The 57,617-nt window shown below is 45.3% G+C and overlaps 1 protein-coding gene across 1 annotated transcript; it reads right to left on the bottom strand.

Annotated features, from left to right (window-relative positions):
• Positions 1-1,782: 1,782 nt before the first annotated feature.
• zeb1b (zinc finger E-box binding homeobox 1b) lies at positions 1,783-51,048 on the bottom strand. Its single transcript, XM_062379450.1, has 8 exons — positions 50,955-51,048; positions 16,864-17,019; positions 11,468-11,629; positions 10,172-10,374; positions 9,467-9,572; positions 7,323-9,001; positions 5,677-5,857; positions 1,783-4,932 (listed from the first exon to the last, which is right to left on the bottom strand). Exons 1-8 carry the CDS (start codon positions 51,010-51,012, stop codon positions 4,196-4,198), a joined length of 3,282 nt encoding a protein of 1,093 aa, XP_062235434.1. The 5' UTR covers positions 51,013-51,048; the 3' UTR covers positions 1,783-4,195.
• Between the last annotated feature and the right edge of the window lie 6,569 nt (positions 51,049-57,617).

The raw sequence follows: 57,617 nt of genomic DNA, 5'->3' as shown, positions 1-57,617 counted from the left end.
AACATATGGCAATATGTTGGCTTTAGGTCCTGGATTGGACTGAAAGCCTGTAAAACGGCCGTGCATCCTGAACACGCAGCCACGGGCTACACGCACCATCCTGACCTTTTCAGAGGCTCAGAGTGAGCTGCTGTGACCACTGTTAACGACATTTATAATAGGCACAATTACAATATGCTGTTGGACGGTTTGACACAGTAATGTTACGGTGTGAGCTGTCCTATAAAAAATGATTCCAACCCCACCCCCACCACATCTTACCCCCACCCTCAGGATGCAGAGTTTCAAGAAAGGACGAAAGAAAGAAAGAAGAAGAGAAATGATGAGAGAGAACTATCAAATACGTTCACCAGCTATTGTGCTACCCAGTATCATTTTCAACTGCTCAACACACTATGGATTTTTGGTCCATTCCATTACTAATTCATGGCGGTGGAGGGGCCGGGGCTGCGGAGGCAGGAGGCAGGAGGCGGGTCGACCCTTCTTGAAACCTAATCTGGATCAATAGGGTTGACCTTGGGCTGGGCTGCTGCCAGGCACACTGGACTGACTGATAACTGCTGCTTTATTCATTATATTCATCATGTAACACAGTTTAATTCTAAAGAGCTTCTCGACATTTTAGGTTCATACAAATATGTGTATGCTTTCTAGCACAGGGTTAGAAACAGGTGAGAGCACTCACATGTCCGCAGGGAGACCAAGCCAGCAACTGGTTAGCTTAGCTTAGCACACCTTTCTGAAGGATCCCTGTAACGGTACAAACCATCTAAGAACATGAAGCGAACTCCTCACTATGACCCGAGTGCTAGAATAATTGAAATCAGTGGTGGATGAGGTACTCAAAAAAATTCTTAAGTAACTGTACAAATGAACAGACAAAATGTATTAAGGTAAAAATATCACAGTACCGCATTCACTTTTCTGCTTTAATAAAAATAAGTACTTGCTTTTGAATTTGAGCATAAAAAGTAAAAGTAGCCTATTCCCTAATGTAACGCTTTACTATCTTTGTTATCATTATGGCTGAGACTCGGTGGTGTTTCTTCACTGGTGATGCTGCTGCGGCAGGAGGCGGGGTCTAATGTTACCGGCCCCCTCTGATTGGATCCATGGACCAATTTCCTTCTTGTTATTTATTAATTTAAAAAATAAATACATTTAAAACAAACAATGTAAACATGAAACGCAATGCATCGTCAAAATGTAGTGGAGCAGAAAGTGCAGATATTTGCTGACATGATTAGTGGATGTGAAAAGTACCTCGAAACAAACCTATTTCAGTAAGGTACAAATACATGATTTTTACATGATGTACTTAAGTACAGTAACTACGTAAATGTTACATCCCACCACTGATTGAAATGACACCTGTAAGATAGCATGTCGTGCCAGAACAGGTGAACTGGATGTATTAGCCTGTAGAGGAGCTAAATGTATGTGTTTTAAGGACCATGCATGAAATATATTTATACCTTTAGTTGATCAGAGTCATTCGCAGCCAAAGGCATCGACAGTGTAACAGTGACACTGTTTATGTTTAGAGACGATTTCACTGTAGTGTGTCTACCTGTTACACACTTATAGCTGGGCCTCATTAGGAAGAGAGGGTTGTTCACTAACCAGAAAGTTGGCATTTCGATCCCGATCTCATCCCGGTCATTTTTTTTTATAAATGGTGCCTTGTTAAATTCTTTATTATAATATTTACTTGATTTACAGTGTGAGCAACCTATTATTTTACTTTACAATCTCTTAATAAAAATAGCATCACAAACTGAGCAGCTTGTAATTGATGTATTTTATTGTGAGATGGGGAGTCATAAAAAATGAATTAAAACAAAAAAACAAAAACAAAAGAAAACAATCATTATAAAAAAAGATGAGGGTGTTAAAAGGGGCGGGGGCATATAAAAGTGGGTGTGGTCTTGACACTGACATATAAAGTAACAAATTGGCACAAATAAAAACATAAGAACATACGTCATTATTATTTTGGCTTGGCAAAAAGGACAGTTTGTGTGGTTAAGCATCATCCTTCAATACAACAGCACACACTCATGCTATTAGACATACAATTAGTTTTTTTCTCAAAAGTTCAGTAGCATTATATTAGAGAGGGGGAAAGAAAACTAAACTAACATGAGAATGGATGCAGAAAGGTCACAGGTTCCAATTTTCAGGCTTGCAGGGTATGGGTTTCTTTTCCCGAGGAAAAACACAATTTTGTTTGTTCGTAAAACATACTTCAGTATGCCAGAGTCTCGTTTTCCAGGCTTGTAGCTGTAGTTGCCTTTGAATCTTTTTTTTGTTTTCCATACTAAAATATATTATCGTATTAATACAAACTACAGTATTGTACACTACATAGTGTAATAAATAACCATAAAGAAATATAAAAAATAAGACACATAAATATAAAAGTTCTCTATGACTAAACAGACATTACCATCTCATTGGGGGGGCGGGGATAATACTGCCATTGCTGGAAACGTACAGTACACACACTGAACAGAACAGAACATAAAACAACATGAGAGACAAAAATAATACTGACAGGTAAAAACTCTGTTGAATTAAACTCCTGGGATTTGCCTACATTTTGTTACCTGAAGAGACGTTTGAGCGCTTCGTGGTGTGTTAAACAAGTGCACTGAATAAGCTTTGAAAAAGGCAGGACACAGTTAACAAGTGGAAATCATACTTCATCATCATCATCCATTTTGAAAACATGTGCATCGTAATTCATGTAGTCGCTCGGGCGTAGAGAATAAAAACAAGTCATCTAGAGTCTATGGTACATGATTATGTGGTCGGGCTAAATTCTGCTCGCTCAGGTCTGATCATACCTGCGAAGCTTCGACAGCAATATTCTGTGGCACTTCTGATTTGCATGTTTCTCTTGTTTTTAGTTTGATTCTTTTTTGCATAAGCCTCGGGGGGGGGGGGGGGGGGGGGTGTTGGATAGGGGGTTACAGGGAGGGGTAAGGAAAGGGTCAGAAAGTTTTCTACATCTCCTTTCTGCTCACTCTGAACATTTAAAAACATAGCTTGACATTTACGGTGTTAGGCTCATTTGCTTTCAGGCTAAGACCTGAGACAACAAGATACCGCAAGCACATCTGCACGGTAAATACCAAGGTACAGCCAGGGGGTGGCTAGTTTAAGTTAGCATGAATGCTGCAATCAGCAGGGAACAAGCTAACCAGACTCCATCTCTAGCTTTTTTTTCTTCGTCATCATTTGGGTTTTATTAGCATTTGGCAAACCAGGTTAAAGGTGCAATACTGCCAACTACTGGACTGGAGGGAAATAACATATTTCCCTAAGGTTCTGGTTTTCATGCTACGCTATGCCAAGCTAACTTTCGTGACAGGCCATTTACCGTGCAGGCACGAGATTGGTATCAATCTGTACATCTCACTCTCACGAACAAAGCAGACAAGCATATTAACCGATATGTCAAGCTATTTCTGTAAAACACTGATAGATACTTTGAAAAAAAATGTGTCTAAATGTCTTAAAAGGAACTAAAGTGAAAAGACCCGTCCATCTTCCGTTGTTTTTCTTCTTAAGGCTCACGTTCCGATCTAAATAACACACACACACACAAAGTAATGCTAACATCTGCTAGCGGGATGATGTGGTATATCTAGTGCGGTAATACTGAAGGGTAGACAACACAACTCAACTGCTTAATCCAAAGGTAAACCAAGCCACTTGTAGTGCACAGGATTTTTCTAATTTTCCTTCCAACTTAATAAAATACTGACTTTTTTTGTTCATTGGCAATAAAAAGGTATAGAAATATCTCCCAACTGTACAGCTTTTAAAGGTTAAAATATGAGTGATAAAATTAGTAACATTGATAAAAAGAAATGACCCAAGGTGTTTCAGTAATAAAACATTATCTAAAACATGTCGGCTCTAGCTTCCAAAGTCTGTATAATGCATTTCCTTTGTTAAAATTTGTGTTCGTCTTCATCGTTTTCTTTACAAATGGATTTTTCTAACAGTGAGAAATTGCTCTCCTGTGGAAAAGTCACTAGTATTTTTTTCAGGCACACCTGGATTTCTACACAGTAGTGAACTGAAACAAACTGTCAGAGTGACCAGACATCATCTCCTGAATTCTTCCTCTGCACGAGGAGAGGAGGAATATGATTGTGTTTCATGGAGGAGTCTGGTTCCTCTTTTAGTCAGTATCTCCTTCCTCCTGCGGCGTCTGGTTCTCGTCTTCAGAACCCGTGTTCCTGTTTGTTTCGACTCCGCTCTCCTCTCTGACCTCTCCCTCTGCGTTCCCCTCTTCTGTCACCCCTCCTTCTGTATCCATCATTTCCTCTTCCTCCATCTTGACTTCCTCCTCTTCCTGAGTGCCCGAGAGCTCCTCCTGCCTCGTGTCAGCCTCCACTTCCTCAGGTTTCATTTCTATCTCTGATTTCTCTTCTTCTCCTTCTCCTCCCACCATTACTCTCTCCATCTCCGCCTCGTTCCCTTGCTCTTGCTCCTCTTGTTCTTCCTCCTCTTCTCCTATCTGCACTACCTTGATGTCATTCATGTCTACCACACCTTCCTCCTCCTCCTCCTCCTCTTCCTCGCTCTCCTCGTCCTCCCTTGTGCTGCTTCCTCGCTCATCCAAATCCAGCTGGAGAGGGGCCATGTGCTGCATCTGCACGTGGTTCAGGGCCTCCATCTCGACTGGGGCCTCGCCATCCTCCTCTGGGCTCTCCCGGTCTTGGTTCTGTGTCTCCTTCTTGCAGTAGGAGTAGCGGTGGTTCATGTGCTGGGAGTAGGAGCCCGAGTGGGAGAAGCGCTTGCCGCACTTGTCGCACTGGTACGGCTTCTCCCCCGAGTGTAGCCGCATGTGTTCAATCAAGTGGTGTTTGTGTTTGAAAGCCTTGCTGCAGATACCGCACTCGTGAGGTCGCTTCCCTGCACAGAGAGAAAAAAAACAATATGAGTCAACATATTTATGATAAATGACAACTCCCTCGAGTTAAAAACAGACTTAGGAGGGAAACAATAAACAGAACAATCACTACAGACCCCCACACTGTCGCATGAACAATGCCAAAGCTTGAGAAGGCCATAATGTTAACGTATCCAAGGAAAACATATCAAAACAATACAACTAAACCACAACAATTGTGCTTAAAAACCTTCAAGGAAACTTTATCCAGGCCACTTACACCTAGGCTGAGGTCATTTGGAGCCGGGAACAGTGCTTTCAAGCCAGGTATCAGGGTAATAAAGAAAAAAAGCTAAAATGCCTCTGAGAGCATTGACCTGAGCTTGGCCGTGGCATCATCATCTTAGAGCAATCCAAATCACTACCAGAGCCTCTTACAACATTTGGTGCTTCACATGAGAAGCTGGCAGTGCAGAGGTGGGGAGTTGGTGGAAAGAAATTCTCAGACCTCTTCTACGCATGTTGAGTAATACCTGCTGGAATGGAGCTGTCCACCCTTCTTTATTCTGCAGCACAAAAATCCCCCTTTGCTCACACTCTGACTCATCTTTCCCAGGATCCAAAAAAGTACGTGATGGTTAGACAAGTTCCCTTTCCTCAGTTTAATTTATGTTCTGTTATTAATATTATTATTATTCAAGCTCCATCTGTGACTGGTGTTTGTGTCTTGTGGGTTTGTCTGGAAAACAACAGGAATTTGTATTCACCTGTGTGTTCATATTTGTGTCTCAGCAGCGAGCTGCTCTTCTGGAAGATCTTGTCGCACAGGTCGCAGGCGTACATGCCGCTCTCCGTCTTCTTCATCTTCTTCCTCTGAGGGCCTGAGTCTGAGTCATTCTGGTCCTCCACAGTAGATACGCCCTCCGAGTATGTGTCCTGTCTCTCCTCCTGGAGAATATGAGAGACCATATTAATACAGTGGTTGGAATTCAAAGGGAGGTTTGTTTTGCAGCAAAAAGACAATGAATGACTCAAAACAGAGAATACCAGTGAAAAGTGTATATGTGCTTGATGCTGTGTCATACACTACTCATCAGTCTCCGTGGACACTTAAGCAATCTTTCCTTTGCCCGAAACAACCACACTGTTCACTTATGAGTGTAAATGCAGCTCTCTCCTGTCCCTTGGCTGCTAAAATACATGCACTGATACAGTGAAAGAGGAAGTGAGGCATTAATAAGAAGCAGATATAAATATACAGGGCTCTTTTTTTACAAGGCAGGTCTATGCCAATCCACTTAACACAAAAGTATAATACAACAACAATAAATCAATGGGGCAGGCGGAGGTGTGGCGTTTAAACAGATTCCAGCAGATCAATAGGGGCGCTGCAGTAAAGTGCAGCCTCATGTCCTCTGGGCGACAGCCCAGGAAGATCACTCACACATGGTGAGATCTACATCCATCTTTAGGGGCCCATTAGGTGTCTGCACAATGAAGAACTATTAAGGGCTATTATTTTTACAAAGAGCTGAATTCTGACATTTCTGTATATGGGTTATTGATTCGATTTCTGAATGCTTTCACACTATTTATAATGTTGTAGTGGTTTTGAATAATGAGAGGTAATAATCTGGACAGAATCTGATTCCAATCCACTCTCAAAGGGGCTACTGGATTAGTCACTGAAGCAACTAAACCCCCTTAAACCTAAACATGTTATTTGTTATATTAAAATATGTTTCTTTTATTCTATGACTTTTGCAATAAACAAATGTCATGTGTCATTCCGTTTTTCCCGCTTTATTTTTTGTGTAACCCTTCCTGTTGTTTTAGTTCCTGGTCCCCGTTCTCTTGACATATACACACCTGCTCCCGATGTCCCTGTGATTCCCACCATGACACCCCTTATATACTCTGCGTTCTTTAATCGTAGTTGCCACATTGTCACTCTTGTGCTTTTCCCAGTGTAACCTTCTCTTATCTCATGAACCCCACATGACTTTTTGATCTTTGGATTTTTGCCTGCTCCTTGCCTGTGTTTGTTTGCTTGATTCAGACTGACTACCTGTGCATCTTGGATTGTGAGTATGAACTTTGCCATTTTACCTCTTTCCTGTTCTCCTATAGGTTCTACACCAGTTTCTGTCTCCTGTCGCAAGTTAATTAAATCAGCCTTAACTGTGCAGGCAGATTTTTTTTTTTTACCTTTAAATATAATCTGGCTAAGTATTTATGCGAAAGCTAAACTAATTTTCTGACAGTAGCTTTATAAGCATATGTGAGTGGTATCTATCGTCTTATATGTTGGCTAGAAAGCAAAAAGGGTTGCTTTCCAAAATAACAAACTATGATTTTAACAGAAACAGGGCAGCTTAATTGTTTCTAGAATGGAATATAAACGGTTGCACACCTTCACTCCGTTGAGGTGGATGGTTTCGTGCATCTCAGTTCCTGCAGGGCTGTTTGCTGTAGTGGTATAGGTGTAGGCCAGCTGGGGGATCAGGATAGTCTGTTTGTTATTGGTGGCTAGAGCCCTGAGGCATTGCATCGTGGTCACGATGTCGAGGGGTTTGGCACTTGGCTGGCTGGCATACAGTGCGACGGGACAGTTGCCCATGACTGAGAGTGGCGATGCCTCTTTCTTTGTGCAAGTTAAGTTCAGGGGTTCTTCCTCATTGGTCAAGCAGGAGGAGGGAGAGGGGTACATGCTGGCTTTAGCCAGCACTCTCTCTGTTTCCTCTCTGGAGGGCCTTGGCAGCGATAGGTCTAGGGGTCCCTCTGTGCTCTGAGGGGTCTGGGCCGGCACTGGACCGCCAGCTCTCACGTTTAGTGATGATTCTGGCAAGCTGTGATCACCATTTGTCTCTGCCGGGGTGGCTTCTGTAGGGCTGTCCTGGTTCACAGCAGGGCTCATAGTGGATGTGTCCTTGCCTGGGACCAGAGAGACCACATTGTTGGCTTCACAGGTATCTTCTTCCTCTGAGGGAGGTGTCGGGGCACCCAGTGATATTTGACCCTCCTGCATTTTGTCAAACCACTTCTTAACCACATGGACTGGCAGGCTCACAGAGTCAGAGATCTTGGCCAGCTCATCCTTCGTGGGCTCTGCATTTAAGGCAAAGTAGGCCTTGAGCAGGGACAAGAGGTTCTTGGGCTGGTTGCAGAGTCCTCCCTCTGACATCAGGGCTGCAACAGCAGACTCAGATTTTCCCAGGCCTGCTCCATTCAGCCTGAGACAATCCTTCTTGCAGTGCTTGAGGGCATGGAGAGCTTCCAGCCCACCGGGACAGTTATCACACAGGAGACAAGTTTTAGTGGTCTTTTCCTCTTTTTCGTTTGTCTCAATTGACCTGGTGCCTCTGATCGTGAGATCTTCTGGGAGTTTCTGGGACTTGAAAGTGTCAGTGGTGGTGTGAGCTGGTGAATCTGGCTCTTTCTTCAGGTTTTGGGCTGTGAGCTGGCCATGGTCCAAGCTGTAGTTGATGATGATTTTTGCATTTCCATCCTGACCCACAATAGGCAGACTAATGGCTGAGATGAGTTGCTGCTGTTGAGGGTGGAGTATTCCAGTGGTTAACCCCGAGTTTATCTGCCCCTGGCTTTTGGCATTGTTTTCGAGCACCTGACGAATGACATCGCTGTCCACTGCTACTTTGAGAGCGTTCTGCAGGTCTGCCAGGTTGATGCTGATGGGCGACATCAGCCCCACAGTCGGCAAGACTACGGCCTGCACTGTGCCCAGAGGAGCAGCAGCACTTCCGTTGAAAACCCCGTTCATGGCAGTCTGGGACGTGATCATTGTCGGCTTGTACTCGTAGTCCACAGGCTCAGTCTTGATCTGATTGAGGGGCAGCTGCTCCTGCAGGGGCTTGCTGTGCTCCAGCTTCTCCCTGATCTGGGTGCGGAGGACTGAGGGCGGTGTGGGCAGCACTGGCGATGGACCCTGGGTCTGGGTTTTGGTGTTCCCCGAGCGTGGTCTGCCGTTAACTGAGATGACGCTGATGCACTTCTTACTGCTGATGTGGGAGCTGTATGAACCTGAGTGGGAGAACCTCTTCTTGCAGTTGGAGCACTCGTAGGGTTTCTCTCCTGAATAAAAAACCACAATGTGGAGAACAGAGAGAGAAATAGAGAGGGGGAGGGGAGGCATGTTTCCATTAGTGAATGAACCTAAATGAGCAAGCTAGGCTATGAGCACTATGGCAGGAAAAAGCTCTAATGCGTTTCAACGATGCTCAAACGCTGATATAATGGCACCATTGGGAACCCTTCTCTAATTGCTGTCCCATAATGCAAAAAGAAACACTATTATGGCACATTAAGGAAGAACACACAATGGACTGAAACACAATAAAGGATATGTAATACAGGGAATTGGCTCAAACATAAATAAAACATAAATACAATTTCAATGGAGACAGACATTTCTGTGGCCAAGAGAGACTCACGGCAGAGACATGTACACTAGACCTGCTCCAGTGCACAGACACACCCTTTTACACACACACAGACAGTAACACAACGCTGCAATTGTGCCATGGGTTGTCCACTCACCGCTGTGGATGCGTAGGTGCTCCTTCAGATGATGCTTGTATTTAAATGCTTTGCCACATTCAGTGCACTTGAATTTACGATTGCCGCCCGACTGCGTGATGTGTCTCTGTCAGACGAGGGGGGAGAGGGGTCACTCAGTGAGATACACAATGAAAACACAACCTTTGAACTGCCACTAATTCATGTCACAATGTCATTAATCAATCGAGGGCAAAAGTTCATGTTTATTTATCATGTTTGGAAGCGGGCCGCTAAAGAAGCAGGACTAGGCTTCCATGTCAGGTTGCATAATTTAGAATCACTCCGTCATGATTAGTGTAGTACGACAAAGTAGAGTGCTACTGAAGTGAATCACAAGTCATCTAATCTGAAAATTAACATTTAAAGTGTAGACTGATCCATATAAATAATAACACATAAATATTAAACTCCTGCTTGGTTTCAGTCAATCTTTTAAAATATTTATGTACATGTGTACACTTTATTATTATTAGTAGTAGTAATAGTACCAGAGTAGTTGAATGTTCTTAAAAGAGGTTTAATCTCGCTGCATTAAGTATTTAAATCAAATGTTCCATTACAACTTCAAACACTGAGAGCAGAATACAAATTAATCATTTAAGATTACAAGATAAAACAATTTTTCTGTCCATCCAGTGATTGTATCATCAGTATCCAGACATGAGTAAAGTGTAAAGTTTTTACCTGATCCCGTCCGCTCTTGTGGACTGTCATGTGCCTCTCCAGTTGCGCGCGGTAAGCGAAGCTGTAGCTGCACTCGGGGCAGTTGAAGCTCTCCTCTGTCTTCTCGTGTCGGTACTTGATGTGCTCCTTCAGGGAGCTGTAACGCTTGTAGCCGCGAGTGCAGTAAGGGCAGGTGAGCAGCTGAGAGAAGGAATCAGGAGTTCCTGGATGGGGGGGGGGAGAAAAAAAAAGGAGAGATTGTAACAACATGTGCGAGAAGGAAGTGGGGAGGACAGGAAAGGGTTAAAGACACATGGTCAACAGGCAGGGACTCTTTGATGTTCCACATGGGCTCCTGCAGCAACACTCCTGTGTGATTTCACCAATCACTGAAAGTTCCTCCCTCTCAGGTAAACAGCACCCAGGTAACCAAACGGAAAGAGGCTGATTTTTGACCCATTGTACCCCCCCCCCCCCCCCCCCAGTCTTTAAGGACTGCAGTTTATTTTGGGTTTTGTACTCCTTGCTTAGCAATAAAAGCTTTCACACCTGAGATTCCACCATCCGATTGCCTATTGCGCATTGAACGTGTTTTGAATAAAAAGACACCCACGTATGTTAGGAAAAGAGAGCTCGGTAAACAACTTACACCTGTCTGGATCCACGCTGGTGAACAGAGGGTCTCAGTCGCACGGCTCCCACACAGGTAAAGCATTAGTTTGTTAACAGGTGATGTATTAAGTTCTCCTGTGGGACAGGTGAGGGCCTCGGGATGGGAATACACACACATTACTGGCCAGGTAGCCGTGTGTCAGAGCTCGCACAGACGTGAGAAATTTACTCAGGTGTTACTGTTTCTCTTCCTTCCCCCCTTTCCTCCTCCCCTCCCTCTCTTTTTTCCAGCCGTCTGCAGTCGCAGGTAAAAGGCAAAAGCCCGGGAGCCATAAAGGTCCCAGTGTGCTGCACTTAACAAATTGCAGAGGGTGTAATGAAGTTGGAAAGTGCCGTTAATGGGTTGGCGTTAACACCTGAGGTGAGACAGGGAGCAGGTATAGCCATCTCCAGGGGGCGTAATTACTGGGTAGGTGCAGTTATAGCGTGACGGCTCATTGACTGTGAGATCATGGGTGGAAGTACTGGTGTGTTTGAAGAAGTAGGATATTGAAACACGGTGGTAATGCCCCTTGACTTGGTTGCTAACCGCTAGTAAACAAAAAGAAGAAGAAGACGGAGTAGTGACTTACGGACACAATGCTTGTGTACACTAACAAACCAATTAATGAAAAGATCAAACATAATTATGTGTTTTTCTTTTACCGTTCTCATCGTGGATGCTGGCATCAGGCGTGCCCTGTCGTTGCGGCTCATCTTCCGGGGCTTCCGGATAGATGACGGCTGTGTCCCCTTGCTGGAGCATCTCCTCTACCAGGGCGTCCGTGCTCACATTGTCCTCTCCATCTGACACACAATCCTCCTTCACTGTGAGACAAAAAACACACACTGATTAGAGTCGGGCCTGCAAAAAGGTTTTATCGATCACCCTTTTTTTTCATGTCTTGCAGGCTCTCCGCATTGTTGCAGGCTCTGCATATGAAACTTTAACCTTTGTGTTTGAAATGCGATAATGTCAGTGAGTGTCATTATAGCTGAACCGGATCTTCCAGTCCAAGCCCTCGATCATGACATATTCACCAGCATGGAATGGGGTGGGTGGCACGGGGAGAAATAAAGTGAACACTGCTGTTCATAATAGGATGAGAAAACTAATTAGCATCAAAGGCCACAGGCGACTGTATGAGCATCAAGCTCTTTGTAAGACCTGAATGGCAAGCCGCTATTCACAGTGTTAGGTAAGGTACTTGTTGACACTGGGGCTGATAATTAGGTGATGAATCTTGTCCTGATGTATTGTGGCAGATAAATATCACACAGGAAAGGAGGCACACACTCTGGCCTTCAGTCTCCTCAAATCCAAGCTTTGACAACCTGCATGTGGGAGCACAGCGCGCCCCTCCTCGGCATCACATACGCACGGCTAGCTAACGTCTAACGAGTGCTAATTACCAGGGCAGTATTTGTAGGATGTGTAACCTGAGGACGACGTTCAGGATGAAACAAAAGCTTCCTCCCCTCCCTCCGTCTTTGCTAACCCATCGTTTCCTGATGTGGCGACCGGAAACCAGGTATAGTGTGTCTGCGATTAAACCGAGCATCATTCCTCTATGGATATGTTAGTGTGCCTACGTGTATCATTACAGAGAATAATTATCAGGGTGAGCTATCCCCTAAAAGCGAAGTTACGCTACTGATGATACTGTGGAGGTGTGTGTAAGGCAGATGTTTTGTGGATTGATTTAAGTGTTCCCACTGCACTTGAGATTTGAGGATCGTGTTTTGTGAATTGTGTGCTTTGGAAGACCAGGGCCAGCTGCGTTTTCCGCGGAGATGGGAACAGGTGTAGCGCCTCATGACTCACGGACACACAAGCGAATGCCAGTAGTGTTACATAGAGCCCTGCTCCGGCTTCCTCTGGTGCACCTTAATAACGCCAGGAAACAATAGGAGAGCAGTCATTTGTTGCTATGGTTATTAAAGACCATTCATAGAAACCTCCCGCCCTGACAAAAACACATAAGAGATAATCCAGAGAAAGAGGTTGTCTGCTCCAGAATGTGTGTGTGTGTGTGTGTGTGTGTGTGTGTGTGTGTGTGTCAAGCAGGAGCCAACAGCAGGTGCTGAGAAAGTCAGAATGAGGAATTCTCATCCCACAGTTGAGGGTCAGGAACACATTAAGTGCTGCTAACCCCGACATATCACAAAGCTTTTCTCCCACGACCCCAACCGCATAAATTAAACAACCCTGGACATGTTTGCCACATTTTTAGTACCGTGGAATAAATAACCCACCATTCTACAAAACCAACCTTATTTGATTCTGTTTTTAATAGGTGGATTTCAAAAAATAATAAGACTCTTTATGTGGCAGCGTTTTGGTTGCCACTATTCCGACTGTAAATTATAAAATACACCTACCCGAAAGTGCTGATCTGACTGTGTTTAGTTGCCATCCGTTGCTCAAAGGCAGCATCCAAACACACAAACACACCTCCAGGCAACTAAATGTTGACCAAGTGTGTGAAGTGGAGTCCCAGTTGAGGGCCTGTGGTGCAAAGGTATGACAAGCTGTTGTTTTCTCGTGTGTGTGAGTGTCTGTGTGTGTCTGTGTGGGGTTGGCTCTCCCGTCCTTTTGTTTTCGTGCAGAGCGAGGCTAGAGGGGTTCACAGCCTCTCTGGGGCGGCTCTGTGTTATCAGGCTGCTCCCCTGACATGAAACATCACACAGGCCATTTATGTGCTGACGCAGGGATGTGAATGCACCACTGCACAAGTGGAAAGCAGCCCGAGAACTCTGGCCCTGCGAGGCTGTAGAGGGACATTCTGTTACAGTTCGGAAAATCTAAAAGAACTTGCATAACCTGACTACAGTATGTCTTTGAACAAAATAAGCAGCCCACCTACTCATTCCTCTTTCCCACACTCCTTTCTCATCATTCTCTGCAACATGATACAACGCTATCCCATGATGCATTTCCTGGCCTGGCTCACCTCTGCCCCCACTGCTTCCTGTGGTCGTGCATCCAGACCAGACCCAAGCGATTCTATCTGGGACGGGGAGAGACTATCACTGATAAGGATTTTCACAAACCGCTGAAAAAGTTCCACCATCGGTAGTAAAGACGTTAAACCGAAAGGAGTTAAGTGAATGAAAAGACAAATGTAGGATGATCTGTTCCACCTTGTGCAATGAAACATTTCTGCGTAGTCTCCACTTGCTTTTCTTCCTAGCTCTCTGAGAAGGGTGTCTCAGTTTGAACATCACATAATGACATATAGCACACAGGAATGTAGGTGTTCCTGTGTGTTCTACGGAACATAGTGTCAGGCCAGCTGGGAGGAAAGAGTAAGTGTCATCACGCCTGAAAGCCTTGTAACATCACTGCTAGTGGGAATTATGCAGTTCCGCTTGAGTGGCCATCAAACACTCTCAGAATTCATCTTCTTGCCGCCTTAGGCTGTAGTTTCATGCAGTTAAACCTGGTCTTTGTCACTAAGTGCCTTAGCAACCTCATGATATCCAAGCTCTCCAACTTCACCCTGCCTATTCTCTGAGATGTAATCATGCTCTACAACTTATCAAATGTGGAGGCCCTGCCAAGTTAACTCTCTCTCTTTACCTTCTCCTCCCGGGAGTTAGTCGGCCTGTTCTTACAGGAGAGCAGGAGGCTGCGGTGTACTGCACCAGCACTGCGCTGCTCCACTGCCACATAATCATTTAAGAGTGAATGAGTAATGACAGCTAGCAGGGGGCCCATGATACCTTATAATCAAGAGGAATGATTCAAGAGACACAGTGAGAGAGAGAGAGAGAGAATGGTAGTGTAAAAAAAGAGAAGGAGTGCAGGGAAAGAAAGATGGCAAAGTGCTGAAAAAAACTGCTGTTTGGTTTTGGAGTGCAGCAGTCTCAGGAGACGGGGTGTCAAGGCTTTAATTTGAAGCAAACTGGGCTACGCTGAGGAGAAGATTAGTGGGTGGTGGTCATCTTTCAAGGCTGAACCAGAGACTTCTCAGTTCTCAGGAGTGAAACCAGCAAAGGGAGGGATGAAGGGATGAGAGATGAGAGAAGTGTGTTTGTTTAAAGGACTGTGGCTTTCGGCATGTTTCATCAGACCGATGTAGAGTGACAGCATAGATGTTGCTTGATGTATGAGATGAGGGCTAGAGAGGTGTGTGTGTGTGTATGTGTGTGTGTGTGTGTGTGTGTGTGTGTGTGTGTACTTGCATGTGTTTGCGTGTGCACATGAGTGAAGGCAAAAGAAAATATGCCTGATCAGGCAGAACTGTGGAGCAGAGCCAGCTTGCTGAGCTGTTACAGTGTAACTTATGTTTTTGAAGTGCATAATGTTCACGGGCCCGGCCAAAACCAATGACATTATTCTTCCCACAACTTTCCCTTAAAAAATAGAGGTGCGGCTTGAGAGCAGTGATGAAAATGACGGAACAGACAGGGGAATAGGTGGCTACACCGTGTACAGGTCTGAAACCATGCAACTGAGCTGCAACTGAGGTAAACTCATGGAAGAGGAATTTCTGAAAAGTCCCTCCCTAGATTATGTTGATAGGTTGCTAGACATTTTTGCAAAGGCTTACTTGGCCAATTGCTAAATCAACGCTCCCCCTCAGTCTCATCCATGAGAAATTCAGCCAAATTCTGCAAGATGCAACACTCCACAATAAATATTCCTGTGATTGAAAATCACGTCAACGTGTCTAATTGCATATGGGCCTGTCACATTCTTGCACATACTGTACTTGGCACAGAGCCGAGGCTAGCAGCCTCACAAGTCCACTGATGCATATTTATATACACACACGCAGTATCAGGTCAGGAGCACAGCATGGAAGCCTTGGACCCAGCTTGAAACAGCAACATCCTTCAGCACCTGTAATTGTTGTTTGGAGGAGTCTGTGTATGTGTGCCTGTGTGTGTGTCAGCCCTTCCTGTGGACGTCAGCTGCCTGTGATGTCACTTCCTCATGGTTTGAGGTAAAAAGAAGTTCACTGAGGCCCCTCCAATGCCCACCAGTGCCGTAAACCTCTCCACCGGCTCTGTGCTCGCAAGGCTGTTTTCTGTGCTTGAAGGTCTCTCCCTCTGTTTGCATTGTCTTTGTGTAATATCATGCTTCCTGCCTCGGTTAGAACTCCACCACATGTAGTACCTGCTTCCTCACACTCCGCGTTTCACAATGAGACAAAGCCTGGTACTTAACGGTGTACAGATGTCATTGAGACATTTTTTAACTTAGCCCCAGATCACGTCATCTGAGGCCAAAATGAGAATAAAGACAATTGGTGTCGTAAACAAAAAGATAAAGAGGATGAGAACATATTTGCTTTTATTTGCTGGATCGATCAGTTACTACGGTTCTTATTCTGAGAAGGTAGGAGTAGCTCTCATGTTCACCAACACTTTATCGGCCTGGTGACGGCAGGACTGACAGTGAAAGGAGATAACTGTCATCAAAACACATGTTAAGATGCCATCTTTTCTGACACTTGAAATGATTTAAGCATTAAATCTACAGGTGTAGTTTTGGTGACGCAGCATGCAGGAGGCAGGACGTAAGGTATAACTTCAGCTGCAAAGCTTTTTTGCTTCTGTTTACAGCACCACATCGTCACCATCTTCTATTGGTCTTTTTCATGCTGAGATATTTGTATTTCTTTTTGTTTTTTTCACATGCCTCTGTCGTTGTTAGAAACGTCAGCAACACACTCACTTGCTCGCAGTGAATCCTGTGGAGAATCTTATGCAGTTTTCTTATATGGGCCCACTGGAACATTATCCAGGGTTTTTTACAAGGAGGAAACTGCAGACTATGTCCCCAGCAACTGACTGTGACATTTGCGTTGTCCACTTCTGGATAATTTCAGGAGATTATCCGGAGTTCAGTGCCTGTCTGAAAGCAGCTATCACGTTTCTTTTACAGTATTTAGTGCTATTGTCCCGAATCGTGATACTGAACTTTTCCACAATGCAGAAACGTGGAACATGTTTCAGAACATTGCTGAAATGGTGAATGTGAAGGGGGTGATGTGTGTTTGCATGATTCAGCGCGGATGTGCGATAATAACAATGCCACCTATGAGTCTCACCTCGGTCCCAGCAGTGGTCCCTGGGGAGCTCATCATCTGGCAGGGTGCTGTCGCAGTCGGCCCCATCCGCCAGGCTACTTTCCTCCTCCACAATTTGCAGCTTGTCCTCATCGTCCGATTCTGAGCCCGCCTCCACCAGATTACTGTAGTTAGTCACTGCACAAAGGGAACAAGGGTGACAGAGGTTAGAAGGACTTGTCTGATTGTGTCAACTCTTTAATTAGTCTTAAATAGAGAGCGAATGGGCTACACGCTTCTAGTATTTCTATCCTTTAATAAAGATAATGGGAGGGATGCTGTGTGAGCTCCTTGATTATGAGTACTGAATGTGAAAGGCCACGAGTCGCAGAGGTTAAATATACAGTAAATGTCAAAACTATTAGAGGGAATGGTTGAAGGAAGAGGGTGGAGTTAGCTTGAATCACCAATTAAATAGATCATGCACCAACTTCAGTTGATTAGATGAAACTTAAATGACCCTGTGGGGAAAGTGGGTTGTTAAAGTGGGAGCAAATAAGACGGCTCGGGGAGTGAATAGGGGGCTAATAAAAAGTAATGCAAACGGTAATTATTGACGCCTTAATGATTATAAAATGATGCAAATGAAAACCAAAGAAAGATTGGAATCTACTGTAAATACAAGAGTAATAAAGAGAGGACAAATCCCCAGAGCACCCACCCAGATGTAAAGTATTGAGTAATGCCAGTAATAACAAGTCAATGCCTTTGAATCCATACTCTGTAAACAAGTCAAACTTGTTCCAATGAAAATGCCAATATCAACTTCACCACCTGATGACATAAATATGAACTTTAATAAAATATACCAAATTGTTCAGCTCCGAATACGAATTGATTACAGAGGGACTGACGCACAGACATACTGATCACTGCGTCCCCCTGTGTTATATACCAGGGGAAAACAAGCCCTTGAACAACACGCTCTGTGTTGCAGAGAAACAGAGAAAATTCACACTTGAGACACTTGCGGACACACAGACAGTACCAGTGTGAGATCATTAGATTGCAGGCAGAAGTGGTGTGTGTGCTGTGTGGGAGTCGATGTGACCTGGTCGGTTGTGTTATGGGCTGGAGGAGCCAGGAGACACAGAGACAGCCAACCTACAGGGAGGGTTATTACGGGGAGTAAATTTTCCTGACCGACTGTCTTCTTCAGATGAGTCTGTGTGTGTGTGTGTGTGCCTGTGTGTGTGCGTTTGTTCCTGTGTCTTCTCATTTCCACCCTGTTCCCCCGTCTCTCAATTCCACCTGTGTTACTTCCACCCACTCTTCTTCCATTTCTCTCTCTACCTTCCATCCCTCTGTTCCGCTGAGAGAGATACAGATCCTCTCGGAGGCCAAATCAATTCTCCTGTGAGAGCAGCCCAGTCAGCAGAGGGCCCGGACTGCAGCACTGAAACTACCTCTCAGGCTACTTCATCTCACATCACACACACACACACACAGCACTCGCACATATGCACACGCACTAACTGCATTCACTCGCTGAATATACCGGGCCAGTACAAAGCACCTGAACATTTTTTCAATCTCTCTACCTTCTCCTCACCCCAACCCCACTCGCCCACCTCTTTCTGAAGTGGCTGCTAATATTCTTCTCGGGAGAATCGTGATCCTGTGTTCCAATCAATGAGAATTGTTTTGTCGAGGTCTCTCCCTTTCTCTCTGCATTGTGCGGGCCACTACAACCAGTTGGTATTCACACAAACCGAAGACAAGCAGAGTTCAGGCTGAGGAGGAGGCAGGAGGAAGGAGGTGTGTGGGCGGAGGGATGAAAGGTGGTGGAGGAGGAGGAGGAGGGGGAAGCTCTCTTATTTGGCGAGTCGTTCGTAGGGTCAACGTCGCTGTGCTGCAGCTGCAAAATCCTATCGGGGTTCATCAGGAGAGCTTTTTCATTCACAACCTCTTTCCCTGTCTTCGCACTATTTCTCACTCCACAATTCTTTCACTTAACCATGACGTGGTGGTGCCACAGCACTGTAGTTTTTGAGATGACTCACATCCCTTGTACCTGGAGTACCTCCACCCTATATGGTGTACCATAAAAATGTTAACCGGCAAGCTAACAGAAGGAGTGAAGGCCTGAGAGTCACAAATATGGGATCCCATTCTGTAAAACTGTTAAACTGTTAAACAATTAAAGTAATATAACATTGCCAGGCTGTATACTTGTCATGCTGCTCCCTTCGTGCTTGTCTCCCTTACACACCTTTATTTCCCTATTCCCACCTTTCTTTTCTGTCAGAGCCACTGTGCCAGGTGATATATTGTCCGTTCAGCAGCCCAACAAGGGTGCAACTCTTCATTCTCACACAGGAGGTACTTCAGGACAGGTCTGAGAGGCTGTTTAGGGCCACAGCCACTCAGGTGTGGAGCTGAGGTCAGCGATTACAAAGGCAACACTCTCCATGGATGGTGTCAGGAGAAAATGATCAACCATAAAGCTGTGGAGAGAAAATCAATGCGCGGTGTGCCCAGACAGGAGGTGGCAACTGAGAGCAGGATAATATAAACGGGAGCTGCAAAGTACAGCAAATAGGGTGAGAGAAAGAGTAAAAGGGATGGAGGGTGGTGCGGGGAGCGTAAGGAGATGGTCTTCCTGTGCCAAATGGTTGGCGGTGATGAAACAAAAGTGTGTGTTCCAACAGGAGATGTAACACCTAGCATCAACAAAGGCTGCAGTCCCTTCTGGCTGACCGGCTGAGCGTTTGGACAGCTGGCCTCATTAGCGCTAGCATGTTAGCACACAACAGGAGGACGACTCCTACGCATCTGAGAGAGAAAGCATTGCTAGGTGGAGGAGGTGAAGCACTTACTTCTGAAAGTTTGCTTTCCTGCATAGGTTGCAGGGAGCTGAGCACTTGAGAAAATAATATCGTGTAACCATGGCTATGGCTTTAAGTCAAGCTCAGCAGCCTCAAAATACTGTATCATGTCTTGATTGTAGCTACCCATGTTTCTAATCCGGAAAGAATTATTGATGCTTGGAAATAAGCTGGCAAGCAGGCACTTGAATATGCCTGCTGCAGAAAGGGATGTGTTGTTGTGACACCTGCCATGTTGTATCAATTACTAGCAAAGGAATGGGGGACTGGGTGGGTTACTCCCAAAACAGACCCAACATTATCCTGTTGGAGGGGGGTCATTTTGTAGGCTCCGTCCTGTAATTGTGTAAACTTGTTGACACTTATTTTAGAACCCTGCTGTTTGATCTTGGCCTGATTGATTTGATTGAATAAGAGACTTTTCAGCAATTTAAAATAACTTTAACTGAACTTTTCCAACACCAGATTGCCAGGTTTTTGCTCTCCTACACTGAGACATGCCAGCCAGGAATGGCAGTATCTCAACCTCTGTGGGAGGGAGCTATCTCTGTGCTTGGAGGCCCTCAAGGTGTGAGTGACTGGTTTAATAACTGAACATCGGATGGGGGGGGGGGGGGGGGGGGACAAGGACCCAAATGCAAAGCCAGCGTGTGAAAACACATATTAGCATCTGTGGCAAGCTTTTATCTCGATTCATTAACTGTAGGGACATCTGTATGGGATCAGGACCTTTACATCTTGGGTGCAGAACTTCCGCACCACACCAGAACATGTAGGTGGTATGTGTGGAATGTACATCCAAAACACTTTATCTCTGAGTTTGTCTCTTAAAGAGACTGATCAAAAGGATGGGCTCTCTCCTTGCTACAAATTTGAATCAATTTACTAACAAATATTCCAGTTCTGCTGTTATTCTTCTCGGGATTAGACAGATTGACTCATTATGAGCAGAAGCACCTCTTTGTCTGTCCTTCTACCTCTCTTGTGTCTCTATATTTAGCCTTGGTACGAGGCTCCCTCATTGAGGTACGCCACTTATCTCATGCAGAGCATGGAGCCAGGCAGGCCCTGGTGAAACTACCACAGGCATCCTCAAAGAGTACAGACCCTGCCGTCACAGAGTCTGCCCTTGCGGCTCTGCAATGTCATTTTCTCAGGGAAGCCAACCACTACAAAAAAAACCCAGCTTGAACCAAAGTAAAACAAAGCTGTGCCATTCAAAACCTCAAGTATGCCGTCTCAAGGTGAGGCGCCTCATTCAGCTCTGAGGTAAACGCTGCTGGTTTTGTTAAAACAACAGCCTTCCTCCCACAGAGTCAGGAAGGTCAACTCAAGTGGCAATAACAAAACAAAAGAATTGGGGATTTTTCATGGTTTGCCTGTTCGCAGGCTGCCTCCAACTTGCGAAACCATTTAGAACGGACAAAGACTGTTTGGCACTAGCAGTTAAGACATACAAATGTGGACAAACCGTAAGGGATCACATGCTCAGTTAACTGTTTAGGCCACAATGGGTCCAGAATGTCTGTTTCCTATCCTTGCTTAGTGGCTAATGCACAGTCTGTCCATTAGAAGGTTCGGCAAACATGACCATAGCAGGCAAGTCGCATTTAGGAATATATGTCATATCCTCCACAGATACACAGCACAACATTTAGCTCCCCAAACCACATCAAAAGACTCTTAATCATGAGGTTGGGAGGCCAAAAAATCACACCCACTAGACATACTGTAGATTCACCTAGCAGTCTTGAGAATTAGTCCCTTTATTTGCAGTAAGTGTAAACATTTTCATTAATAGATTAGCTCTAGAAATTCAAGTATAAAATAACAATACATGCATAATGCAGACAATCGGTTAGATTATTCCATCAAAAGCAAAGCTCTTCAACAACCTGTGGAGCGCAGCTCTTCACAGGAACCATTTCAGAGGTGAGCTGGAAGACAATGGGCTCTTGTCTTTCTAATGATGCTGATCAAGGTTTTAGCATGTGAGCTAATAGGCCTCTGCGGGTCACTCATCTCCCATCTGATGAGCACTTTCCATGATAACACTATTGCTAATGGGGACTATTGTTCTCGTAATCTGCATGATGACACTTGGAAGTGTAAAGGAAGTCGTGGGTGTCAATGAGTTTTAGGAGAAGCAAAAAAGAGATTTAACTGCACCTCAGAGATTGTGGATTGCTCCTTTTCCAAAAAGAAAATTACTAAACCTTGCCTATTACATGCTTTTCTTATAAGGGCACATGCTTTTATCTCTCAGGGTTAGACCCAGTATTGTGCCAAAATGACAGCCTGTTAATAGACTGTATTTCGAGTCAAAGGTGGTTCCAGGTACAAATGATAGTAGCAGGCAATAGTGTTTCTCTCCGGGGGTAATGAGCATGGTGATGAGCCACACACATTCTGTTACACCGGGTGTCCTCTGAGTGTTGCTGATTCTGGCTCCTCTCAGCTCTTCTAAATAAGGCCAGGTGGGCTGGTAGGGACCGGAGGGTGTGATCACACCACACACACAGACATACACGCACACACAGAGCAATGCCTTGGCCACCGAGTATACACTAGTCACCCATGTTTATGTTGGAGGTGAGACAGCCCAATCCAAGATAATAACTCTGGTACACCTAAGTGAGAGTGAAGAGTGTGTACGTGTGTCCTGTATACGAAGTTGTAAAAAGGCATGCTTAGTATGTAGACGGCTTTCAATCATTCTAAGGGGGGCGTGACAATGGCTGCGTATCCATCACAGAGCAAAACATTCAACTAAGACAAAACGTTCCAAAGGACGGAGGCTACCCAACGAAGCCCCCACCAACACATGCTACCTACTTAGAGTATCTCTGGACCCTCGGCCTCCCTCCATCAGTGTTTGAGGCCTGCTCCAGCTCTCAAACACTCAGCAGGCCTCTGGTGAGAGAATGCCCACCCATCACACTGATCTGGATATGTACAATTTAGGCAGGCAACAGAAGGTGGGGTAGAGGTGGGTGAGTAGGGGAAGACTAAAACAAGAGACGTGAGGAGAGGAAACATCTTCTGTTGATTCTGTTAAGACCAGAAAACCTGCAGTCACGCTTATGGCAACACCTCCCTCCTGCTCTCTCATTTACCGCTCTGCTCCATTTTTTTATGCTTTTTACGGTTCATCCATCAGAGTGTGTTTTCCGCCTTGTTTCTGTCAGTGGACTATCAGCTATTAGACCTTTAAACCAAAACCGTGTTCGCATCCTAAGTCCAGTCGATGTCCAGAGAATTAGGTCTGGAGAGTTGTCTGTGAGGGATGCGTCCTCACTTACTGGAGGTAATCTGTTCGATAGGGCAAGGTGTGGCGCCTGTGTAGAGCATTCAAGATGAACAACAGAAACAACATCACAATGCCCACTCACTCTCAAGTTCAGGCCTTACACATCGTAATGTTCTGTTTAATGTCCTGTTCAAGGGATTTGACATTTGTTTTGAAACATACAGTTCCTACGGGTGATCTCTATTGAAGTTTAGGTGTACATGTGTGAAAGCAACTCAAACAATACCACACAATGAACTCTACCATTTATTTGACTGGATATTTTCACTAGTGACTGCACTACAAATGACCCCGAACACAGACCCAACACCAAGACAGCAACACAAATATTTATGCCTTTCAGGAAAGCATTAGAATCACACCTGGGTAAAAAGTTGTTTCCATTCTGTCTCAAGTGAGGAGCAACACCTCTGTATCACCAGGCAGCCAACCAAACACAAACTGGCTAATGTTACATTAAGCCTGAAACATGCTTCTGCGTTTTCACGGGCCCGTAAGCGCAAGAGCCCTTCCGGGTCCCTTACGTGCTTATGTATCCCTCCTTACGTGCTGACGGGTGTCGACCCCCTTTTCTAAAATTTACGGCAAAGCTCCGCAAGCTCACTCAGCCCGCAAGGCTGTGATTGGTCTGCTCTACATCCCTTCTGGAGCTGCATTTCCGGTTTCATGCCCCATAATACCGGCAGAAATCACGGAAGATTTAGAAGAACGAATATGGACCAAATAGAAGAGCACTTGGCAGAAGATATCCGATAGTATGATCACTTGTATAACCTGTCACTGACTGGCGGATTTGTCCGCCAGAAAAAGGCTACGAGGAGCCGCAGTGGCTATGTAAATAAACAATCGACGAAGAAGAAAGAAGGCGTCTCTAAGGTCGTCTTCGACAAAAAGCATTACTCCGCCTAGTGTTCTGGCGCGGAATTGCTTTGTAAGACGCGCAACGGGAAGCATGAATGAAAACGAGTCTTGCGCCACAGTGGCGTGAAAAGACGCAGACGCAGTCGCAGAAGCATGTTTCAGGCTTTAGCCTCCGTCAAGACTCGTTGGAGTGTTGCAGGCAAAATAAAATGTCCCTGCCACCTCTGCTGTCAAACTCCATTCAGGCTGCAGCTACAGACTGATGGGTTGTGAAAGCTGCACAGTGGAATAATGGTCTTCTTCCCTTTGATTTTTCCCGTTTGTGTCTAGGACTGACACTTTCAGAGGAGGCTCTTTGAGGATATTATTAGAGCAACTGACTAAAGGTATTCAGCCTGTGTAAATGTAGCTGGTTACATCAGCAGCATCGAACTTCATTACATGGCTTGGTTACTTTTTATCCAACCTCTGCAACGCTAATGACGGGAACCCGACTGGGTCAGCAGATACTGTCTGAGCACCGTGAAATTCATCCGCTCATGCATTAAGGCCGCACGACGGGCGAACGCATCCAGTGGTGTTCTAATCATTTATGATCAACAAGAGGCAGGCCAAACAGTTGAGCCTGTTCTATGTGTTGTCAGACAACAGAGTCCAATTTCACAGCTTGATCCAAACGCTGTCACAGATACACATGGGTCAGATGGCTCAGCACTTCCAAGTTATGCCTAACACGCCTGAAATGCTACCATTTGTTCCAGTTACTACTGCATGGTTTTATCTGTGAGGGATCATTTAAAAATGTTTTGTTGGGATCATAAATATGTTTTGTTTCTTGTATAATAACTATGAACAAATATATCTAATCCATCACTTTTTGTTATCTGAGCATATTTTCAATCTAATATAATTCAACCATTTTCTACAATTTACCCATATCATAGATTGGCCTAGCTTTTAGTTTTACTTTCCACACAGCAGGGCTGTGGCCTAACAGCTGAGCTGGGCCACACTGAGGTGTGTTTAAATATATGCAATGAGCAATAACGGTGTTATCCAACCTGCTTGAGTAGTGCAGGTCTATATTAGGTTAGTGTAGCACAGGGCTGTTGCATTTTAGGAGCAGGTGACTGGACATTCCTGCCTGTATTAGGCTTGACAGTTTACTGTGGGGGAGTACAGAGCAGGGAGAATTACACTGGCCTATGAAGAGGGAGGGACACATACTGCAAAACAATTCTCCAACTGGATCTTATTAGATCTTGTGTACCTGTAAGTGTACCTTAGCACAGACTAGCATCAGTAAATCCAACATCAGTTTATTAAGAACAGTGAAGCATGTTACTCATCAGTTCCTCCCTCTAGTCGAGACTGTGTTTGTTATGTAGATTAAAACAAAGATTGCCAGTCAGCAGCAAGGGATGAATGCGCACAATGACAAAATGTTCAGGAAAGGTACACAGAGAGGAGTGGTGGCAGGGTGGGAGGAGAGGAACCGCTAATGGCTTAAAAAGGCAAAGCTGGCCTGTCACATACAATGCTCATCTGAACTGATGGCTGCCCCGGGGAGGGAGTGTCACAAACTGTCAGACTGACTGAGAGAGAAAGAGTCAGAGAGAGCACAGAGGAGAAATGGAGGCTGGGAAAAGGAGTCATAAAAGGTTGAAGCAAGGGTGGAAAAGTGAGTGAATAATAAAAACTGAATAGACGTAAAGGGAGTGAGAGCAGAGAAGAAAGACAAACCAAAGAAGGGAGGGCAATGGACAACATTAGTGTGTGTGCACTCTGTGGTTGCCTGCACTTCAGTAAAGGTCAGGTGTTGAATCTGTGGCTCTTCTTGACAGATGTCTCATTGAGGGGACAGGCCATCGGGGACAGGCCATACACATACACACACACACACACACAGACACACTTTGTACCCACTTGTATTCAAATACACAAACAGTACAGAGTCCAGAAGTAATCCTAAAGTGCTTCTTTTGTTTTTTTCTTATTTGGTTACATCAAATTTGTACAGCAATTGCGTATACAGCATCACAATCAGCATTTCAGCACACCTCCGTGAAGCCGTGCTCCGAGATCCATGGTGACAACCGACTACGGCTTCACTAATTCTGACACTAACATGAAAAAGTGCAGCGAGAGATCTTTTTTGTAAAAAATCCTGCTCTTTGTGGCATTTTGACAACAGCTGACCACACTCTCATTTCTCCAGAATGTCAGCTCTGTCACAAGACTCCCGAGGCCAAATGTCCTGGACGACCCCTCTCACACACACACACACACATAATCAAACGCACTGCCCCAGGCTATTGCTCAGATGTCACAGTGGTTTCTTGTTATTCATGTGAAGCGGGGAGGAGAAAGGGGTTAATGCCGTAAACGTACATCTACAAAAAGCTCTTTTGTCATACCCCCCCTCCCCTCACCTTATCGTCCTTTCCTCTCCCCAGGGCAGAGTGGCCTTTTCCCCTTGTGATCAGGAAGGGTTGGCCCCCTGCTCCCCACTACACGAGCCTCCAGGGCGGCCAGAGCTGAAGAGCAGTCAACCAGCACTGCTCACACCATTACCCTGCTGTTAAATGACCATGAGGTTGGACTACAGACAGTGTGTCACATGGACAGTTACGGACATCTGTCATGCTAAACCAGGCGAGAACAACTCGGCCCGTGTGTGTGTGTGTGTGTGTGTGTGTATAGACCAATCATACCATTAAAACCCGTTATCTTTGTTTTAATCTCGTGGCGGATTGGCATGTGTCATGTGCAAGGCCTCACTGTGGATGAGGGGGTCAAATTAGTCCACCGATTTCCAGCTCTATACTGGGACTGAACTTAATATAGCTACATGTAAACTTTGGTTTGTGGAGCAGGGGCGGACAAAATGAAAAATCGCAGATCGAGTAAGCACCATTGTTAATGTACCCTCACAACATGGTGCTGAGTGGTGAAATGGCTGAGGCAGCAGGTAAATGCAGGTCGTCAAGTATTGATGTATTGACGGGCCCTTTTTTGTCCATTACACCCAGAGGTGCTGGAACGGTGCGTGGGCGTGTGTCTGGTTGCCACTAACCCCAGAGACCATTAGTTGGCTGTGTCAGAATTCGAAGGGGCGTATCGACAGGCCAGCTGGGGGAATCGATGTGTGCAGAGCTCTCAAGCCTGAAACATGCTTCTGCGTTTTCACGGGCCCGTAAGCGCAAGAGCCCTTCCGGGTCCCTTACGTGCTTATGTATCCCTCCTTACGTGCTGACGGGTGTCGACCCCCTTTTCTAAAATTTACGGCAAAGCACCGCAAGCTCACTCCGCCCGCAAGGCTGTGATTGGTCTGCTCTACCATGTGCTCTACATCCCTTCAGGGGCTGCATTTCCGGTTTCATGCCCCATAATACCGGCAGAAATCACGGAAGATTTAGAAGAACGAATATGGACCAAATAGAAGAGCACTTGGCAGAAGATATCCGATAGTATGATCACTTGTATAACCTGTCACTGACTGGCGGATTTGTCCGCCAGAAAAAGGCTACGAGGAGCCGCAGTGGCTATGTAAATAAACAATCGACGAAGAAGAAAGAAGGCGTCTCTAAGGTCGTCTCGACAAAAAGCATTACTCCGCCTAGTGTTCTGGCGCAGAATTGCTTTGTAAGACGCGCAACGGTTGGGGAAGCATGAATGAAAACGAGTCTTGCGCCACAGCGGCGTGAAAAGACGCAGACGCAGTCGCAGAAGCATGTTTCAGGCTTCACTCCCCTCTGCCATCTACAGTAATGGGCCTACAGTGTGTCAAACAGTGCTGCTGTGGGACTCTGATGAACTCGGTTATATCACCTCACTTAGTATATTCCAGCATTGGATTACACTCACCCAGGGATTTCTTTCTATGTTCTTTTTTATATTTCTGGTTCCGTGTGAAGTCAAGTCACATGAGCGTGTACTTGTGTGTTTTTCGCCGTCTAAACTTATTTACACATGTATTCCCAATGTGTATTACTTTGCTTCAGTTTGCTGCCTTGGGAATGCCCCTGTTCAAGCCCCCTGGAGGGTTTTTAGGCAGTTCTCCTTCACAGCCACTTGCAGCTTACATACTGCATCTTTATATGTGTAAACAAAGGACTCAAAACAAAATGAAGCCATAAACGGCAGAAAAATGAGCTGTTGCTTTTGAGCGTGGAAACGGAACAAAAGTAGGTCAACCAGACTCTGAGACTGAGTGCGTTGCAATTGTGGGACTAATGCAACTGCCAGCCAAACAACGCGGTTTCTTTCTGATGGCATGCAGAGTCCATACAGCTGTATTGTCCCTAATTCAGTTTCGTCATGTTCTTTCCCACTCTGGTCAGATGCTAGCTTCATCCTTTAGCCTCCGGGGGTAGCAACTAAGACCAGGGTTTTTGTCGTACGCAAAAAGGGTGGGGACCTCTATTACCCAAGCACACTGCAATCATTGGACTGCACTCTCGGGACTATCCCATGTGATGTCAGCCATGATGTGAAGTCATTCAACAGGGAACAGCCAGATGTTTTCTGGGATAGTTACCTACACCCAAGTAGAAACGCCGGAACACAGTGTCTGATAGAAGCAAAAACTACAGCTATAATGATAATGGCTGTCTATCAGAAGATCTCTTCAATTACTTTCTGTTTAACAAGTGACCTGTCCTTGTGACCTCAGTTGTTTTATGAGTTTTATTACACAACACCACTCCCCATGGGACTTCCATGGAGCAATGACTTCCTCCAGGAAGGCTGCATTCATAGGGATTCAGGGATTTGCTAAAAAACATACAGGCAAAGCTATACCAAGGACACCCAATAGATCTAACCCCTGCTTGAGGGCAGCAAACATCAGGGCTGATATTCCCATTCGCAGTTTGTGACCTGACCATAGAAAACCTCACCAGAGCTTTACAGATTCTGCCCGAGCAAAGATTGTCTGAGGTTAAGCCAGCGTGGATAGAAGAGGAGCTCGTGCTTAGTGTTTTCCGACATTGACAGTATCTGAACTGGGTCAAACAGAGATATGTTTTGCTCTTGTGAGCTCCCTGCAGTTCAGGGGGAATTCCACTGGGCAGCGCGTGACCCTGCACACTGACCTTCCTGTTCAACCGTGGAGATGAGCTCTGTAGCCGAGAGGAAGAGGAAAGAAAGACAGTTCTGTCCAAGGACTAGCACTTCTTGTCACACCACTGACATGAGTGTGGCTTGTGCTGATGGCTTGTGTTAGAGCCGCCTGTGTGTTTATGTGTGCATGTGTGTGTGTGTATGTGTTGCTGTGCTCTGGTGTACAGCTGTTGTCAGACAGATCAGTGATAACACACTGGCTTTTAATAAACTCAGCAGGAGTGTGTACGTGTTAGTACCTTAAAGTGTGTGTGTGTGTGTGTTTGTGTGTGTGTGTGGCTTGCTGAAAGGTCTTGGGCGTGTGATTGATGGGAGCTTTAGCACAGTAAACACATGCACACACACATTGGATGTGGGTGGAGAGAGGGGTGGTCATATGCAGCAATGCTCAGCTAAGATTATTCATGCCGTGTTCATCTGTATGAGCTGAGCCCACCGTCGCTCATATTGATGAGCAGGGTGGCGTGTAGTAGTCACTTTATTTACATGGCAACAAACACACACAGGAAGGGACATTAATGAAGCCCCTGTGAGACTAGCAGCACAGAATTGAGATAATTTAGAGCATGTGGGCTGCTTTTCTTCTGCGTTCCTTCTTGTATTCTGCACTTCTCCTATTTGTTTTTAGGGCGACGGGGTGATTCAGAGAAAAGGTCGGGAGAGGGTGGCTGAGGAGGAGAGAACTGAGGGAGAGAGTGAGCAGGGAGGAGGAGAGGTTATTTTGGAGTCTCTAAACTGTAATCACCACCTACAGCTGCTTCCTCCCAGGTGCCCCGACTGGACACGAACAGAGAGAGAGGGAGGGAGAAGAAAAGAAGCGAGAACAGAAAGAGAAACTGTCTCTCCACATCAATGTGAGACTCTCATGGAGTCTATGTGTTAGCATTTTTCCTGTTTAAAATTAAGCCAGAATTTTCATCTGTCACTTGATTACCAAAACACAGTGGTAATGTTGTTTCCACAGCAGTCATGTGTAACCTGCTCATGTCTTTTCTTGCAGACGAGGGGAAGTTTTATCTTGAGAGAAGGAGGAAGTTGAGGAGGCCATCAGAGCGCTGACACTACACTTCCAGTACCTGCCAGAGGAGACAGGATGGTGACTCCTTTAGAGGAAGCTAGACTGGCTGTGTGTCATACCAGACAGCATGTGACTTGCGCAAAAACAGCAGATGACCAACAGGTGAGACCAGATGACCAGCAGGGATTGATCTATGTGGCAACCTGGTCCACACATTACGTTAATCATTTACTCCCACTGCATATATTTGACTGAAAATAAATGAAATAGTATGTGGAGTACATAACACACTGTAACAGAGGCACAGAGGAAAAGTATTAATTCCACAGTGCAGTAGTGCCATGGAAGTGTGTGTCTCGGTCAATATTGGCAGATTTACTCAGTGAATTGCAGAATAACTGTAATTAAATGTCATCCGTAAAATTTCCTTTTAGATGACTGAAAGTTATATATAACATATAACATTTGTATTTGACTATTTTTACATTATCATTGCATGGAGCTATGAATGAATATGGCATTTACACAATACTGCCACCTAATTTCAAGAATTTCCTTAGTACTTCCGTACTACCCCTCAAGGCTGAACTAGGTCAATCTGATAACCTAACACTGTTATTTCATCAGCTCACACATCCAACAACCACGTAATGAACTAATGAGGGCGGACTTATATACAAGCGGCCTTATTGTCCTATCAAAACAAGCAGTAACCTGTCTTCCTGTTCCGATACGGAGGAGCAAATATCATCAGCATCAGCTCATCACAACACAAGATGTATTCTACAAAACAACAGTACATGAAATACACAAAGTACAACAAATGTATAACTGCTAATTTCCCACAGTGCCTCACATCTCCAATGATGCATGTTTTAGAAATCATGTGGCACGAACACAATCATTCATCCGGCCAGAAGCCGCACCCACAGAGCTAAAGGTGTTGCTGTGTTAAGCGTCTGAGGCCAGAAAACACATCATACAACGGTTCACTTGCGCTATAGCAAAACTTTCCACATGTACACCAAGCGTCTTGTCTTCAAATAAAAACCCCTCCATATGGAGGGTTGCGGCTGCGTCCCTGTAAGTCATCCATGGCAGCCTCCCATTATTGTCCAATAAAAGCAGCTGGCGCCATGTGAGCTGTTCATGTCACCACCAACAGCTACACTGTCTGCTGCATTTCCAGCAAGCGGACAGTGACATGGTGGAAGCACCAACAAATATGGATTAATAATACCACTAAAGAGAATACACAACTGCTCTAACACAGACCAGATTACAGTGTAGATAAAGAGAGATGGGGTTAGAATACCTAAAAGACAAATGAAATCAACAATGCATTCTCATGTATAATGTAGAGACGGCAATCAGCCTTAGTGTTTAACACTGAATTGCCAGCACAGACTGGGTATCCTGCACTAAAGGAAAAATATGTGAAAAGCTCAAACCTATATGACTCATTACGATGAACAGTTTTCTTGTGTGACAATATTTTCCATTCTACTAAGAGAAACACGTACTCGCACTTAAATGCCAGAGCACAGGCACACACCCCACAACACTATCAACCCCTTCATGCATAAATATAAACAACAGCTATGATAAAAAAGAGCAACACAGAAAAACCAACGAAGGTTAATCGTGCAACGTTGTCATCCTGTTAAAACCAGCGTTCCGAGCCTGGCCAAGCAAACCTGGCTGATAAGCACAGCGGTGGCACCAAAGCCTACAGATTATAGATTACCATCAAATCAGTCCATGCACTGCTGCAATGGATAGGCAACTGCTTTGTTAATGAAATTAATCAAATACCCCAGCCTTCCCCGCTTCCCAACCGCGCTGTGCTAGTTGTACAGTTTGCAGCCTCTCTTGGCCCGTCACTCTCCTCAGCCATCAGCCGTGTGAGGATTACAGGGGAAATCCTGACCTTCTCCACCTGTCTGTAACGCCACTGCTCACTTTAAATGGATCCTTCCAAGCTAATTGGCTGGATTACTACTTAGGTGCTCACCCAGCACCCCGCCCAACTCCAATACCTATAGGAAGTCAATGATCATAATTTTTTATCAATTGATTGAGATGCAGCCTATGCAATGCTGAGAGGGGTTTGGGGGAGAAAGAGAAAGGGTGTGGTACAGTCCACAGGAAATGCTGATATTCTGACCTGCCCAGCACAACACCACAACCCCTCCCTACTCCCTAAAAATCCCAACAGCCGGCAGAAATTCTCACTCCTGTCCGTCTCCCTGCTGGAGTCACTGGCGTAGCACTTTCCTCCATTTTCATCGGCATTCTTAACCTTTATCTCACTCCTCTCCTCCCATCGTCTGTTGTCCGCTCTTTATCTCTCCTTAATTTTCCCTTTTCACGACCAGGCTCCTCACGATAAAACAAGGTTGTAAACGTGGGAGATGGTGATATTGTTTGGTCTGTGTCATGTGTGTGTTTGTGTGTGTGTGTGTGTGTACTCTACCTAAGCTTACATCCTGGGGAATATTTTGGCACACTGCCAGCTAAATGGCACTAGGTATGTGTGTGCTCTATGTGACTGTGTGTAGAATTGCTTTTGTGTTTTTGTTCCTCTGTTTTTTATAGGCCAAGATGATTGCCAGTTCTCTCAAATGAGGAATTCGTGGATTTTACCACCATTTTTATTCCACATTGAACAACCAGCATGGGAACGAATTTAATAAACATGAAAACAATTATAAATGTAGACTTATAGGATGACAGGATTCTGAATTCAATACAGAGCAGGTTGAGTGCTCACTGTTAGAGTTGTGTGTGCAACAACAATTATACATCTGCACTGTTGTGTCTTCATATAGCATCGCCATGTTGCCTGTCTCTCATGTATCAGGAGTGACCCTGCATGCATATTTCATTCACACCCACCCATTAGTTATGTATGGAGGACTAGGTAGGTACACTTGCACTGCAGCCGTTTGTCTTTCTAATGGAGGGGGAAACAGCAGCAGCTACAGGGAGAGAACAAGTCTCATGCTCCTTTAATGGGAATGAATAAAGGATGAGTCGAAGCTCAGACACCAGGTTAAGATGCTGTTTAGCACCTCTGGCCCAGCGCCCAGTGTTCAAGGCTGGGACGGAAGGGAGGGAGTGATGATAGAGAGAGGATAAAGAAGACATCAGGTTGAGCTAGCAAGTTTTGGAATAGATTTGTAGTCAGAAGTATCAATGTTTCCTATTAGGCAGCGTCGCATCATCTGATGTGCTCTGCCATAGCTTTATAATGATTCAACTTTTTTTCACAATTCTCATTATAGCATAAAAGATCCGAAAACGTAGGTCTAAGAAGATGACCCGTAACCAAACATGTCGAATTCCGAAGCTGTTATTTTATACACCAAAAATTCCAGCAAACTAGGTAGGGACCCTGAGAAAGCAGAAAAAGCTACTTGTTGACACTGAGTCTGGTTCCAAACGCCTCTGTAGACCTCTTCTCTTTGATCCACCTTAGAAGAAAATGAAAGGCACTAGAAGAAAGAAAAAAAGCGAAGCAGGGAGGAGCAGGGACCTGGGAGGGGGGATGAAAAGCAGGGCCTTTGACAAATTCCTGGTAACTTTAGGGAGGAGGTTGAGAAGGGACTGCCAGGCCATCTCATCTTAATCAACTACTCTGTCGAAACCATTGGTCGCCACTGCGGAATAAGAAAGCAGAACCCACTGTGGGAACGGCAATGGTGCCAGTCTGCTTCCTCAGACTGAGCCGTAATGGCTGCCACCTGCCCTCGGTTATAGCAACCAGAAAGACCTCATGGCAGCAGCTGGCAGCACCTGTGCTCAACAGTCACGTCACCACATCAAAACAAGCTTGAAGGATTGCATGTCTACTTGGGGTGGAGCTGAAGGGCGCCTGAACAAGCCACAGAGGAAAAGGTGCTTTTCAAGATGCATGAACTGGGACCAGTGGAAAGAAGACTATAGGTTCAGTAGGCCAACAACAAAACCTATCTTTAGCTGTGTACCGTCAGTGTCGATGGCTTTTCAGGAGCTAACCAAACACATAAAAGATGATGGAGATACACGGTACACACAATAGTCGTTTTTACTCTTTTTCCACACCGAAAAACCTGCAAAGCTGTGTGAACACTTTTAAGCTTTCAAACTCCAGGGAGTATTTGAGGAGCTGTGGGTGATGGCTGGTGCCATGTGACATGGTGTGAGTGCATCTTATTTTAGAGTGAGAGGTTGAGATAAGGTGTTAAAAGGAGGGGAGGGAGAGGAATGCTGAGCTGTCCTTGTGAGCCTCGATGTAATCTCCCCTCCCAGGTTAAATTCTTTGATTACAGCTGCTGCCAACTAATGGTCAAAGAAAATGCGCTTTATGGCATTTGTCCTGATCCAGACCATTTAACCTCAGATGTACTCCATATCAAACCGCAAAGATATACCCTGTAATGTCTGCCCTTCTGTCTGAGTGATCCTGTCACCTCTAAAAGCACTCTCTCGCTCTCTGTCCTCCCTGTCTTCTCTCTCCTCTCTCTATCTGTGCCCCACGCAGCAGTTTATTTAGCTGCCATGTTTACATTCCTGTTCAGTCAGCCTCTCCCAGGGGAGGATGACTGGATCTGAGCACTGTGGCCGAGCCGCTCTCTCTCTCTCTCTCTCTCTCTCTCTCTCTCTCTCTCTCTCTCTCTCTCTCTCTCTCTCTCTGTCTGTCTCTGTCTCTCTCTCTCTCTCTCTCTCTCTCTCTCTCTCTCTCTCTCTCTCTCTCTCGCTCTGTCAGTTACACAACAGCTACTACAGATAGTAGTGACTGACACATGCAGGCCTTCAGTCAAGACTTTGGGCTCTCTGCTCTGCTTACAAAATTGTCAAAATAAGCTAGGTTCAACTAAGTCCAAGTATGCAAGATGAGAAACTTGTGAAATCACCAGTACAGCATCGATCAGAAACCCTGTCTCTCTGCCTTGGCAGCAATTTTTTTATTTTTATGGAAACAAAGATAAATGGGTTGTCCGCCCTCAGTTGTCCTGCTCGGGCTAAGTAACGGTGACAATGGGCGGGGCCAGAAGAGGCTAATTGGATGGAGCTATAGGACGTCCTGAGCGCTCAGGTCCCCGGCACTTCACTGGCCTCATCATTAGACTGACTGGCTCCTGTGGCCTCCGGCGGAGTGCTGTCTGCACGCCCTAATGACCGCTGACTCACTCAGCACGCAGCATCGCCGCCACATTAGTCCAGCCCAGAATAGCCCCAAATAAAGAGAGATGAGAGGGGAGGGTGGATGTTGGGCGCCCATACACTCTTGTAAGGCATCATTCTAGACTACTTACATAGTTGTGTGCAGCTCGATTCTAAACCATTCTGTGTTGCACTTATTGCATCTGGTCTATACTATTTAATTCATTTTAGTACAAATTCAGACTCTATTTTAATAACTTTGGTGGTTAACTCCCCCGCATGTGTAATTGCTATGATACTACGGGTTAATACTGGACTTAAGTATTTAAGTTTCATTATAATGAACGATTTTTTAGGGGAGCCACTGTCAAACAAAAAGTTTGTGTGTTAGTGGACCAGGACAAGGACAGAGCAAATTTACCGATGTGAATGAGTGTCAATTGACAATTGACAATAGAGTTAATATGATTTAAATATTCAAGATTAAGAATAAACGCTGAGGGGGTTTAGACATGATATCAAACTTCAGAAGTAACAATAATTATGAGAATATAGACATAGACTGACAACCATTGATAAGTTATGATACTGACTTTAAAGTTTGACATTTTGGGCCATATGCTTATTTCACTTCCATGCAGAGAGTAAAATTAGATTATTGATATTAATCTTATGTGTGTACAGTACGTATGAAGTTACCGCCAGCAGGCAGCTAGCTTAGCATAGCTTGAGGCCTAGAAACAGAAGTGGCTGCAAGCTGTAGCCTCAGATTTTGCAAACAGACATGATAGTGAGCGAGAAGAAGAAGCCAAACAAGCATTTATTTCCCAAAACAAAAAATGTAAGGGATAGAGCAGAGCACAAATGAGAGGCTGAGCACAGAAAATGAAACACTGAGTGGAACAATATGAAGCCTGGCTCACCAGAAGACCATGGGTTAAATAGGCTGTAAATCTCACATGATGGCAGGACAGAGGACTGCTCTGTATTTAACTGACCATGGGGGGCAGGAGGATGTGAGAGGGAGGGATGGAAACAGGAGGAGTTTTGTACTGTTGTCTCTCCAAAGAGAAGATAAATCAGCAACAAACCTCCACAACCCAACAAGCTAGGAAGGTGGGAAGATCCAACTAATTTGAATAATAAAAATGTAAATAATGATACAAAGAGGAGTTGTAGTTTTATTTTTCTGAGTGGTCGCTCAGAAAAAAAGCAGTTTACTCCGCTCACATTGCCACTGATAGTGAGCTGCTAGCTGCTGTACAGACTAGTAAAAAGTTAGTTAGCCCAACTAGCATTGTTAGCATAGCAGTGCCCTGCTCTGTGCAGTCCAGAGACTGTATAAAAAGTAAGGAGTAGCTGCTGTGTTTTGGGTTTAATATTGTCATGGTGGACAGCTGATGTTTAGAGTGTTCCTGTGAAAGACGCTATAGCACGGAAAACTGATGAAAGTGAGCATGTCCACCTTGGTGTCACGTCTATCACTGCCAACTGGGGCTGATAAATACCTACTGCCTACCAGAGTCATGACCCGGGAATGAAAGCCAATTGTACCCCTTCACACTGAAGACAAAAGCCAGATGTGAGTGGGTGTTTTTGTCCCGTGTGAAAGGGGCTGAAGGGAGACAGGGGGGAGACAGAGAAAGAGTGGGAGAGAGACAGAGAGAGGACACATCTGCTTGGGATTTCACCTTCTGTCAGGACCGAGAAAGCGAGGTGGAGCGAGCGTAAGGGAGACACAGCTTCAACAACAGAGTGCAGTATCAGCCAAAAATACTCCTCCTTACAAGTCTATACTGTGTATCGATCACCTCTGTGGCTTATGCAACATCACCACCTCAGTATACAATGATGGTGAAATCCATGTGTGCGAGCGGAGGGTGTGCACAGCAACCTGCTTGCCCTGTAGAGATGGAAGAGTAAACTCCTCATGTGTGCCACAGGGTCCTTAAATCAAACTGCACAATGTGAACTAATGGCCTGGAAACACTGGGAGAACTGAGCTCGCATAGACCCATATATAGAGACAGACAGGAGGAGAGAGTACAAAGGAGGCAGGAGGAGATGGCGGGACCAGGCGTGTTGAATGTTTCTGAGAAGGCCTCAACAATGGAATTGACTTAGTGATGAGAAGAATCCTGCATTTATAAATCTAGAGGAGATGTAGAGCGACATAGAGCTGAGGCTGAGGGCCAGGTTAGGAAAAACCAAGAAACAGAGAGGAGCCACGATGTGAGCGAGACACTTCTGAGCGAGATTCAATCACCTGTACTCTTCATCTTCCAACCCTCCTCTCCTCACCTGCTCCTTCTTTTCCTCCCCTCTTTGTCCACCATCAACTCCTCCCCCTCTTCCTCGCCTGAAACCCAACGCAGCACTATTTCCACTGGGACTCTGATGTGAGCCCGGAGACAGCCAACCTTAATCGATAGTGCCAGGTTGCCAAGACAACCTTGATTTCCTGTCGCTGTTTTTGCCGAGCGCTGGTGATTGTGCCGGGTGTCCGTTGCACCTGCCGCCCTCTCCCCCCTCCTCCTCCTCCGTCTCCTCCTTTACTGTCTCATCAAGCGCTCCTTATCCCTTTCCCTCCCTCCCTTACTCCTGCCCTCCTCACGCCGTATAGCCGCCATAGACAAAAAGCGAGGACAGATATACAAAGGCAAAATGGATTAGACCCCAGAGGTTAAGTTTCAACAATCAAAACACAATATGGAATGTGAGGCCGCATACACAAACACACAGAGAGACAAGCATGCTCACACACTTTGAACAAACACACAGACACACACACACCCTGCCATCCCTAACAAAAGCAAGCTGTGACAGCTATCATATCTACCTAAGAGGGTGATGTCATTGCACCTGGGGAGCATTTACTATCAGGTCCTCTCTCTCTCTCGCTCTCTCTCTCTCTCACACACCCTCACCTCCTCTCTCTCTCTAGGAGGGGCTGGCACCTCCTGTTTTTTTTTCATTAATGGAGAGCTCATTAATCGTGTCTGATAACGAGGATGTGGGACAGGAACATGATTAAGGGGCTCTCTCTCCTTTAGCTTGGCGCCCTTGGGGATAAACAGCCTAGGGTGGGTGTGTGTACGTGTGTTTCTTGTGTGGGCCGCATGTTAAAGCAGGTAAAGGACATACACCCACTGCTATCTCGAGGACATCTGTGGGATAGGGTGCCACATGCTTTTACTTTTAAATGATTATAGTAACAATCATAATCCCTTGTATCCCACTTAGAATAGTACCCATGCTCTTCCCCTAAAGATATCACTGTGTTCATGCTGGATTCCTTTAAAGCCACATCTGCCATGTCAAAATATGAATATACCGTGCTTTTGTGGTGACAATATTTTTGTGCTTTATCTTGTAATTTGTCAATTCAACAGTGTGTCAAACTGAAATGGAGTCATATCACTTATTACTTGAGTGAACAATATGTATGCCCCACTGGGACTGATATTTCAGCGTCGAGCATGCTGTAAACTATGAAATTGTTGATTGCAAGTTAAGAGAGTTAGGTGTGTGTATGTGTGTGTGTGCGTGTGTGTGTTTGTGAAAATGTTTGCCGGAATTCCCCTGATTTGTTTGAGTCACGATTAATCTGTTTCAGTCTTAAATGTCACTGAAGCGCCCATAACCACATTCACTGAGTTACAAGAGTTAATGGCAACCTTAACTGTGAAGGGACACTGAGATACAGGGGCATTATTACAGATGAGTAATAATGTGATTGAATGCGGAAACTACCGAGGATAAAATAATAATAATAAAATGTTTCTGTCTTCCCAACTCGGACCTGACCCACAACTGTAATGGGCATGACTGATCCACTTACACAACAGTATGTGATGACGTCTCAGTCAAAGAACAGAGATCAGTCACATACACAGGGGCTTTGTAATTTAGTTTTACACACACATTAAATCCAATCTGTCTGGACCAGCACCCTAATCCCCTCTCCATGACCATGGAGGCAAGCAGACAGTAATCCTCCATTTTTGTGTATTAATAGCCAGAGTCTCAGAGGGGGCATCTCTCTATATCATGATGTATGTTTTATTAGTTGGTTAATCTGCCTGTCGATCAAAGGACCTGGTCCATTTAAACTTGGGTTTTAATAAAAACACAGTCAGCCCTGCCTGAGGGATAAGCTCCCCAAGGACAAGGGGACAGGCATCCTGGGATTCAAACGACTCATCATAAACAATAAACAGCTTTACATCAATGTTATCTGTCAAAGGGCAATACAATTATTATATGGTATACCGGCCTTGGCTTGTGTTCATTCCAAAGAGGAGGGCCAGATGAAGGGTGACCCAAATGTAAGCCATAATGCTCTTTTCAATCAACTCTAATGTTGTTTCCGAGTGTACGTCAGCATCATTGACTGCGTGTGTCTGTAATAATCTAAATTGCCCTGAGAAATCCTCCCTGTCCCCCTGAGGAGTGTGCTCGCAGGACGCCCGGGAGGAGCAGATCTGGTTTAGGTGCCGTTCCATGTCAGCAGGCAGGGCCGGCGGAGTGAAGGAGAACGAAGAAGGTGAGATTCCTTTGGATCTGAATCACGTCGGAGTCGTCTCCTCGCCTCTCAGCCCGTCTAGACGCTGTGTCACTTCCACACCCCGGACATCTGCCCCGATTCAATAGATTTATCAGACAGCCATTCGATTAAAAGGGCACTGCTTTAAATTAGCTGACCGGTCGGGTAGTAATGTAGGTATGCAGGACAGGAGGGCCATTACGTCCTACAGGTCACTGTCCCTTCTGCCTACCAATGGTCCTCAGTCACAAGGAGCACAGGGAAAACTGAAATCATTTTAACTATACCAGCTGTGGTCAACTAGTGATGCAATTAAACTTGTACATTTGTAAAATGTACACATCTGGTCAGGAGAGAGAAAGAGAGAGAATGAGAGGCACCCTATGGAGATGTGAGGTTTTTTTCTGAGATCTGTTGATTAGATGGAAAGGATAGAGGGAAGCACAGAAAAAGCAATGGAAGCATTTCAGAGACAGTTCATAGTCAGGTCAGATTTCAGGTGGAGGCCAGGAATGCACTCACTCACTACACTTAACACACGGAGCCACACAGAGACACAAATAACATGGTCTTCCAATGGACCGCATCCAGGCCATGTGACTCTCATGGGGTAATCTCACGGGAGCATCCCCCACCCCTGATCTCCCTGATGGACTGTAACAACAGGAAGTCAGCTCGGCCTGCTACATCACACCAAACCACACCTACAGATAACTGCTCCCTCTCTCTCAAACGCACAGTGTACTAAAAGAAAAAAGTAGGGTAAAAAAGAAAACGTTCACAACCACGCAGAAAGACACGAATCTCCAGCTTCCTTGCACCATATCAGCCTTCCTCCTCATTTATGCTTTGCGTTCACAGAGGCCATTTATCGGTTATCATAGTTAAGTCTGAATTTAATCCCTCTAAAAGTGTGCTGTGTGTCACTGAAGAATTGATGGCACGGTGCCCGCTGCTGCTGGCATTGGTGGCGCGCGAGACGCGCTGCAGCCTGGCACTGAAACAAGGACAGCCCAGGGCTGGCAGGGGTGGAGGTGGGGCGAGCTTTTCAGTGACTGAATAGCCCTTGTTTATCTAGGTCCCTCTGGGAAGTCAGGACACTGCAGTGAATAGGGGCCAGTTAGCAGTGATAGCATAATAAGACCGGGTGGATGGGGTGGGGGGCGGGGGTCATTGAAATTCAACGCAGACCACTGTCAAGACAAACCACCCTTGCCAGCTGTAGCAGCAACTCAAAAGAGCATCGAGGGGTTTCTAAGACTGAGATTTTGATTAACAACACAGCATTCTGGTACCAACAAGCTTTAATGTACCATTGCTTAATTGTCAGAAATACTTGAGGTAAATTGCCAGAAGTTATCTTTCAGAGGATAGAATTGCTTCAACACAGCTGAACAAAAGAGACACACAAAGTGTCAAATTTGAGTCAAAAAGCCCCTCAGACGGGTGACAAAGACATGACAAACAGGGCCTTGTCTTTAGGCCTGTGTGTCATACTGTGCCCAGGCAGAGGTTGCTAGGAGCACGGGGTAGCCACCAAGAGGACACATGAGCCGTTTTCAGACATGCAAACTGCAGAAAGTATGCAGAATTGCTTTGCCGTTCACATTTGAAGAACGTAGCAGGAGATTCTCCTCTCAGACACATCCACAAACAACACAGGAATCTCCGGCGCATTCAGGTGAGGGGTGGCTCAGCAGGCGGAGGCGGAATATAACATATAACTTCCGCTGCTGATACCACATATTTTTGTTTAGAGTACATTGACATCAGCGTCTGGGCTTATCAGCAGCAGCTCCATTGACATCTTTGTCTGTGTCGTCACCACTATTTCATACTGATGTATTTGTAGTCTTTTATTTTTTTCGGTTTTGTGTCTGTTTCGTGTGAGAAATGTCCTCAACTTTCCCCTTCACTGACAGTGAATCCTCGGGAGGATCTCGTGATGCAGGAGAAACTCAGAGTATGTCAAGAGCTTCTCCCCCTGACATTTGCGTTCTCACATGCAGCCCCTTTCAGTGTTTATTGCATGTCTGAAAGCAGCTAAGCAGTTTTCCTTAACCCTATTTCCAATTCTGTCCTGGATAGTGAGGTGCACAGTACAAAGAAGGGACCATTCATTCCTGGGCTCAACCTGGGCAAACTCTTTTTGAAAAGGAACGCTATTTATCTTTGCACTTGTTGGGTGAAACAGTTGGGGCGGTATCTTAGCAATGATTCTTTCTCCAGGTTTGTGGCCTCTGTAGCCCCTGATTAGGAGCCTTAAATAGGCTGCCACAGGTGCTGGGGGGCCAGGGCGGGCGAAGGAGGACGTGGGGGTGGCCTGGATGGGAGCAGGGTCGCAGGAAGCCTCTTGTTTTCACAGAGATAAAGGGGCTTTCAGGTTGCATCCTGGGCCGTAATCTCGCACACACTTCCTGGTTTTGTTCCCGGTGAGGCAAGAGAAAATGACAAACTAACCTTCGCCCAGAGTGGCTGATCGATAGCTTCTGATGAGACAGGATGTGCGCCTGCCACTGGTGGATTTGACAAGCATAAAATGACAAAGACACAGCATGGGTTTTTATTCGGAGCTGTGTTCATTAATAGCCCTTGATTTATGGGTTCATTTATTTTCCGAGTGCTGGTTCATTACTGATGATGATTATAGAAGTGTGAATATAATTTCTCTCCTGACCTCTTCATTTGCTTTTAGAGCACGATTAACATTGTTCCAAGCTCTTACATCCTAATTACAAAAAAGGTAACACTCCCTTCCTTCAACTTCAAGTTCCTCCTTAACCAGTCACTTAGCGCTGGCCTTGTGTTTAAAAAGATCCATTTACCAGAAATTTGCATGAAAGGGGTTTATTGAAAAGTTGGCATTGAGGAAAGCACACCAACTTCAGAGGAAAAAGAGACATTCACCTTCACAAAAAGAGAAGAAGCTCACATTCCTCCTCTTTTCTCTGCACTCACATTTTCTCTTTCTATTCTGAACATGTCCTTCTTGAGAAGGCCAGCGTTTGACCGTGAGCCACACCCTGTTCTCCTGCCAGAGGAAACGTTCAATCTCTGCCTCCCTGGCTCACCCTGCCTATACTTCTGGCTCTCTCATACTTTTGTCAGGTGTTATTTATGAGTGCTGTATAGCCGGGTTGCTGCATGCCTACAGCACCTGCCGCAGTTGGAGAATCAGAGCCAAAGCAGCTGCCAGAGAAAGGAATGAGAGAAAGAAAGACGAGAGCAGAGAGGAAAGAATACATGGGACTCTGGAAGGGGCCAAAGAGCGAGACGCTTTGTGAGAAAGATGATGGGGCGAGCGCATGTGGCTCTTGTTGATTTTGTAAGAGCACTGGCGAGCGAGCTGACGCGTCACGCAGCAAATGATGGGCGTTATGATGGGAGCAGTAGGACAAAACAAACAAACAAGTGATGAGCAAGTGCTAATTAATGATGTTGTTCAATTCGAACATGATCAATTAAAGGGCACGCTTCATTGAGTTGCGGGGGCAAAGCTCCAGGCATCAGTGTTACAAGAGAGGGGGGTAGGGGCTCCTGTCAGCATGAGTAAGAAGGCAGATGCATGATCGCCTGGTTATGGAGATATCTACTCCCTTCTCTTCACTACACACACACACACACACACACACAATATATCCACATTACACACACACAGACGCACTAATTAACGGAACATGCTTGGGGAGGCTCTGGTATGTTTTAACTGTAAACACCTGAACATTGGCTGCAGTGGAGCTGAGCCAGGACAGGTGGGCTGAGACAGGTCATAAGTCACTGGCTTGATTCCAGTTCCCAGAGTTATAGAGACCACGAGTCAAAAGAACTGCACAATGTACTTTGAGCATAGTGGTTTGGGGTATATATATTTGCTTATAAAAAGGCAACTTTTGTTTTACAAAATATCTCTGTCCAGAAAGAACAAAAAAATCACTGCTGATGCTCAAACAAGCATGCCGGGCCAGTATGTGGCGATGAAGTTTCCATCAATGATCGGTCAAATAATAAGAAAGTTGTGAGCATGCTCAGTACGCTTATTCTTCTTTGGCTGTAGTAACTTCAAAAACAAAACCATTTCAGCTCCAGTTTATTTCAGCCTATATATTTTTATCTTTATATCTTTACATTTCCCTTTGTTTTGTCAACTCATCCAAGACTTTTCTGGCACACGACTCAAAGCTTCAGTAAAGCTGTGACGTCATTGTTTCCCAAACATTCTCATTTATCATGTACACATGGATACACCGAAACTGGAGTGTTCGGAAACCTACACCTAGAAGGGCTTTCGTAAAATCTCTGTTGTAGTGGCGAGAGGCCAAGAAGGTTGTATCCGTATTTATGTGGACAGGGCATAAATCTATAGTTTGGTCAGCAAGAGCAAGAACACAATCCCAACCCATAACTCTATTGTAAAGACCATCAAATCTAAAAGGTTAAGTGTGACACTAACTATGTGTTAAAGCAACACACAGGTGGTAGAAGTAAGAAACATATGGAGTGATGCGACAAGGGAATAAAGTGTTCATTCACTGACAGGTATTTCTCAAACAGAGGCCAGGCCTGTTGGGTCTCTTAAGGGAGGAACTTGATGAAACCACATGATTTCAGACTCAACAGAAATGCATGAAAACAAAACACCAGCATTGTTAGGAAATACAGAGCATTCCTATACTGCAATTACCCTCGGGACACAAAGAAAAACACCTTTATACCTCTGTTTTAATCTGTGTATTGCTGTAAAGATGCTTCATTAATTCAATTCATGTTACACATAAAGGTATCCCTATGTTCTTCATCCTCTGTTCATGCAATTTTTGTATTTTTCTATCTGAAGGACATAATGTAGCGCCTTCTTCAGTAATAGTCAATGAATGTGTCTGCGCTCGGTTGCCCCCTTGGGTTCAAATAATGTCTATGGGTTAAATGGGGCGATGCGGATGCTCCATGCCCCCCCTCTTCTGCCCTCCCTCTGTTTTCAGCCTGGCCATTCTCATCTCATTAATCCAGTGTTGATGTTTATCCATGATGACATCCAGAATAGCGGCCGGCCTTCTTTCGGACTAACAAACAGGGTGACTAAGGTTTTTTTTTGTTGCAGGAGCTGTCACAGTGCTAGCCTAGCTTAGCTACCTCAACCCACATGCTTGGGGGACGGAGGGCCACTCCATTTGTTAGTCACTGTGGCCCTCGGGACGACTGGAATCAGTGTGTGAATATGAATGCATACCCCCTCAGGAGGGCCATTATCAGTTCTGTGTGCTATGGAGAGGAAAATCAATATGATCATCATAACGGTCTGGCGAAGAGCCAGCCACTCGGCTGTGTTCAAAGCACAATACACGGCAGCGGATTACTCCTCATCTGATGTCATCTAATATCATCCCTGTAGACAGAAACACTGTGGGACTATAATAAGGTCAAGCACGTTGAAAAGGGACTACACCTCCAGCATTTACAGCATGTCACATAGGAAGACAACAAAATAAAAGGATGACTAACTGACAGTCAAAGTGGTCTGAGTTTTTGCCACAAACACAAGCTTGCGCAAGTGCCCCTCACTGGGCCCGCCTTCTGCTTATTCTGTGAGTCCAGTCTTTTTCATTAACTGCTCCACTGAGGACCACAAGAAGGGGAGGGGATAGATGGGCGGGAAGGGAGAGAAGAGGAGGCAGTGGTGATGATGGGGGAGCAAGGAGGGGGGACACAGACCCAAAGGGACCTGAAGAGCAGCCACCAAATACATGATTAAAAACACACATCAACAGACAGCGCTGGGCACAGTGAACACAACATTTACCTGCACCAGGGCGGCAATTTAGAGGTAATCTCTCCCTCTAGTATACACACTACTAGATAATATTATATCTAACCCCCACACCTGTAGGGAGACCAAGTGGAGAAGAAAAGAAAAGGAGGAGGAGAGTTCATAAGGTTGAAGTCATCTTGCAAACGCACCTGTCTGCCCATGACTCAGTGCTTTGGAGTCAGTAGAGGAGGGCAGAGGAGGCTTTTCTGCTCAGCTAGTTTACACGACAGACTCAACTGAGCTCTCCTCCCTTCACTCTCCTGCAACAGATACCTGCCTACACCATTTTTCTGTTTTGGTATCAGTGTTTAGGTTCAAGGCCGTCGCACAAACACAACTCACTTAGGAACAACAAGCACGTTGTGTCGCATGACCGCAGCAGCTCTGGTTACTACAGTAGCAAAACGATCTCTCGTGCAGACAAGAGGCGGCGCGGGCTGCTACTCCGGGGGGGGGGGGGGGGGGGGGGGCAGGGGGGCCCGTTTTGCTGTAGAGCAACGGTTTTGTTTTTGTTCAGTTCACTGAGCTGACACGTCGCTACAAGCTCCCACCGCCTCATCCCTGTGCTACCCCCCCCCCCCCCCCCCCCCCCTTTTATTCACCCCGCAAACGCAGCCACTCTAGATGGGTTTTTCCTTTCAGAGACAGTGTCGCCGATCTATGGATGGCTGCGTCATCATCGGCTGGGGAAGCCTCCAGGCACGCACACCCAATCACATTGTCCTGTCATGCAGATGGACCCCTCTTGGCCCAAGCTGGGGATTCAGGGAAACTCCTGCCTGCTGTGCCAAATTAAGCCCTCAGCCTGACATTAAAAACAGCACACTGGGTATAGCACACATTGCCACTTTAAAATACACGGGACAGAAATGCCACGGGGATGCATCAGTGTTAACGTTGTGGCGAGCGAGCGTGACGCAGATGTAAGCTACATTTCTAAGACAAAAATGTCACAGAGAGTGCTGCGACGCAGGCTCTTGAGAGCCCGAGGGCCGCGTGAGAGAGGGATTTGATGAATTCTGTGAACGTTCCACAGATTCCTCCCTCGCAAGGACCTTTGGGAAAAGAATGGGTCATATGCAAATGGCATGCACAGTATGGAGGAGAAGTTTCCCACAAGCCTAGTGTGAAAAGGGCTCTCCCTCCCCATGCCGGGCCCGCTGAATGGGCCTTTTCTTCTGCCACTGAAAGTGTATGAGGTAGAGCAGGCAAACTGCAAAGGTAACTAGGCTCTTTCTCCTCAGGCTTTCTCACTAAAGCCTGAACACACAATGGTTCATTTAAGCATTCAGCCACACAAACCCCAATAAAGCACATCCAAGCGCAGTTAAGGGGGTTACTGAAACTGACTCTGGGTTTAAAACCCCTTCTTTACCTTTTTATAGGCTAATGCTCTCAGCCTCCATGGGAGCAGCTAATCATTAAGCTGCCTTAACAGAGGTGGGAGTGTGGGTGTACATCACATAAGTTTGATGGTCAGATGAGGACAGGTCTCTTCCCACCCCGATGGATGTGGAGGGATGAGCCTGAGCCGAGAGCAAAACTTTTTTCCACATGGGTAATAAAAAGAAAGGTTGTTAACTTCACCTGTGCAGCGTCTAAAATTTGTAATGGTCAATTTTTGCTGATGTATGTCCGCAGCATACCATACACCTTCTCTGACCCGTAGGTCCATATACAGGTCTGTGAGATAGCTGCCATCTGTGTCAGGCTTTTCATCCACCAGCACCAGTCCCACAGTTGTCACCTGTTGTAAAGTTCTTTAGTCACCTCGGCCATTTCGCACCAACTCCCTCCATCCCCCCCTTTTCGACTCCACAGGGAACATGGAGCCCACGGTTTCAGGGGTCAGAGAGGAGTGGGTGGAGAGAAGAAGGGAGCGGAGAAAAAGCTACACCCCCCCTCTCTCCCCAGCTCCTCTCTTCCCCTTTTATTGAACAGGCTTAAACACAAACACAATTGGACATGCCGAAAGCCTCACAATGGCACAGGGGGGGAAAGTGAAGTCATACTCTCGGCACGCATGGGTGCCTAGGTCAGGGGGCAATCAAAGGCACCCCTGGCTACTGTGTCTTAACCCCCCGAAATAAAGGACCGGCTCTGGAAGGAGGAGTGACAGAGAGACAGAGAAAGAGAGAGAGAGAGAGAGAGAGAGCGAGAGAGAGAGAGAGAGAGAGAGAGAGCAGAGGCGGAGGGGATTTTCTTCTTACTTGGCACTTTCAAATGAAGCTGCTGAGGAAGTTTGTGAAGGGCAGTGAGATAAATGAAAAAAAATAAATGTCCTCCTCTGCTAAACTCTTCACACAACAGGGGGAGGACCTTTTAAATGTAAACAGATGTTTAAAGAACTGAAGTGGCATGTGGACGAGCCGAGACAATCCCCACCTCCTCCTAGAACCCAAAACATGGCTTGTTCCACCAAACAAACTGTAGCTATCACTATAACACTATCAGTTTTGCTACATGTGGTCATATTCTGTAGTTTCTAGACAGGGTGAGTGAGGCCAGGGGCACTTAGTTTAGTAAAGTATAGTTTTACCAGGCCAATAAACATGCTCTTCAACATTACATGAGTTGTTGCCAAGTGCCAAGCCCAAAACCTCATTTTCCTTAGTTGCTGCATGATTCATTAAGGTGCACGTGTTACACGAAATAGAGACAGAGAAGGGGGGATATGGAGGGAGAGAGAAAAGAGAAAAGTCAGATGATGGGGATGAGACCAATGACATTTTGTGATTATGTCAAATAAATATAATTATTTGCTGCCTGCGTGAGCGCTTGTTTCAAAAGTGACTCCTAACACTGTCCGGAAAACACTGACTCCAGCACCGGAGCTCGGGTACAAAGCTGTCCCACGACAGCCCTGTTTATTTTTGCAAAGAATGTTAATACCGGGTGCATTCCTCTGTTCCCCAAATTGCTGTGTTAAATTACCGTTGCGCGGAACGACTTCTATTCCTAAGGGGAGCTGACTGGGTAGGAGCGTCAAAGGAGGCCTCAGTATCACACCGATTGCAAACACCTGTCATCCTGCGGGCTGTTAACACCTCTCTGTTTACAGCGGGGAATGGAGCTCACCTTGATGTCAGCTCCCCCTGCTAGCCCGGGACACGGCAGAGCCACTGGCCATAACAAGCCGGACACAACCTGAGGGCTCCCTTAATTATACGGAGCCCTAACACTGGCTGGCTAAATTTTTTTTTTTCACCATATAAGTAGTGAGTGATTTGTGTTGCAAAACCAAGGCTGTGAGGACATTACAGCGCCAGCCTTCAATTGAATGTTAGAGAGGAGTTCTCAAAACACAAGAGAGGTTGATTTACATGACAGATCAGCTGCTTTGTCAGACGGGAGGACTTCAAAGCACGACTTCACTGCCCTTAGAAGCAAATGGAGCTTAAGTGAAAAGGGAACACATCTGTTAAGATACAGATGTGACTTTGAATATCAATAGGGCTGAGTCATTTGTTACAATAGTTTAGTAAAAGTCAGTTAAGTTAGAGAGGAAAATAAATCTGCATTTTAAAAGTGGATGTCCTGATGTATCTCCAGATTAGTAAACAAGACTTCCTTTTTTCTAACGAGGCAGAGAAACATTCACACCTTGACAGCAGGACCGTTAGTTGAGGTGTGGTGCTTGGGCATGTGAAGCAGCGCACACGCACTCCAGGGACAACAACGCAAGGAATGACAGAAACGAAATAACGGTGAAGAGCATTGGACTGCATCAAAAAAGAGGACAAAACATGTCACTCTTCAAATCAATCTCAGATAATCCACACGACACCTAAGCGGCACCAGAGCACACATTTGGACGCATTTAGCCTCCCACGGATCCGACTGTTTTTAGCACCACAGAAACTATCTGCTTCTTCCCTTTTTAAATTCTACAGGCTCGTTTAAAAAAAGAAGACAAAAAAAGAATAACACCGAATTCCCAGCATTGCCCCAGTTCCTTAAAGCAACACGGGGAGGCACAAACACACGTGCATGGCTGAGTTTGATGGATGGCACATTTTGTCAGGGCCACCTTACTTTCTCGATGTAATAATTCGTCTATAATGAAAATAGGTTAAATTCAAGACAATGCGGTAAAAACAACTCGAAAAAGTCCTTTGAACATCAAAGTCCTCAAGCCAAGTGAGCGTTTTCAGATAGGAAGAATGTGGCGACAAAGTATCCGGGGCTGAAGAGAATTTTACTGGTTACTTCGGAACCACGTAAATAATATTTTCACGGCATAATTAGGTGCGTGAAACCCCGAATATGAAAATAATTAAAACACATGAAAGAAATTGTTTATAAAAAATGCTATTGATTCTACAGATTCAGTTGAGATAAAAGGGAAGTGGAAATACAAATAATAAGAACTAAAAGAGACAAAGTGAGTGTTTGAGGTTCGATCGCGACCTCAGTCCTGCGAGAAATCAGGATTCCCAGCGCGCGACAGGAGAGGATCCGCTGTCCTTATATGGGCTGCACGCGCTCGCCCTGCTCACACAAACAGCGCGTGAGATGTCCCTCGTTCCCCCGGAACCTCCGCGAGCAGCGAGCACATCCATGTTTCGTCTGAGCTCCTCGCCGACACCTTCACCGACACACACACACCCCGAGTTCAGCCACTGAACCCGGACACCGTGAAGCGACTGGGGGCCGGAACACTGTCACAATAAGTTGGGAGGGCGACGGGCGAGGGGAGTCGCTCAGGACGTGATCAACACAACAACTCGTATCTGTCCACTGCCTCAAAACACTGTGACAATGTCGTCGTTCACGTGAAACGAACACGAAGCCGAGAATTAAAACAGGCAAACAGGTTTAGTCAGCGCTCAGCAACAGTGTCCCGGTCGCTACCTGCTGCCTCCGAGCACAAGAAAGAAGCCGAACAATAGTTTTACATCTCCTTCAAAAACACACCAATGATTCCCAGAAGCTCGTTTGACTGAAGCAGAATTATATCTAATGTGTTTTCCAACTCGAAGTGTTAAAAACAACCAGTCCGTCGAGGTCCGCAATAACAAGCAGGGGAGCCTCGTTTCCCCCAACGAAACAGGTCCGTGTCCGGTGGTGGGCTTAAAAAAAAAGTGGACATAATGGGAGTAAATCAATGAAAGCGGGCTGAATAAAGAGGTGTAAAGTGTGTGCGGGTGGATAAAGGTGGAGTGGAGGCAGAAACAGGTCCGGGGATAGCGGGGTGAGGTGCGTATAACGGTCCCCGGTGCAGCGGACCGCTAGGCGGAGGGAGAGACGCGACAGCAGGTATAACGGTGCACCGCACAGGCGCTCACTACTTCCACTGCACTTTCTGCGACTGGAAACTCGACTCTCCCGCCGCCAAACTTTTCGCTGAAATTCACCGGTGGTCCCACGGACCGTCTCCCGGAGACAGCGGCTCCTCCGTGGAAGTACTTTTTTTTTTTTTTTTTACTCACCGCTGTTCCTCCTCGGGTTCGCCTGCTTTCTGCGCTTACACCTGGGGCCATCCGCCATGATCCTTTCGTTGTGTCTAAATGCTGCCGGAGAGTCACCTCCTCTCTCACCCCTCTCCCCCCCACCCCCTCTCTCTACCTCCCTGCCTCCCTCCCCCTTCACCTCCCCTTCTCCGCACCTGGTTTACGACACTCCGCTTTACGACATCACCTTCCCGCACCTCCCCGACCCTCGCTGCTGCCAGCACCGCTCATCCTGGATCCTGGAAGTGAGAGGGATGGTGACTGCGTGTTGTTATTGTACCTGGACAGCCTGCTAGTAATGTGTCCGGTGTTTCAACCACCGTAAGATGTTTGATTCTTCATGTTATGATTAAAGGTGCTGCTCTAGGTGATTCTTGTTAACAACACATCAAACTACCAACCGTACTTCTTTCACTTTATTTACCTGATCACAATGTGTGAAATGTCATTTGTCTCACTTTTGGACAAAAATATGTTTCAAATTTCGGAGAAATTTAAATTATGTTGAAATTGTAAAATAATTATAATAATGATGATGATAAAAAAAGTATGAGACAAATTGTGATTTTTGAATAAGGACTATACACAAGTTGAACAATTGATTGATAATAATAATAATGGCACTTAGTGACAAAGTGCTTCACCAAGACAACATATAAAACAAGAAAACAAGAAAACAATATATCAAAAGCAAGTAGCAAATCAATACAATGTCATTTAAAAAAAGACACTAAATAATAAAATCAGAAAGTAGATGAAGCAAACAACTTAATTTAAAAGTAATGGCAAAAGATTAGGGTCCAAGGAGGTAATACTAAAAAACTATCAAATAAAAGTCGAAAGTACGTTCTGAGGGATAATAAAAAAAATCACATTTTCATTTCATCTCTTACACACAACTGGTTGAAAATTATTATTCTTCAACATGATCAGTGCACATCATAATAGTATATACACATTCAAATATGAACATTTTGACTGACCAACCTGTTGTTTACATGTTGCATGTGTGTGTGCTTGTGTGTTCTCATGTGTTTGTGGGGGAAAGGGGGGAGGATGTGTGGGTGTGTGTAACGCAGTAGGACAGCAGCACAGCAGACAGAGAATGTGTGTTTGTGTGTGTGTGTGTTTGTTACAGAGAGGAAGAGGTCATGAGACTGTCATCACTGATTCAATCCTCCACCTAAAGAAAGACCCTGCTGTTCTCCTGAGCGGAGCTCACTGCAGCCGTGATGAAGAGGACGCAGACATGCCAGCACAATCAGCAGGTTCAGACTGTGTCCAATCAGACCTCAACCTCAGCTACACCCACACACACACACACACACACACCTACACTACTTATCACAGAGGGCTCTTTGTAAATCGGAAAGAAAAAATCACAAGTTTGAGGTGAATTCTTCTGGAAAGATGTGGTGACAAGAAGGATGAAGAAGTTTATAAACTCAGCGCAGAATGAAATAATGCTTGAGATCCCATGACTTGCAATTATAGGTCAGAGGAGCAGCAGTTGCTGCAAGGCTGTGGCTATTCTTGAAGCAGATGACTATACGGTTTCTGGTGCCTGGACCTCTGGTATGTGAGATTTTGTCATCATTCAGTCTATTGTGGCAGCCAGACTGTGTAACCCAGTTTTTCCTCAAGTAGGGTGTCCTGTATTGTCAGGAAAGACTGTTTAATGGGGCCATGACATTGTGTAATCACTGGAAGTGATTTAAGGAACAAGCAGAAGTTACCACTTTGCCTTATGTCTTTCTATGATATATTTGGATTATACCTCAAAGATTTCATTATGTCACAAGCATGTTATTTTGATATCAATCTGCCTGTAAAGTATTTTCACACTCCAAGTTACAAGCTCCTCATTGCAGGACGATCAGCTTATCATTCAGCTACATGTGACAGCTTGTATACGTAGAGTGGCAGATCTGTGGGGTGAATAATTCAGTAGCAGCGGAGCAGTCCAGCTCTCAGGGCAAGCTGCCCAGACAGAGAGTAATAGCTTTAGCGTAAACACCACCTCCAAACTTGCTCCAGGTGGCCTCTTATGCCATTAGGGGAGGGTGCTACGGCTTCTCTCTGCCTTCCCTGATGAAAAAGGCCCCAGAAACCGGCTGCCTCAGCAGAGATCAATGATGAGACGCTCAGCTAACCGTGCGGTTGTAGCAACGTTCCCTGCACACCGAGCCTGGAAAAAATGGGATGCTTGTTATCCAATGGAAAAGTCCAATCTTTCCCATTTTCCTTGGATCACAACCCCATTAGCATGAAGTCATTTTTCAGCGTCTGCGGAAGAAAAAAAAGAAGAACAATTACACGACCGCTGCGTATACGAAATAGCCTGAACACATCTCTGATCTGTGTTAGAGCAACTGGAGTTAGAAAAATTATGATTTATTTTCTCTGGCAAATGAATGTGTATTTTGTACTGGAGCGAATTCATGCACTGGTAAATGTGAAATACACAGAGCGGCTTAAGTTGTTTGATACATGCACGCTTCTCAGTGACCGCTCCATAATTTGGATGAAACCAGGGTCAGAGGTCCATTACAAGGCATTCATTTAATTTGATAAAAACATCCATCTCTCACTAAAGCCAATACCTCAGCTAATAAAGACAGACTGTTTTATCATAAAGGCCCCCTGAAGACAACATACAGGTGCTATTCACCTGAATAATGATCCAGCGATAAAACTGAGATATTGTCTTAACTAAAGTGGGCCATAAAATGAAAGGCTGACTCCTGCTCTTCCTATGGGGAGTTGAAACCGAGGATTGGCGGCGGGGGGAGAGTGAGGGATAAGCAGCCATCCTGCACTACATTAAGGGATCATGCTGCTCCCTGAAAATGAGTATTGATCCTCTTAGGTCCAGGATCGTTTAGGAGATTAAAGGTTGAGCTTCATGGTGCTCCATGCAGGACCAGGGGATCAGCTCAGTGGGACGGCCGAACCAAAGCGGCCTATAGCTGGGCAGGGAGAGCCGGGCTGGTGTGCAGTTGTGGAGGTGGTGATGGGGGCAGCTCTGTCTAGTGCATCCAGCCACAGCCCCATTAGCTATGTGCCATCTGGGCTGTCAGCTAAGAGAATCGGCTGAATATCTATGGGTCAGGGGAGTGAAAAGGAGGGGAAAAGGCTGGAGGGTGTAAAATAGAAACTGAATGGAAGGGGGTGGGGGGGCGTAAGAGAAAAGCTCCTGCAGTGTCTGAAGCAGGCAGGATGGATGGCAAGGAAACACAGCGAGCGGAGGGACAGAGGAAACGAGAGCAGAGGAGAGGAACAGAAAGTGCAACAAAAGGAGGAGGACGGAAAAGGTGCACGCCGCCCGGCTCCGAGGCGAGAGGAGAAGCAGGAGGCAGTGATAGAGAGAGACACAGCAAAGACTAAACTGCTTAATCTCTCCCAAGAGACGGCAGCTAAATGTGAGGTCCACCTCCTCCTCCCCTTTCAACAGACCACCAACCCCCACACAACACTATCACCACCACTGCATACTGCTCAGCTGCAGTCAAGGCTGTTATCCAGGCAGCCAACACACCACACACACACACACACACACACACACACACACACACACACACACACACAAACACAAACACACACACACGCATACACGCACACAAACTGTAAAAGTGCTCAGGTGGAGCCTGCAATGCAACTGATACAATGAGAAGAGAAAAGATCAATTTCCGGCCAGAAGGGAAGCTCAACACTGCACAAAACAAGCTGTGAGAATATGACTAACACATTGAAGAAAAAACACACTTTTTGATTTTTTCATTCTTCTTCCTTTAACAATCTGGCTTATAGAAACTACACAGTTCTCATTGGAAGCTCAAGAATTTTCTCATGCCTCCCTATAAGGGTCAAGTTGGCCCCTTGGGGGAAAATCCTAAAGCAAACATCAGCTGAAGAATTCAACGGTAGTTGATTGCACTGTGTCCGAGTCTGAAACCCAACAATACAATGTTTGGAGGGCTAGATGTCAATCTCTTGGTTTTCCTCCACTAAGCCGGAATATTCTCAACTCACTTCCGTCTTCCTCTATGGATATATTTCTTGAGACAGGAAGTAGCTGACATGCTGGTCATGGACTGAGCCACAACCCACAAATTGAGGGGAAAGGTGAGCATGACTGTACCAAATATCCAGAAGTCTCTCCAAACAATCACTTTGTTAAAGGGACATTCCACAGATTATAAACATCAAGTTCAGTTTACTGAGTTTGAATCAAGAGAACCTGCACTTTTAATAAGAACAATAATATAACTTTGTAACAGTCACATGGTCCTTTTTTGGTGTTGACTTTCAAGAATTTAGTGTATTTCTCTCAAATATGTGGATACTTTTACTCGAGATAACATTTTCACTTCAGGACACTAACTTGAATACAGCATTTAAATACATCCTCCACATGCAGGTACACAACTATAGGTGGCTCACTGTCCCAGCAGGCCTTCGAAACATCTCACTTGGAAACATCATCGTCTTTCAACCTAGTTTATAATATAGGCTTTTTGTTACATGACAATTGAGTTACCCTGACTACCATTATGGTGACATCATAAAACATAGCAAATCCAGTACAAAATGACCCAAATGACATCATGGTCGTTATTTTGTCTTTAAAAATCATAGTTGAGAGTTCATTCAAAGTCTGAATGTGACAAATAAATGCATCTTAATTAGTATTTTAATGTTTTCCTTTCGGCAAAACATGAGAGAACTGAGAAATAAGAGTTTCCTGTATTTTATTCTCAAACCTCCTTACTTTCCTCACCTGATGAGTCCAAAATCAGGATGACATCATACGTCTCAGGAAAGATTTTGGGGCTGAGGATTGAAGGGGTGTGAAGAAGCCCCTTCTGAAGCTCAGGGTAACACAAACAAAGAGAGACTCCCCCACTCCCATGATTCCACAGGGGTGGGTGGCCACGGGGCTGAGAGCTCCTGACCTGCGGGTGAACGTAACGTTGCCTGTCTACGCTGCTGGCCAAGATATATACTTGTTTTGGCGAGTGAGACTCGTGTGTGGACTTATCCACATGCATGCACATAGAAATGAATACACCCACACAACCACACAACCTCAGCGCTCCAGTCAGGCTTGCCCCAGTCTTCTCCCTTTCTACTTGTGACTGTCAAAAGGAGACAGCCATCCTCTGCAAAGCCCAGTTTAAATTTATACTGTATTTATTGGAGCGCCCGTTGCATTTTACTGTTCATTTGTCCTTGCGGCTGGAACAGCGTTTGTGTGCTCTGCAGGGACGTCAAACTAAACTCAGTCTATCAAGGTGTTATTTTTGGAGACATCCTCCTTCTCTCACAGTTGAAAGCAGTCTGTCATGACAAAATAAGTGTGAACTGAGATGCATTGCAGTGACAAGATGATGTTATTCATCAGGTTGTGCAGCTTCTTGCTTTTGTCTTGGAAGAGTTTGCCCAGTTCCGACTTTTTGAGATTCAAATTGTAATTTTCTTATTGTATGCATTGTTTAAGGATTGTTTCACCCACATTAATACCAGTGATATCTAGCCGTATTCATAGCTTCAGTTATCCCTGTCTCTGAGGTGGAGTAGTGCTAAAAACACAACCAAAAGGACCTCACAGTGAACTGAAACTAAACCTAATTTTAGAATTCATATCTGTTTGCTGCATGCTGCTAGGTTTTGCTGACTTTTTAAGAGCTGCAATAACTTATTTTATTTTGGTACTTTGGAGCAACACATAGACAGTATATGAAAATGAATGATATGACTGTTCCTTTAAAGTGAAGCCAACGTGTCTTGACCAGCACTTGGGTGCAATATTGTTCATACATCCTGGCTACTCCATGTTAATGGTTGGGACATGGTGCTGACTAAGAAAGTTAAAAAACACGTTAGATAATGTTAGGTCTTATCACAACGATGCATGTTTAAGTACAACTGTTTCCAGTAGGTTTGGTTTTAATTGTTCAATTTATGCTATAAAAATGGGTTGAAATGACAACGGAAACTGACTCCTGATTGGTTGCGCATGTGCATCAGTGGGATCTCGATATCATGGCTCCATCCCATCCACATGGTGGCAGTGTTCTGTATTTCAGCTTAATTGCTGCAAATGTGAAGAAGTGGAGACGTGCCATACGTTATACACCATGGTGTAGAAGTACAAGCTGAATACACTATATTACAATGCAACAAATTTTAAAGTTGATGCAGTGAATTTATTGAAAAAAAGGGCATTTAAATCAGGCATGGAGCAGCATTAGCATCAGTTTGGAGTCACACTTCTCACCATCTGGTGAATTTAAGCCACATATCTCTTTTTAGCTCAGTTTAAGTCTCCACCAGTTCTTGGGGGAATTCCGTCTTTGCTAACTTCTTCACTGTGTTCACTAGCTGCCTGCTAACTTTGTGTGTCGGTTTGCTGGGCAGGTAGTGTGTGTTTATCAGAGCTTCGCAGCTGTGGCTGGAGATAAGGTTGACAAGAGCAAAGTTTCTGGGCCAGGAAACCCAGACTGACTGAATGATTCTCTGTGGGATCAGCAGTGAGTCAGGGTCACTCCCATTTGACTATTACACAAAGGCACTTGAACTTGAAAATTACTGAGTGATGTGATCTCGTTTTTCCAAAAGTTCCATTCAGCTCCATTTGGA

Source organism: Platichthys flesus, chromosome 21 (assembly GCF_949316205.1).
Source record: "Platichthys flesus chromosome 21, fPlaFle2.1, whole genome shotgun sequence".
In the NCBI taxonomy this organism is placed as follows: domain Eukaryota; kingdom Metazoa; phylum Chordata; class Actinopteri; order Pleuronectiformes; family Pleuronectidae; genus Platichthys; species Platichthys flesus.
The sequence above is the reverse complement of the archived record's forward strand: the minus strand, read 5'-3'. Positions and strand labels throughout refer to the sequence as shown.

Coding starts and splice junctions, on each gene's coding strand:
- zeb1b (XM_062379450.1), bottom strand. CDS start 51,012: ATGGCGGATGGCCCCAGGTGTAAGCGCAGAAAGCAGGCGAACCCGAGG. Junction 9,002..9,466: donor GCACCTACGCATCCACAGCG/GTGAGTGGACAA, acceptor TTTTTTATTCAG/GAGAGAAACCCTACGAGTGC. Junction 4,933..5,676: donor ACACAAATATGAACACACAG/GTGAATACAAAT, acceptor CTCTCTGTGCAG/GGAAGCGACCTCACGAGTGC.